The 60,948-nt window shown below is 36.7% G+C and overlaps 2 protein-coding genes across 2 annotated transcripts in view; both read right to left on the bottom strand.

Annotated features, from left to right (window-relative positions):
- Positions 1 to 1,501: 1,501 nt before the first annotated feature.
- On the bottom strand, positions 1,502 to 42,569 carry LOC125252312 (lysophosphatidic acid receptor 5-like). The gene is made up of 6 exons (XM_048165496.1): positions 42,359 to 42,569; positions 10,607 to 10,658; positions 10,085 to 10,211; positions 6,668 to 6,816; positions 5,607 to 6,252; positions 1,502 to 1,657 (listed from the first exon to the last, which is right to left on the bottom strand). Exons 1-6 carry the CDS (start codon positions 42,567 to 42,569, stop codon positions 1,502 to 1,504), a joined length of 1,341 nt encoding a protein of 446 aa, XP_048021453.1.
- Positions 42,570 to 51,387: 8,818 nt separating this feature from the next.
- The window catches only part of LOC125252311 (hydroxycarboxylic acid receptor 2-like), an 11,447-nt gene continuing 1,886 nt past the window's right edge, over positions 51,388 to 60,948 (bottom strand). Inside the window, exon 2 of the mRNA XM_048165495.1 lies at positions 51,388 to 52,236. Coding sequence (XP_048021452.1) covers positions 51,388 to 52,236 — 849 coding nt within the window. The remainder of the gene's footprint in view (positions 52,237 to 60,948) is intronic.

Below are 60,948 nucleotides of genomic sequence, written 5' to 3'. Positions count from 1 at the left end.
GGTTTATGGAAATATCAGCTCTGAATAATCAGGTACAGGGGTTGGAAATTGGGTCCACATTCCAGGCAATTCTTGCCAACAGCTTGAATTTCAAAGAGTATCTGATGTTGTTGGCAATGGGGTTTGGTTCCAAGGCTGTAGCATTTGGTGGGATGGGCATCAGTGTTGTAGTAGACAGGGTGAATGGCGTTTTGCTTATGGGAAAGTGCAAGGAGGAAGAAAGGCCGGGACCGAGGCCATTAGCGGAGGCAGCCTCACATTCGGGTCGGCCCCTGGAGCCAGGGGAGGGATGAGGAGGTTAGAAAAGAGGGAAACTGAGAAAGGGAAATTGAGGCATCTGGGCCTGCACCGTTAGCAGAGGCAGCCTCTTGCTCGGTTGGCCGCTGGAGTCTCGGAAGGAACAGGGTGGTTAGAAAAAGAGGGAAGCTGGGGAAAATAGGACGTCTAGGTCTGCGGCGATAGCAGAGGCAGCCTCACGCTAAGGTCTGTAGTTGAAACTGTAGACCAAAGACAAAAGAGAGGTAGGGAGAGAGATGGCGGGATGAAATGGGTGAGATGGCTGAGCTTGCTCCGCTAGTAGAGGCATCCTCACGTTAGGAGGGAAGGCATTCAGCAAGAGGGGCAGGCATTGTTGGATGGAGTGCAGCGCCTTTGACACAATGGTTTGATACTGTAAATGACTGTACTGTTTGTACTGTCATTGCTGTTTGATGATCATTCAACATCAAACAAAGTACAATATGATTTAGATGATCCTTGTTATTTTCACTGTTGCTGGTTTGAGTCACAAGTGCCTTCATTTAGTAAAGCTCAAAAGAGACTCATTTGTAAAAGACAGAGCTTTGCATAATAAAAATGTGCACATTGACTTTATTCAATTGTTTTCAACAATCACTAAAATTTTACTATGAACATGCTGCTTGTATAATATTGTTTATTTATATTTATTATATTTTCCATCCAGACCTGGAAATTACTCACAATTCCATACTTTTCCAAACTGCAATGTAATAGTTTATTCACTGGTTATCTGTCTATGGTTTATTAAGTTACTTACAGATTTCTGCTCGTTATAAAACAGATACAGACGAAAGGGAACGGTAAGATTTATTTAAATGCATCAAATTAACGATTTGAAAAGAATGTGTCCTACCAGTCTCTGCGTCTCCAATAGTGAAGCTGTGTTTATATTTCGAAACAGAAATACATATTATGACTTTAAGTTTCTAAGCGATTTGTTGATTAATTGCAGGACAGCGATGACAAGAAGTTCAGAGTTTCAATGAATCTATGCGACCGTGAGTGCAATCTAAACGTCATAGGCTACGAGCATATAACAGCTGATTGAGTGTTTAAACCACAAGCGGCACGTTAATTTAGAACGGCAAATTTGTACAGAAACAGTTTAAAGCGTGAATTCTTCCTATCAACATTGATACAGATGGCATAACTGTGGAAATTAATTCAGGGACAGAAAACCAGAAGGATTTTAACTGTGCTTTTACGGGGTTGAGCCCATGGGGAGGAAAGTCCGAGTTGGCTGGGACTGATGATCAGCCTCGGCGTCTTGGCATGCGGGGACCCGTTTGTTTGGGCTGACGCCCCCGGCGGCGGTGTAATTGCTCCTAGTAAGGCCAGAGGATTGTGGCAAAGATTCCTAGAGGACGAAAGATTCTTCATCGGACACAAAGAGATTAATTTCGGACATGGTGGGAACTTAAAGCGGGTCAGATGCTGTCAAACTGTCAAGGAATATGGGTGAGTCGACCATGTCTTTTATATATATATATATATATATATATATATATATATATATATATATATATATATATATATATATATATATACTTTCACTCGTGCTGATTGGGTAGATATGTTGATTACTGATTGCTGACAGCTGGCCGAGATGACGTGATGATTAGTCAGATTATTTGAACGTTGCTCCTCCCGAATTTTGTTAATAAAACATCATATGACATATACATCATCAGACTGAATATTCAATCTTTGTATGTCTACACAGCATAGGTGCAACTCATTAATCTCTTGTTGTGCAATTTTGTTTTTAGACTGTGTATTTAAGAGAGTGACAGATTAAATGTTTTATTGGATAAACAAACACACTGATATCAAACTTAGCCATATTTAATTAACACAAGGCAATTAAAGATTGTTATACACATGAACTGACAAACAAACTAAGAAATGATTTGAAATATAACTTAATGTAAAGACTAGAGCAAACACCAAGAGGAAAGAGACACGTCAGCTGACAGTACAACAAATGCCTCATCCACTATTAAATATGATTAAAAAACTAAATGTGTAGACATTTTTTGTCAGTTTATGAGGAAGAGTGACAGGCGAGTTTTCCAGAGCGGTGCAGATAAAGAACAGGCTGAACAAAACCAGCTAGAGTAAAACAAACCAAACCAGGAGCCCAAAATGTTAATTCATACTTGTTTTTCAGAATTATAGATACTCCTGAGATAATTATTGGCACATATGCGATACCCATGTTCACAGTACTTATTAGAATGACATAAAATGCTCTTCTCTTCGTGTGGTTTTCCTCCTCTCTCAATTTTCTCTCTCCTGGCCCTGACTGCTTCAGAGCTCTGAGAACAGCCACAAGACAAAACAACTGGATGAAGAAGAAGAGTAGAAACTGCAGCAAGAACAACCATGTATGTGCATTAATATTATATGTCATTAATGTGATCACGCAGACCAAACAGGAGCCAAGAATCATTATCCAGGCCGCAGTGCAGCAGATCACTCTATATCTGAGAGGTTTGAACTTCAGAAAGGTTACAGGATGAACCACTGCCAGGTAACGCTCAACACACATCAGACACTGAAACAGAGGACGGCCAGTGATGCCTAGTCCTTGCAAAAGCAGTGCTAATGGTGCAAAAACTGAAATCCAATGAAACAGTATAAAAAACAAATTATCCAGACAGATACCAATCTCACAAACAGACAGATTGAGGATGAAGAACTCTGATGCAACTCCACTTCCTGTTCCTGTGATGATGAGCCATATAATATAGGAGTGTGTAGGAAGACCAAACAGCAAATTGATGCTGGACAAACACATTTCCAGATTCCCCATTAGCAAAGGGGTTGTGGAGTTGGTGGAAGCTCCTGGTGTGGTGGCGTTCATTTTCTTCCTCGTTTGTCTGAGCACAGCTCACAAAACATGAATAGTATTGCTATAGGAAGAGAACATTATAAAAGTAGGTGGTCACTCAGACTGCAGTTCAACATAAGCAAAATTAAAAATAAGCAAATAAATTGACTGAAGGCACATTTGCAGTCCACCCCAGCAATTCAACAGGTAAAACAGTTTACAGGTAAAAGAACCATTTTTTGCTTTGAAGAACATTTTTTAAAATCTAAAGAATATTTTTCCAATATAAAGAACATTTTGTGCAAATAAGGTTCTTTATGAAACTGCAGATGCCAATAAAGAACCTTTACTTTTAAGAGTGTGCTTATTCACCTTGATGAAACGAATAGAGATCAGTTCTGTTTTGCTCAAGTTATGCATCTAATATGCCCATAAGCCCTTTAATATGACTAATGACCACATCAACATTGTCATATATCATTCAGTGGTAAAAAGAAAAATAATTAAATTTAAAATAGGAGTTTATCACCTGAAGAGTGAATGTCCAGTCTCTCTGGTTGTGTATAAATCTCTGTGCTGTGTTTTACAGACTGACTGCACTGCTGTCAGAAGAATAGGTGTGCATGACTTCATGTGCTACACGTCACATAAAACATCAGACATGCAAATATTAAAAGGAAAAAGAAGGTTTAAAGAAGTTCAAAAAGATATATACTCTTATCTGATACTTTAATTTTATCCCCAAAAAGTTAATTTTGATAAACATCTTGTTCATTGAACTGTTGTATTTAAGCAATATCACACAGCAAAATCAGCAAAGCTGTGTGTGTGTGTGTGTGTGTGTGTGTGTGTGTGTGTGTGTGTGTGTGTGTGTGTGTGTGTGTGTGTGTGTGAGTATATACTCTGTGTATATATATATATATATCGAAGCATGGACTCCACTAGACCCCTGAAGTTGCGAGGTGGGGCCTCCATAGATCAGACTTGTTTGTTCAGCACTTCCCACAGGTGCTTGATTGGATTGAGATCTCAAGAATTTGGAGGCCAAGTGAACAGTGGACAGGGGTCAGCATGGGCACCCTGACTGGTCTGCTGCTATGTATGTCATGGCAGATTCGATGTCTCTTTGTTTCTTCAGTTCTGGTCTCGAAGAAAAACTCAGAGTTGAAGTTCCAGGTCTCAGAAGTATTTAACTTGTCAAGCAACAAAGTGAGATGCCAGCTCCGCATCTGAGGCTCTCTTAGCCGTTTTTATACATTTTAATTATCTCTTAAAAACCCACCAAAAAAATATATGGTTATATATAATATGGTAATATTCGCATTGTCCCATATTCTCGCTTACAGGGGCTCTTCTCCTACACCTCCTTCCCATGTACTCCCCGACCTTTTCACCATAGACATTTCACCAATTAAAATTTCAGGTGTTGCTTATGTAAGGGACAATTTTCTTAGTAAGGGTGGCCGACTGCCAACTACTGTACATCATTTACCTTAATCTCTCATGGCCTTCTGCCAATTGATGCCTTTTCCCATTGGCCAAATGAAACATCATATCAAAACAGTCAATACTCCCCGGAGGCAAGAAGCCTTCTCGTGACACCCTTTAATGATGGTCTTGTTCATTTCACAGCCACCTGTTGTCTGGTGGAAAATTACCAACAAAATATGCTCAGTGGCCAAGTAAACTTGTTTGACCCTTACAGTTACATAGGCCAAGAGGCCTCACAACACTTCTAGCTTTTATAGTAAGCAAACAAATTCTACAATTGTTTTCTATAGAGTGGATAAAATACTCCATCACTATGTAGCCCCATACACAACAAACTTCAATCCACTGTGTATTCTGACACCTTTTATCAGAGCCAGCATTAACTTCTTGAGCAGTTTGAGCTACAGTAGCTTGTCTGCTGGATCAGACCACACAGGCCAGCCTTCGCTCCCCACATGCATCAATGAGCCTTGGCCGCCCATGACCATGACACAAAAAGCTAAGAGTCGAACCGCCCAACTAAAGGAAACACTGACCACCAAAATGGTGACTAAATATTTTCAATAAAACCAACATCTAAACCTCTGTTAATTCTCAAAAAGAACTTCTGCTGAGATCTTGAGAGATGTATTGTCTTCTTTTATTTTCAGTTTATTTCAGGCTGTGTGTCTTTAAATTGTGCAAGCATGATGTTGAACCAACAACACATTGTAACACTGACTCAGTGCCATTACCATTGATTGCTGGTGCAAAAGTGATATTCAATTCATGATTAATGATTCAATGAGGTTAACGTTGACACATTAACAGTGATTTAACATTATTTCGATCATTGCTTGCTATCTGGGGTTGTACTTGGTGAAATCACGTTCACCTGTAACATATTTACCCAGTAACAATAAGTAGATTCAGTAACTGGACTGGAGTAAGTAAAATATTAAAATTACAGATTTTAAGATGAACAGAGGCAGGAGAGTTTTACAGTTCTGTGCAGATAAATAACAGGCTGAACAAAACCAGCCAGAATAAAACAAGTCAAACTAGTGAACCAAACTGTTGGAGAATTGTCTGCTGTCAGAATGACAGAGATTCCTGTGATTGTAAGTGGGAAATATAGGATAATCATGTTCACAGTAGTTACTAGAATGAGATGAAATGCTCTTCTCTTCATGTGGTTTTCCTCCTCTCTCGCTCTCCTTCTCTCTCCTGGTCCTGACTGCTTCAGAGCTCTGAGAACAGCCACAAGACAAAACAACTGGATGGAGATGACCAGTGTAAGCTGCATGGTCAAGAACCATACATGTGCACAAATTTTGTCTGAGGCTAAATTATACATGCAGACCAAACATGAGCCAAGAATAATTATCCAAATAGCAGTGCAGCAGATCACTCTATATCTGAGAGGTTTGTACTTCAGAAAGGTTACAGGATGAACCACTGCCAGGTAACGCTCAACACAGATCAGACACTGAAACAGAGGACGCCCTGTGAATGTAAATCCCATTAAAAAACCATCAGTTATCTCAAGGCTTGAGATCCACCTTGACAGTCTAAAAACCAAACCATTCAGACAGATACCAAGTTCACAAACACAGAGATTGAGGATGAAGAACTCTGATGCAACTCCACTTTGTCACGATCACGTCTGTTCCTGTCACATCCCGGACTACATTTCCCATGATCCTCCATTGCTCATCACCTGCACTCACTTCACAATCACTCCACACTAATCACCACACCCAGCTGCCACACATTACCTGGACTATAAAAGACTCATACACACACCACCTCACCGAGAAGTCTTGTTTCCTCAGTGTACAATTCCAAGCGTTATTTCCCTGTTTACCTGTTTGTTACTGTTCCTGCCTGATTCCTGTTTTATGACCCATTGCTGCCTGCCTCGATCCTTGCCTGTACCCTGACTACGACTCTGCCTGTTCCTTATTGCTCCTGTTTGTTCCTGTTTGACCCTGCCTGTACGACCACGCTCACTTCAAATAAAACGCTGCATTTGGATCTTACTCTGAGTCCTACCTTCGTTACACACTTAGTGTTCCTATGATGATGAGCCATATAATATAGGAGTTTGCAGGAAGACTAAAAAACAAATTGATGCTGTACACACAGATTTCCAGACTGTCCATTAGACCAATGGACTGAGTTGTGGAGTTGTTCGTCTCCTCTGTGTTTGTCTTCACAGTTCAGCAGCTCACAAAATGTGGTAAAATAATTTTAAACTGTTACTTCTGTTAAAAGTGCAATACTGTAATTACTAATCCTTGTTAACGTTAAAAATACAGCTGTTTGTTGGTTGTTTACTTCACAGTGCATTTACTAATGTTAACAAGTACAACTTTTGATTTTAATGTATTAGTAAATGTTGAAATTAACATTAACAAATATTAATAAATGCTGTAGAAGTGCAGTTCATTATTAGTTAATGTTAATTAAATGCAGTTAAATAATGTTAATGAAACCTTATTGTAAAGTATTATCAACAAACATATCTTCTGATTTAAGACCGAGCAAGATCAGGGTCAAATCATCATTCCCTAAATACTTAAAATGTGGAGATCACATATACCACCATAGTCAATTTCTTTTGAGGTCTGGTATAAAACATGACAAAAATACTTAAGCTCTTATGTATGCACGATTAATCAAAAGAACGCGATCTTATTCCTAAATGACAACGATTCAGTTATGTCTATTAAACCTTTGAAATTACGATCATACCAGAATATTTAAAGGTGCCCTAGAACTTTTTTTTTAAAGATGTAATATAAGTCTAAGGTGTCCCCTGAATGTGTCTGTGAAGTTTCAGCTCAAAATACCCCATAGATTTTTTTAAATTAATTTTTTTAACTGCCTATTTTGGGGCATAATTAGAAACGAGCCGATTTCAGGTTTCGAGACGAGACTAATGTTATAACGTTATTTTAGTCGTGTTATTATTATTATTTTGCAGTATTTCTGTTTCCTGTGTCTCACTTCAGGGGCTGCTAAATCATTGATTTCGGACAGACTTCTGAGGCAGTGTAATGATCTACAGCAATATAGCGCGAGCTTTGGTGAGAACTAAAATATTTAATTACTACAGTAGTAATTTCTTGATAGAAATGATATCAAAATTGAAATATGTTGATCAAAATCTTACATTTATACACAAACTGAGCAGCAAACGCAACTTTCGGACGCCATCTTTATTTTTCTAGCTCAACTGTCACAGAATGGAAAGCACATGATTGTGGGATATCAAAGGCAGCTAAGGATACATCTATGCTTCCTTCAAAAATCGATCAGATGAAGGTATCTCATGAGACAGGAAGTGAAGCTAACATTGGATTCGGACGTGCCTTGATGCCTTACTACCTTGAAATGTGTCCTCAGAAGGCAGCATTTTCCAGTTTTCGGACGCAGCCGTAGATTTCACGAGCTCATAACTTAATAAAAACTGCACAGATCATAGAAAATGCACATCATTATTTAAAGCAGATTCTTATGATTAAAATGAATCCAACATCAACATAATATATTGCGTTGATCACAAGATATTACTCACGGAATGATTTGACATACTTGGCTAAAAACATGTCTCTCATCTTTCTTGGATGCATTGTGTATCCAATGTTCCTGGACCCATCCATGTTCGTTTTCCAACGTGGAACAACACAAAATAGGTATCATCTTAAACCTTAGAAACTCAGCTTTTTAAAGGTGCTAAAGAGGATGTTTTGTTTTATACATTTTTGCAATATTACTTGAAACTGTCTTTACTAACTGATAAAAGACTATTTATTAGGTGCACTGAAAGTAGTAATATTAATATACATCATCTGTGCACGAGGTAGGGCCTTAAAAACATCAGCCAATCGTTTACGCGATCATCGTCATGTCAATCACTGCCGTTACGTTCCTTGTGAGAGACGAGCACGGCTGTGCGCTCCAGTAACTTTCCACACTCCACAGGCGCCGCATGCAATGTTTTTGTCAGGAGACAGGAGTAACAACTGCAATTATGAGTTACCTGCGGTGAGTCCGACATAATGAATCCACAAACTCGACACAGCAAATGTCGGTGGTAAACACTCGTGTTCCAATACTCGTGCATGAGTTTTGGAAGGCGTTCTCTTGAAATGAGCTGTGAAGGAGGGGGTTGTTCTTACGCATGCGCTCATTTCAAAAACTCACTAACAGTCTTTGGATTCTCAGTCGACGAAAAATCCTCTCTATCACCTTTAATGCATCTAACCATTTCGAAAAACTCCTAACGAGTGCTGAGAAGCGCCTCTAAACCTGAGTGTACCGCCCATGGGTGCCATCTAGCCGCGAAAAAATGAATAACACTTTATCACCACAAAATCTGAAAAAGATGCAGCTGTAGGAGAGCATCACCAAAAAATAATTTCTCTGATCTTATTGCCTTCCTGAGTTATTCCATGTCAAATAAAAAAAAGAAAAATTATAAAATGATGTATATATATATATATATATATATATATATATATATATATATATATATATACTGTCTTTTATCAGCAGTTTTTCAGCAGGAAAATGTCCAAATGTAATGTGATTTATATTTTCTAAAACGTTTAAATGTGTTCTATCAAATGATACCTACCTTTTGACTTTCCTTGCTACAGTTTTGGAGTTATGAGTCTTTACTTTTTTGTTTGTCGCTCAGAAAAAGAAAAAAAAACCTCTAAAAAAGCCTTCGGGTCTAAAAGGGTTAAGAGACATCTCAAGGCATTATAAGGTATTATCTATATAATGTAGGAAACAATATAATAAGATAACCTTGTTTAAAATGGGTTTGGCTAAAAGAAAATTTTAGTTTTGTCTATACTACTAGGTATTATACTATATTGACTGGGTTAAATAGAATTGCATTACTAAAAAGAGACTAAAATAAAATTTTCATTGACTAAAATTAGACTCAGTCATCAGTTTTGTTTGTCATCAGTTTTCATCGACTAAAACTAGACTAAAATAGTCATGGATAAATCTGACTAAAATAAGACTAAAATGCTCAGACTTTTAGTCGACTGAAACTTGACTAGACTAAAAAGAGTATGAACGTGACTAAAACTAATAAGAACTAAAATGACAGCTTGACACAAAGACTAGACTAATACTAAAATTAAAACAGGCCGCCAAAAACAACACTATACATGACGCCAGAAAGCACTTCAAATCTGGGAAAAATTTCACAATTTGTGGTTTTCGAGCTCCTTTAGTTTAATCTAGAAAGTCGTTAATTTGTTTTACTGTATACAATCTAGCACCCAAAGTCTCTGTTCTTTCAGAATCCTCCATATCAGAAATACTGCCTATACTCTCAAGATCATTTTCTGAATCATTTTCAGAACAAGCATATTCTGAACTCCTAACTGACATCTGAGTATTACTATCATCAGCTGCCTCACTTTCACCATCTGCTTTATTGTTTTCTCTTACTGTTTGTTCTTTTTCTGATCGTTTGTCATCTTCATTAATCGTCAGATTGGATTTCTCTCCACTACTTGCCTGATTGACGATCTCCTCGTCCTTGTCACTATTTACTACGTCATTGTTTTTCCTTTTGCTGCCATTTCAACACCAGGGACAAAGTCATTATTTTGTCCATTGTGTTGTTTGGAGATTAGACGGCTTATCATTTTGTTTATTTGGGCATGTTTGTCTAACATGCCCTTGTTCTCCGCATGAGAAACACCACATGTGATCCGAACTAATGAAGATTGTATAATCTTCGCCCTCATTAGTTAACTTTACAGCCAAGTTAAGCGGATCTTGTTATTCATTTAATATCATGTATGTGCATAGCCGAAAAGACATAACATGTTTGAGATCCGGACTTTTTAGACCTATCGGAATCATTTTTATAGGTGCTGTTCATCTTCAGTATCTTTCGAGAACTCCTTGAATTGCTTTGTTCTTAATAAACGGAGGAACATTCGATAGCACTATTTTCTTTCAAACGTGTTATTAACTGTAATTCCACGTTCAATCAAACCATCTACCATCTGAACATCTGCAAGAAAAACAACAACAGCTTTGTTCATTCTGGAAGCTGACTTAATGTTTATCCCACCACCGACGCATCTTACACGGATATGGAATCATCAGGTGTACATTTCAAACCATGTCTAAGAGTCAAGCGTGAGAGATATCCGCTTGACCCCATTTGCCAATTTTGCCGACCTCAGTCAGCGCGCAACAAAAAGTTTGTTATATAAATGTAATCTCTCTCTACGAAAATTCAAATAAAGAAAACGAGAAAAAGATTAACGTGACAAACTCTCAAAAGCGTGTTCCCAAACTCTAAGCTCCTCCCACTACCCACAATCCCTAGAGAGAGAGAGAGAGAAAGAGTGAGAGAGCCAGAGAGTGCCCAAGAAAAGCCAAGAATCAAAGAGGCAGAGCAACAGTTACAATCTTCTTTTATCCCTTGCTTGCATGTGACTGAAACCCAAATGTGAGACATTCAGACTGTCCAATAAGAAGATTAAAACTTCCCCCACTGTACTAAAGGTGTGACAATTTGTAGACCCCCGATGTACACACATCTTGGCCTACAGGCCTTGATCACTATCAACACATTTGTGCCTTCCAAATGGCACTTGTAGCAAGAGAGAGGGGGTTGAAACAGTAAAGCAAATGTCTTTGTTCATTTTAAAATATCTTTGGATATTTTCAACCTTACAACCCAAAGGACAGACAGAATAGGCCTATATGGAACATGTTTGTTTAAATGTTTGGGATTTTTTTTATATGTATATACATAAATATATTTAAAATGTTCATCTATGTGGTATGATGCACACAAATAAAATTAGTTAAAGAAACTTTTAAGGGAGAAGAACAAGCATTTAGTGATATTGGTACTGATTTTTATTTGTAGTCTTACTATTTCACAGAACTTCAGTGATTTAACTTTAAAACTGTACTCCAAGAAGCCATATTCGTAAACTTTAAAGGGTTAGTTCAACCAAAAATGAAATTTCTGTCATTAATTACTCACCCTCATGTCGTTCCTCCATTGACAGGAAGATAATTAACACTTTCACATGCCCAGAAAGGTACTAAAAACATATTTAAAACAGTTGTTCAATCTTAATGTTATAAAGTGACGAGAATTTTGTGTGCCAAAAAAAAACAAAATAGCAACTTAGTGTCCATGTAGTGATGGGTGATTTCCACTTAGTGTCCATCTAGTGATGGGTGATTTCAAAACACTGCTTCATGAAGCTTTATGAATCTTTTATATTGAATCAGTGGTTCGGAGCATCTATCAAACTGCCAAAGTCATGTAATTTCAGTAAACGAGGCCTTGTTACATCATAAGTGTTTTGAACCGTTTAAAAATTTCAATGGTTCACGTGACTTTGGCAGTTTGATACGTGCTCCAAACCACTGATTCGAAACAAAAGATTTGTAAAGCTCCGAAGCTTCATGAAGCAGCCTTTTGAAATCAGCCATCACTAGATATTGCTGGAAAAAAGTCATTATTTTGTTTGTTTGGTTTTGTTTTTTTGCACACAAAAAGTAAATAAATATTATTAAAAAAGTAAAACATGTGTAGTCATTTTTTGTCAGTTAATGAAGAAGGGAGGCAGGCGGTGCTGATAAAGAACAGGCTGAACAAAACTAGCTACAACATAATAAACCAAACCAGGAGCGCAAAATGTCAATTCCTAATCATTTTTCAGAATTGTAAATCATCATAGACATGGTGCCCCGATACTCTTGCTCATGTGGTATGGCTGTTTTTCATACAGTGAAAAAGAGAAATGATCCATAAAATCAATAGAGGTGAAATGAGCAGGTGCCAATCACTGAACACCTGGTATGCAAACTTTTTAGAAAGAATGGAAGAGAAAATTACATTGAATCATTAAGATTTATTGTTTTGTTTTATTGACTTTTCAGCATTACAAAAGAAAAGTGAATTATTTTGCTGTTATAATGAAGATGTCCATATCTACAAACTAAAATGAAATGCATGCAATATCCAACCAACAAACCATCTTATATAACCATCCCAAGAATAATTTCATGAAATCCACCCTCATTAAAAATTCTAAACATAATACAAAAATGTATTCTAAAATCCGTAATCATTTAAAAGTCTGCATATATAAGGAATTGGTGATTTATTTGAAAAACAAGCAAATAGCTACTATTTATAATAAATATATAACACAATAAGAATAAACTTAAACTAAATAGGTTTTATGGACACATTGACTGGCTGTTGTTCACTGACTTTCTGATCTACAGTTGCAAGAAAAAGTATGTGAACCACGTGCAGAATCTGTGAAAATTTTAACAAAATGCACGTTATTTTTTTATTTAGTACTGTCCTGAGTAAGATATTTTACATAAAATATGTTTACATATAGTACAAAAGACAAAAAAAGACCAAAAAAAAAAAAAGCTGAATTTATTCAAATGGCCCGGTCAAAAGTTTGTGAACGATTGACTCGTAATACTGCGTGTCATTACCTGGATGATGCATGACTGTTTTTGTTGTTGTTGTTTGTTTGTTTGTTTTGGGGAGGGGGTGTTCTTGAGTCCCTTGTTTGTCCTGAACAGTTAAACTGAGCTCTGTTCTTCAGAAAAATCATCCTTTTGCATATTTGAACCCTTTGCAGCAGTGACTGTATGATTTTGAGATTCATCTTTTCACACTGAGGACAATTGAGGGACTCAAACACAACTATTAAAAAAGGTTCAAACATTCACTGATGCTCAAGAAGGAAACACGATGCATTAAGAGTCGGGGGGTGAAAACTTTTGGAATTTGAAGATCAAGGTAAATTGTACTTAATTTGTACTTAAAAAAAATATATATATTATTACTACACTAGGTGTAGTCACATTTTCTACAGGTTTTATGAAGAACAGAGGCAGGAGAGTTTTCTAGCCTGGTGCAGATAAAGAACAGGCTGAACAAAACTAGCTAGAACATTACAAATCACAGCAGGATACCAAAGTGACACAATGTATTGCTGTCTCAGAATATTAAAGATTGTAGACATAGTAACTGGCACGTATGTGATAACCAAGGTAACAGTAGTTACTAGAATGAGATAAAACGCTCTTCTCTTCATATGGTTTTCCTCCTCTCTCTCTCTCTCTCTTCTTCTCTCTCCTGGTCCTGACTGCTTCAGAGCTCTGAGAACAGCCACAAGACAAAACAACTGGATGAAGAAGAAGAGGAGGAACTGCATCATGAAGAACCATGTGTGTACAGTTATGGTAGATAACAAAAATATGATCAGGCAGACCAAACAGGATCCAAGACCGATTATCCAGGCCACAGTGCAGCAGATCACTTTATATCTGAGAGGTTTGAACTTCAGAAAGGTTACAGGATGAACCACTGCCAGGTAACGCTCAACACACATCAGACACTGAAACAGAGGACGGCCAGTCATGGTAAGACCTTGTAAAAAAAGTGCTAATGGGAAGAAACTTGAAATAAAATGTGACAATACAAAGAAAAGAGAGTCCACACAGATACAAATCTCACAACAAGAGAGATTGAGGATGAAGAATCCTGAAGCAATTCCATATCCAGTTCCTGTGATGATGAGCCATATAACATAGGAGTGTACAGGAAGACCAAACAAGACATTGATGCAGAATATATATATTTGGCCACTATCCACTATCCAGATAGAAGGGGTTGTGGAGTTGTTGGAAGCTCCTGTTGTGGTGGAGTTCATTTCCTTCTCGTCTGTCTGAGCCGCACAGGAGCTTACAACTGATATTGCTAATAGAGGAGAGAATTACAAATGTACCGGGTTATTCAGACTGCAGTTCAACATGAACAAGATAAGAAAGTAGACTGAATATGCAATATGTGATTCTTGGTAAGTTCTATTCAAAAAGACTGAAACAAGTCATTTAAAATTGTAAGGTTGCGCTATAATAATCCTTATCCTAGAACTAATTAAATAATAATATTTCTATGTCTATCCATATTTTTGGGTAATTCACGGTCCTGTACAATGTTTTTGTGAAAATAAATAAAAATGCTGCTGCAAGTACAGTAATTTGGCCATTTTATCTTTCATTTGTAATTTCCTGATCTTTGATGGTCGTCATGTGAAGAGAATGTCACTTTGTTATGTAGAGCTTTATTATATACTGAAATATTTTCGAGTGCATATTGTCAATGCATAACCCAGTTTATTTCGAAATCAATTATTTACAGTTTGACGGAAATGACTCCCAATTCATTGGAAAAAAAGTAAAATGCGGATATAAGCAGCAGAATAACACAGAATCTGTAGTAGGGTTAAAAGCAAAGTATAAGTTTAAATGTATCTTTTTTGGATCATATTTATAAATATAGCCTAACTGGCTTGTAATTATTACAGATAAAACATAAGCAAAGTTTTAGAATTATTAATATCCATTATTTTATGTTGTTGACAACTAATGATCATAAACCCTTTAATATGACGTATAACCACAGTCACATATGGTTCAGCATGTAAAAGAAAGTGAATCCAGTTTAAAAGACGAGTTTATCACCTGAAGAGTGAATGTCCGGTCTCTCTGGATGTAGGCTGTATAAAACTCTGTGCTGTGTTTTGTAGACTGACTTCACAGCTGTCAAAAGAATAGCTTATATTATGTGTATGACTTAATCTGTTACATGTCACATACAAGATATGCAAATGTTTATTGTTAAATTAATGAGGTCCATTTGATCGAAAAGACAGATGGAATAGGCCTATATGGAACATGTTAGTTTAAATGTTTGGGATTTTTTTATATGCATATAAATAAATATAATTAAAAAGTGGTGTGGTATGATACACAAATAAAATGAGTCAAAGAAACTGTAAAGGGAGAAGAACACTATATTTCGAGGTACAAGCATTTAGTGATATTGGCACTGATTTTCATTTGTAGTCTTACTATGTTTAATTTCACAGAACCTCAGTGATTTAACTTTAAAACTGTGCACCAAGAAGCCATATTTTCTTCAACAATTATGAACTGATCGTAAAATTTAAAGGGTTAGTTCACCCAAAAATGAAAATTCTGTCATTAATTACTCACCCTCATGTCATTCCTCCATTGACAGGAAGATAATTAAAGGTCCCGTTTTTCGTGGTTTTTTGAAGCTTTGATTGTGTTTATAGTGTGCAATATAACATGTGTTCATGTTTCGCGTGTAAAAAAACACAGTATTTTTCACATAATTTACTTATCTGTATACCGCTGTTTCCACTGTCATAAAACGGGCTGATGACTTCCTTGTTCTATGAAGTCCCTCCTTCAGAAATACGTAACGACTTCTGATTGTGCCAGCGGTTCCTGTGTTGTGATTCGACAGCAGTTTAGCGCATCTTGCCCGGAAAGGTCACGCCTCTTACCATAACGTGGAGATGCACGCGCTCAGTGTTATTGTAAACATGTCTTTAATTTTACCCTATCAATTTGAGCCGGAATCAGACCCGGTGATTGGATTGCGGGATGAAAATAACAGCGCTTCGACGACATGGCGACAAACACACTCTACAAACGCAACTCTTGTGTATTCCTGTGGGCGGAGGTTAGTCAAAAAACTGTTTTAGTGACGTCATTAAAGAAGGAAGTAGAGGGATGTAGTCCAAACTGGCCGTTCGATGTAGGCGACTTCTGTTAAATAAAATATCTCGCTTGGCATTGAACTTTGAGCTTTAAAATTTTACAGATTTTATTTATACTCTAACAACAACATTACACACTAACTAAAGTTTGAAACATGGGATCACGAAGAACGGGACCTTTAACACTTTCACATGACGTCCGTGTTTGATGTCACTGCGTCCGATAGCGAGCGCTTCTCTGGCTGCTGGGTATGTGAGCTGCTGTGTTTTTGGGACGCGCTTTTCGGCGGGCTGCAGCTGCCGTGAGAGTGCGTTAAGAAAGGGACAGTGCGGACTGCTCAACGAACGGTTCCTTTCTGTCCATGAATGTTGCAGCTCCCATAGACTTTCCATTCTCTCCTGATCTCCGCGTTTGAGATCGGGAGGGCATGGAAAACCCCCTGACCGTTCAGATTTGGATCTGAGCCAGACAGACGGGAGGAGGAAGAAGTGAGAGTGAGATGGGTGATCGATTGTAAACACCGTTGTGTTTATAATCGATCCCGATTTCATCCTTCTTCATGCATTAAAATAAGGAGGGAAAATCTTCATTCTGCGAGCTGCAGGAAGGTAAAGTGGGTCTATATTTTTATGTTTATCAAAAGTGTAGACCTTGTTTTTCCTGTATAGCTTTCATGAGTATGTAGTCAGTAAAGTTAGAAGGGGTTCTTTTGAGCAAAATAACTGTAGCATTAGGTTGGCTAATTTTCAAAACATGCAGGCCGCTTTATAGCAGCTATTTTGTAGCCCCCTATGTTAGAGTAGCTTCTCAGCTAATACTTTAGTTTGGTTTGAGCTTATCGGCCGCCTGACACTGTTTGCTTGCAGTGCTTCATTTTCTCCTCATATTTGAAGGTTTCAAAATTAAGCCCAAGCTTTGCTTGGCCCAGTAGGGCTTAGCTAGCGGCTAGGCTAGAGCTAGGTTTAGGTGTTTGTTTGTTACATCACCCTTATTATTACTATCCCTGTGAGGTTGTATAGTACCTAGTTCTGGCCTCCTCCTGAGGGAGTTGTGGGCCGTATGCCCATTTCCCCTTCGATGTGAAAATGTAGGTGCTATGGCTGAGGTTATAGGTTGTTATTAGCCTTCCTGGTGCTGTTTTTCCCAGGTGGTAGGCCCTTATCTTCGAGAAGATGAGTTATGCAGTGCTGCTAGGCCCCACTTTTTAGAACTTTTGTCATGCTTATAATGTCTTCACATGAGCCCCTTGAATTATATTCAAGTTTCAGATTACTATGCTAAATATTCTAGCTTTCGTTCTCTAAGGGTTCGTTACAGATCTCAGATCTGTTCTGTGAAACATTTATCCTGTTTGGATGGCATGTATTACAAAGCATTCGCGTTTGCTTTGAGGTTCTAAGCTTTAGCCCTACGTGTGAGCTTACTCTAGTGCTGCCACAGGTTAACGCCTGTTTCTGTGATAGCAGGCTGTGATTAGCCTCTATCTATGAACGTGGTGTTTTGTTGTACTCCCTGGTTAGGGTTTGTGTTTTACTGAGTGCATCACCTGTTGGATTGCACACTCAGGTTGAGTGTAGAGAGTCTTATTCTGGTTAGAATAGTATGATCTCTGTTAGCTCCCAGTCGATCATGACCACAGCAGCTGTTTTGCATTTGCTGTTAGATTGTTGGCTCTTTATTGTAGCCTCTCTCTTAATACAGCTTGTTTTTTGGGCGCTGTTTGCTCACGTATTTTAGCACTGCCTCAGGCTTATGCTCACGTTGTTTGAGGTGGTAGGCCTTGTAGGTCTTCTTTAGACCGTGATAGCATATTTATGTGTACTGGGTACATTGCCTGTTGGAATGTGTAGGCTTAAGCTCAGATTGTGTAGCTAGTTACCCACAGTTATCGTGTAGGGTCTAGAGCTTGTCCCCTTTGAGCTTGGGCCCTGTTGTGACCACGGGCTGGCGCCACATGGTGCTTAAAGTAGTAGGCCTTGCCAGGCCTCCTTTGTAGCCTCTGTGTTGGCCCAGCTGGGTTGGTTATATCTAGACTCGTTCCACCGCCACTGGCCACGCCCACCTCCGTATGAATAGGCCCTAGGTCAGACCTCTCGTTGAGTTCTGTGGCATAGTGTGTACTTCTCCTACCTAAGGGTTTCTCAAGTACTTGGCCTGCTGGCTAGCCTTAGTCATGAAGCTACCACTGGTTGTTGCCATGTGTTCATGGAGGTTGTAGGCCCTCATTAGGGCCTCCTTTCAGTCTGCATGTTGGCACAGCTTTGTGTAGGTTTCTGTGTGTCTCATCACCATGGATGAGTCGTGATTGCCACTAGCTGACGCCGTGTGTTTTACGAGTTGTAGGCTTTCGCAGGCCTCCTAAGTATCACGCTGGAGTTTGGCTCTGTACTCCTCTCGCTTAGAGAGTAAAAGGTGCTTTTACTGAGTACATTTCTGAGTGGCTTGCCTCTCGAGGTGAGCTCCTGTATTAACACTCTGAGGTCTGAAGGTATCGCCGGCGATACAACCGTGGTTTTTTCTTATCAGTGTGAAAGAGACTCAAAATACTCCGTCAATGTTGCACATACAATTAAGAGTTATACACCATTTTAATCTGTGGAATATCTTCTTTCATTTGTGTACACTCAGAGTAAAAACAAAATGTTGTGCTCTTTGTAAAATAAAGAAAACTAACATGATGCGTGATCTCTCCTCTCCCTCTGAACGAACTCCAATCTGATAGTTCTTAGAAAATGAACTGTAACTTAGTGAATACTAATGACAAAAAAATTAAACTTATGTCTAAAAAAACGTTAAGATGTCAGGTTTTAAAACATGTAAGTCAAATCGAAAACAAACCTTCTGTGTTTATGTAATCTGTATGAAAAGAGAGCCATGTCAGAAGTCTGTGATTCAGCTCATTATCCGCTAATGCAGCCACGCCCACGGAGCCAGCGCTATTCAGACGCAAATTCAGTCAATACATGCATTCATCATCTCAATCATGTATTTATTGTCTTGAAAAGTGTTTTGAATAGCCATATTTAGCGATCTCTTGCCTCTGTTAGTTCCTTGATTGTCACATGATATTCCTCTTCTTTTACTGAGGCATTTGTGGACAAAAGGGGCAGAGCGCCCTCCGGCTGCAAATTGATATAAACATATGAGAATCCATCAATATTTCTCCAAATGTGTATGCTTTTAAGCATATTAAGAAATTATGGTCAATATAAGATTTTAAGAGTCAAAATGTGAAGCTTGAGTCTTAGATCTTTTTAATGATGTATAGTTTGTCAACTGCACATCAACATTTAGGCTCTATAATATAACAAATATAGTAGCCTATATGAAATGCCCTAGAGGTAGGAATGTTCAGACGCTTTGCATCACAGAAATACATTATATTTTAAAGTATATTAAAATAGAAAACCATTATTTGGTTAGAGACTTGAGACTTCTTTTAAAAACATTATAATGGCATTATAATGTGTTCAATCTTTTGACTGGTAGTGTAATTTAACATAGGCCTATACAAAATTTTCTTCATATCATGTGCAATAATACGTGCATGCATGAGATCACAAAAATCATGTTTTTTTTTTTGTCCTGAGTGGACTTTAATCCTGTTATTAGCATGATCACAGAGGGTTTTTTCACAGCCTACCTGACTGAAAGGCCTCATTAATATGCAAGTCATTTCAGGTCATTATTATTCAATTCTTTTGTCTTCTCAGGTGAGAATCACCCATTATACATGAGGATTCCCGCCTCCTTGCATACTGTGTTTCTTGACCAAAAGTGTCTTAGAAAATTTAAATCTCTCTATTGTTTTATATGAAGGAGTAGGAAGGATAATTTTTACTTCATTCTGAAGCAAAAACTCTAGTCTACAACCTGCAATACCTAGAAGTCTTATGAACACAGTTTTAATATACTTTTTTTGGCCTTATTTCAGTGACTTAAGTTTTTTGTTTTTTCAATAACCACGCATAAACGTTATTCCTTCAAAAACACAAACATGTACATACATGTTCCTCACATATTATTGTAGCCTAGTTTGTGCTGAATACAGTGTAATGACACTTTTTCCATTAATATGTTTATGAACAACTGAAAAAAGCACAAATGTCAGGGCATGTCAAAACTTCTCCAGGGCCCCAAAAATCCTCAGACCCCTGAGGGTTAAAACCAACTGTTTGTCTGGTTTTTATGCATTTGCTTCCTTGAGCTTGGTTTTCCTTTAGCTCTAGTCGAGCTAACTACCCTGTCTGTTACTTCGGTTCTATTTTGCTCCTAGAACTTTAGTGGCCGCTAGCTGACACCGCGTGTGACAGGTAGGCTTTAAGGGCCTCCTTTGGGAGCATGCTGGCTTTTTCCCTTTAAGTTTCACGTAATTGTGCTTAGCTCTCTAAGCCGGTCATTGGTTGTAGACTTCTGTGAAGTCTCCCGTTCAGACTGGCCCCAGGCTGGTTTGCGCTCCCCTGTATCAGGGTTTTTCTAGCGCACAGCCTTCTCAGCGCTTTAATCAGAAGCTGAGTAGACCCTAGGATGAGTGGTTTTACTCCCCTCAATACGAGGGTTTATAGTGCTCAGCTGAGTTCCGCTCTCCGGGATGCCCATCTCTGCGTGTGGGTTTGAGTTGCTTACTGCCTTTTCGCAGTCACTCTTTCCTGCTCTCCTCTTTTGGAGTTTGCGCTTGGAGATTCTGTGTATCAGACAAGGTTGGCCAGGCTGTGTTTGGCTTCTGCTAGATTAGTAAGGCCTCCTTGGTGCCGTCAGGGTGTGATTTTGTCCCCTCTAGTGACTGGCCAGGATTCCTTCTGGGCTCCTGGCCACATTCCCTTTAAGGGACCACTTTCTATGGTTTGTTGGTCCCAGATGCCTTGAGCAGCCTTGGTAGGCCCTTCACGGAAGGCCTCTTTTAGGCTCAGCTTGGGCTGTTGGCCATAGGGAATGCTGTCACTGACAGCCTTGGAGAAGTTGCTCCCGGTTTTTCCCTGGAACTGCCCGATGTTTGTCCAGACATTTTGGGCATGCACTTTCCTCTAGCATGGCGGCGTTGGTATATCGTTCCCATAGCGCAATCTAGCGCAGAGTTGAAGTTCCCTTTCGAAAGGGAATGTCTCAGGTTACGCATGTCAGAACCCATCACGTGATCACATTAAATATGACCTTGTATTATCGGACGGAACAGGTTCAATGAGATCTGTCCTACAATACCTCCCTTGTGTTGACCGAACGACTCGTGACTCGGGAACGCTAAGACTCAACTCTGCCATGCTTCGGGATGCCTGCTGAACAGTCTCTCAAAGACGAGAAGGTGTTGACTGCTTCCTCAGGCGCTCCCTTTATACGTCACGGTTCGCACCATTCGACGTCATAGGCTGTCGCCGGCCAATAGGATTGGAGTTTTGTGATTCTTGGCATTTCGAACACCTGTCAGAACAGGGCACCACACCAGCCACGAGTGACGGTTCCTATAGCGCAATCTAGCACAGAGTCTCGTTCCCTGTTCTCAGGGAACCATGGTTACATGTGGAATCTGAGATGTTTTTTTGACTGGACTTGACAAAGAGACCGAATAATTGATGAAGTGTTAAATATTGCAAATTTGATCAGTTGATTCTCATTCCCTGTAACAATTAAATTCTAATAAATAGAAGTCCTTACATAGCACAGGTGTTTTATTTGTTGTTGCTGTTTTCCTCTTTCCTTCAATGATTCTAACTGTTAACAGCAGGTGTTCATCACTAGTGCTTATTGATGGCACATGAAAAAAAAAATATTCCACATCATGTTTTGGTTCATTTGGGAACATTTTTATCTATAAAAAAAAAATTTTCCCCCCACCCTCCCCCAACCCCAAAATATTTTTCCGTTGCCTCAGGGCAACGTTGTGCGACAATGGTACAGAGTCATTAGGAAAATGATCATCAAAATCAATTTTTTTTTTACAAAAATTAAAGAAATCATTAAGTAAAAAGGGAAAAACACTTGAAAGACATTGATATATTGAATTTGATACATTCATAGCTCTGTATCATGTAGTGTGCTATGCCATATAATGTACTTCGTGTGATAAGATTTCACTCTGTACGAAACTTCAAAAAGCAGTTCCTCTCTGCTGTGACATAGTGGTGTATGTTACAATTTTTGCACATCACTTTGGGTGTTCCTGCACACCCAGGAACCTTGCATCTTCCCTTCTTATAATACATTGTGGCCAATGAGAGGTACTGTCTAAAACCTCCTCAAAAAGTACCCCTTATCGCACAACGTTTCCCTGAGGCAACGAAAAGAAAAACTGAATTTCTGAACATGCAAAATAAAAAAAACTTCATAAAACCTGACAAAAGGCTTCTCTACACCTTCATACATGCACACATAAGATTACTAAAGCAAATAATATTGCCGCCTTCTCACACCATGTGCTCCTGTGACCATGTCAGAACAGGACGTCCCACCTCTTAATGGTGCTTGATATTGACTCCAACACCTTATGCAGTGTTCCCAACCACATTCTGGAGTACCCCCAACAGCACATTTTGATGTCTCCTTGTCAAGCCACCTGAATCAAGTCATCAATTCATAGCAGGACTCCAAGACCAGAAATGGGTGTGTCAGACAAGGAGACATGGAAAATGTGCAGTGTTGGGGGTACTCCAGGAATGTGGTTGGGAACCACTGCCTTACTGGACGGTTATTTGGTACTTTCTCGACCTTTCTAATTGGTTGTAATCATTTAAAGAAAAATTTACTAAACATAGGGCTTAAGAAAACTTTCTGTTGCCTAAGGGCAACGCTGTCCTGTAGAGGTTTAATTATCTCAATAACCTCCCTCTTGAATGGTCTTGGTCTCGGTCTTGGAGGGTCTGGTCTTGACTACACCTCTGGTTAACTTTCCTGACACATTCACTGTGTTAAAATCATTGACTCAGTGAATGTGTCAGAATTAACACAACAAGTGTTGTCCCTAAACTCACACACTGATGTGTAAGAATTTAACAAATTTTGAGTCAGTTTTAAAACATCCTTTCTAAGAGTGTACAAAGATACAGTCATTGCTTGTTTATATTTTTATATATATATAATTATTTTAAGGTATGTTTTAATGTTTTTTTTTTTAAATTTAATTTATAGTTAATTTATTTATATTTTTCACATTACCCTGAACATCTATTCACTATTTCATAGAGTTTTGTCACAATTTTTATTTACTTCTAAAATATGTGATAAAATGGCCATAATGTTATATTATGACCACAATAAAAACATGCATATTAACCTGAAAGCTTAATGTTAAATGTTCCTAATTTCACTAGTAACTATAGTAACTACTGTAATTTTAAGTTTTGTGATTGGTGGATGCTATTATATACAATTTTTTCATTGGTTCATTGTAAGTTTGAATTTTGTCTCTGTTTGTACTTAAAGGAACCTACACACACCTGTAACCTTTTAGCCCTGACGAAGGCCTGTGTGCCAAAATGCATTGGCCAGAGGTGGGAAGTCCAGGGGTCAGAGAGTAAAAGTCCTGCCATATTTTTATTCCACCCACTGAAGCATTAATGAGATAAATAAGTGTTTAATTGAGTGATGATTGACCATTATTGAAGACACCTGATGATAACAAGCAGAATCACCAAAGGAGAAAATCACAATTTTTAAGTTACCATCATCGAGATCAGGGTTTCTTTTAGCTGAGCTCTTGACCCTTGACTTTTTAATACTAGATTTTGTTTGGGCAGTTTTAACTGCCTTAAAACCAACCAGACAAGAAAAGTTAAAAGAGGATGAGGATGAGGATGAGGATGAGGATGAGGTGGTGTTGGTTATGTTTTCACGTAATCATTATTTGATATGAATCACTGAATTCATTTTGAGCCCAATCTTAGTTAGATTTACATTATTGATTGCAGCAGCACTGTGATTCTACAACAAAAAATCAACTTTTACAATACAAAAATATATATATTTTTTAAACTTCTGGGGCCGTGTTCACAAAACATCTCAAGGCTAAAAGTAGCTCCTAACTTGCCGATTTAGGAGAAACTCTTTAAAATAATGAGTGTGTCAGTCCTAATTTTAGGAGTCCTACATTTTTGCTCTAAGAGTATTTCACAAAGCATTTTATCAATAAAACTAATTCCTAAATCTGTGAAACGTTAGGAGTAGTCAAGAGGACTCCTAAGTCACTAAAACCAAATCACAAACAGTCCTAATCCACCCAAAGAAACTGTACACCATTGAGGCAATAGTGATAGAGCCTTAGGTGCTGAACCTTTTCTTCATAAATGCAATACATTTTGATTTATAGATTTGAATCTACGACGAGATGGCAAAAAAAAAAAAAAAATTAATTAATATTTTCTGATTACCTGTGGCAGTGATTTTCATGAGTTCACACTTACAAATGATTGAATAGAGTAAAAAAAAAAAAAAAAAAATATATATATATATATATATATATATATATATATATAAGTGTATTTGGTGTGCTGTCCAACGGGATCGAGGTCTCCGAGCTTGGAATTTAGCCCAAATTTCTCCCTGTATCCCCAGCCGAGAATGAGGAGTGGGTTGGCGGAGGGATATAAAAAATAATAAGAAAATAAGCTCTGTGTTTAACAAAGGGTTATGACACTTACACGTTTTGTCTATCAAGATAATCTTTACAAGTTAACACAACATTTATAGATTTTGAAGCGTAAATAAAGTCGTCAGATATAAAAGGCTAACAGTAGGCTATAAACGGACTACAGCACACCATGGTCGCGGATCAACGTCGTCACCACCAAGCTTCCTCAAACTGTATTTAAAAAACAACTTTATTTAAAAATATGCTCGCTGATTATGATTTGTGCTGTTATGAATACTTTTCCACTTTTTCATGAGAAATGCTGTCCAAATGTCACGTTTTTAGTGATGACGTCTAAAGTCCCCGCCAAAGGAAGTAGTCCCTTTTAGCAACTTGTTAGCAACCGCCGATTTTAAGACACAGTAAAAGTTTTAAAAAATCACAAGTGGGTAATAACTGGTGTGTTTTATGTCATAGATCAAAACGTGAAAGTATTTAGATGCTTTGTTAACCACAGACCTTATTTCAGGCAATTTAGCAAAAACCCATTCAAAAAACCTATAGACTTTACGGCGTTGGAACCGGAAGTCCTAAAAAGCTAACTCACTTCCGGGTTTTGCCTACAAAAATGCGTCATCCCTGGGGCACTCTATATATGCCTCCTCTACAATATTTCTATGATTAAATCACTGACTCCTCGCCCATCAGCCAATCACTGTGTGTTTACTCCATAGCAACGAGGTCAACCCCACCCTTACTCTTAGCTTAAGACTTCTCTCTATTCCTTAGTAAAAGTTTGTCTCAGCAGCTTTGTGAAAGGTTTTAAGAGAAAACTCTTAGCTAAGAACTTTTACTGCTATTTAGGAGAACTCTTAGTGGTAAGATAAAATGTTTTGTGAATACGGCCCCAGATTTAAAAAAAAAAAAAAAAACTTTATTTAAACACACAGACATCAAGAATCAGTCTGTGAATCTCAACAGTGGTGAGAACAATAAAGCATGTTGCAATGCATTCTGGGTGCCACCAATCAAAATTCATCCATGCCTCCCATCATGCATTGCTGCATGAATAAATTATGAGCTGAATTGTCTTAGTAATTTTCTTTATTCTCACTATTAAAATTTTGCTGTTTTTCTGTGACTTTTAGTAGCTTATTTTCTAATGTTCAGAGTTGATCTGTTTATCAGAAAATGTTGCTTGTCACCATTGTTGAGATTCATACGCTGATTCTTGAGGTCTGTGTGTGCATAGTTTTTTTTTTTTTTGTATTCTGTATTGTAAAAGCTGATCTTGTGCGGTAGAGTCACAGTGCTGCTGTCAATAATGTAAATCTAACTCAAGAGATTGGGCTCTAAATGAGTTCAGTGATTCAGATCAAATAATTATGTGAAAACATAACCAACACCTGATCATCTTTTAACTTTGCTTGTCTGGTTGGTTTTAATGCAGTTAAAATTGCCCAAACAAAATCTAATATTAAAAAGTTAAGGGTCAAGAGCTCAACTAAAGCAAACCCTGATCTCTGTGATGGTGGCTTAAAAATTGTGATTTTCTTCTTTGGTGATTCTGCTTGTTATCATCAGGTGTCTTCAATAATGGTCAATCATCACTCAATTAATCACTTATTTATCTCATTAATGCTTCAGTGGGTGGAATAAAAATATGGCAGGACTTTTACTCTTTGACCCCTGGATTACCCACCTCTGTCTGCAAGAATATGCCAAAAATTGTATTAGTTCACTGAAAAATAAAGTTGTTTTAGAAAGGTACCTGATTGATAGGATAAGTACTAGGGAAAAAGGTAGGCTAATCCCTGGATTTGAGATGTTGAATCTTACAAATATATTCAGATTTTTAAATATGGCGTTATTTTACTGTCAAATGTCGAGAGCATATTATTGTGACGCGAGAGTATATCAGTGTAATGCGCGAGCGCAAATCTGTCCGCTTGCGCGCGGATTTCCTCTGCTCTCGCGCAAACCTGGACGCGCGCTCTCAAATATACAGTGCTCTCTTATGAACTGCCTCTCCTCTCGCTCAGATATTGCGTGTGCACACTCAAACTGTTTCCTGCGTGCTCAAACTGCACCTGTGCGTTCACGAATCTCTCCATGCTCTTGCAGAAATCAATTTGCTTTTGGATTAAATGCTGTCAAAAGTTATCAACCAATCAGAAGAGATGACTGATCCATGAAAATGCTACGTGGAATCTTATTGGCTGAGAGTGAACTGCGCCTGGAATTCTTTCGACAAAGATGGATATTTAATTTCTTTACAATTTATCAAATGTAACCTAGTCTAACTGCATCAGAGTACAGGTCAAACCCCGATTTATCTAAAAACAACAAAAAACGTTTCTTAAAGTTATTGTGGTCATACGTTTTGTGTTGAAATTTATATAAAAAATAGGTAACATTTTACAATAAGGTTTTTATTTGTTAACAATAATTAATGTATTATCTAACATGAACTAACAATGTGCAATACATTACTACTAATCTTTGTTAACGTTAAAAATACAGCTGTTTGTTGGTTGTTTACTTCACAGTGCATTCACTAATGTTAACAAGTACAACTTTTGATTTTAATAATGTATTAGTGTAACCCGTGCGGCTCGCTTATGCCCATCGTGTATTAAAACTTGGTCTGCGTTGTGTTACGTTGTGTGGATGCAGAAACAGAAACGGGACAGCAGGCAGCAGATTCACTGGGTCGTTTTACTGTTTAACAGAGACAAATAAGCAGCCTCAGATCGAGTGGCCCTTTTAACACTCTATAAAACAAATATGGTGCACCTCCATTACCATGTGCTTGTTTCACATAAACGACAGAAATATACCTCAAAGAATGCAAAATAACGAAAATAACCCCAAGGATAGATAAAATAGTACTTTACACATAAGTTTGGGTAGAAATACAGATATAAAAGATATAATTAACATAAGGATTAAATAAAATTAACAGGACGACAAAAGAAACCTACCTCTTCCATCAAATCACATTTCAAAAGGGAAGAGGAGGAGACAGGACAGGAAATTAGGTCATACTGTGACCTCGCATCACTTAAAGGAGAAGCGCACCTTTAGATCAGGTATCATAAAACGTATAGGAACAATTTTGTGCGAATTATAACAATATTTACTATACTTTGTATACCTGTTACATTAGTAAATGTTGAAATTAACATTAACAGATATTAATAAATGCTGTAGAAGTGCAGTTCATTATTAGTTAATGTTAACTAAATGCAGTTAAATAATGTTAATGAAACCTTATTGTAAAGTAGGCTATTACCAACAAATATCTTCTGATTTAAGACCGAACAAGATCATGGTCAAATCATCATTCCCTAAATAGGCTACTTAAAATGTGGAGATCACATACCACCATAGTAAATTTTTTTTTGAGGTCTGGTATAAAACATGACATACAAAAATACTTAAGATCTTATGTATGCACGATTAATCAAAAGAACGCGATCTTATTCCTAAATGACAACGATTCAGTTATGTCTATTAAACCTTTGAAATTACGATCCGGAATATTTAAACCTGCTTTTGCATTTCTGCTGAAAGCAGTGGTCATGTAAGCTCTATGTTTTAAAACAGCTTCACAAAGTGTTTTCAACAACAGACTATTGTTACTTCTGTGTTGCAAACATTAAATAATAATGCAAGTATTGCAATAACAATTTATAGTCCGAATATACACTGATTTCAGAAATAAATGACCTTTGAAACTAATGTTATTGCACTGTTCTGCCAGTAGGTGGTAACCAGTGACTGTTAAAATGTATTTGATGTATCAGAATCATTAATTCAAGAAATTCGTTTAAAAACACTGGACGAAACATGTCTTCATTAATTTCAAACGATATTGTAATGAATTCATTTAAATTAATACATATTTTTTTAATAAGCTTTATAACATTTTACACATTTCTAAATAGACTGATTTATAACATTAATTTAGTTGTTTAATTTTTTTGTTTTTAATTAATGTTTAATTTAATGTTTTGGTCCATAATATTGGCTAATATGATGGTTTTGGATAAATCGTTCAGTGGGGTTTGACCTGTAATGTGATGGAGTTAGACAAACAATCTTATTAATATAGAAAACATCCAAGCGCCCCATTCCAAGCCATTTCTAAGATATGACCTGCATTTTGATTAATATTATTAAATATTATTAAAGTGTAAAGAAATTAAATATCTATTTTTGTCGAAAGAATTCCAGGCGCAGTTCACTCTCATCCAATAAGATTCCACGTAGCATTTTCATGGATCAGTCGTCTCTTCTGATTGGTAGATAACTTTTGACAGTGTTTAATCCAAAAGCAAATTGATTTCTGCAAGAGCATGGAGAGATTCGAGAGCGCACAGGTGCAGTTTGAGCATGCAGGAAACAGTTTGAGCGTGCACACGCAATATCTGAGCAAGAGGAGAGGCAGCTCATAAGAGAGCACTGTATATTTGAGAGCGCACGTCCAGTTTTGCGCGAGAGCAGAGGAAATCCGCGCGTGAGCAGATAGATTGATATTACATTGATATGCTCTCGCGTCACAATAATGTGCTCTCGACGTTTGACAGTAAAATAACGCCATATTTAAAGCGTCTATACATCACAAGCAAGGAAACTAGATCTTAGCATTACATGTAGGCTACACAGTAAATTTCCCAGTGTTAAATTAACACTGCTCAGGGTTTATATGAGTCCACACTCAGAGTGTTATAAGTAACACTGAAGCAGTGTTGAAGTTGATTAGATAATTAAGTGATTAATTAAGTGATGATTGAGCATTAGTGATGAACACCTGATGATAACAAGCATAATCTGAAGAAAAGAGAAACACAAGAACTAAAACTGACTTCAGCCACAGCATTAGACGAAATCAACAAGATAAAAGACATTAAATCTCTCAAGATCTGTTTAAACAACTCCACAAACAGCATTACCAGCTTCACATATTACTAACCAGTTTGACTTTATTTCTGTTACACATCTACAGAAGTTAGCGCACTGTTAGCAATGACGTTTATGCACAGTTTCGACTCATCCGTTTTCTGCTTATATTACTTATCATCATGCATACTGCAAAGGTAGCTGTGGAATATCCCTTACATATCCAGGTAAAGCGTTACAGCGTGTATATAGTAATTTGACCAAGCAGCACAGATGGGAATAAAAATGAAGACCCGTTCATTACACAAAGCCATTTTATTACGTCAAGAAGACTTTCAGTACAGACCATAAAGCATTTATGGTATGCTTTAAAATCTTTTTGAGGTTTGGTAGTAGAGTACCTACAGCAGCAGTCTGCTCAGTCATGCTCAGTCTGGTAGATGGCTCACATTTTTACATACTTAACCATGTTTCAAGACTGAGGTATATGATGAAAATTAATTTTGCTGCTTTAGAAGCTTATGTAAATATGTGGTGCAGAGAGAACACCAAAGGAAGATCTACACTATATAGGGAAGGGGTGGGGAACGTTGATCCTGGAGGGCCATTGTTCTGCAGAGTTTAGCTCCAACCCTGAAAAAAACACTTACCTGCCTGTAATTAGTAATCCTGAAGACCTTGATTAGCTTCAGGTGTGTTTAATTAAGGTTGGAGCTAAACTCTGCAGGACAATGGCCCTCCAGGATCAGCGTTCCCCATCTCTGATATAGGGGATAAGGAATGATTCAGACAGTGTAAAAAAGCTTTCCAATGGGGTGAACATAGCCTGCTCCGGTCCAGAGACATGACAGCACAGAGCAGATCTCATGCATGAGTCAGACCACAAAACGTATCGGACCCATTTGAATTCTGTACAGAATGCTGTATTTTAAAGCGACATGGAGGAGAAAGGGTTAGACAAACTCGGCATTAGAAACAGCACTGACGAGTAGAAGAGATAACAATGCAGTGCACCAACAGAAATTACAAACTTTTCAAACTACACATTCTCAGCATGATTATGTTCACTGTTTTGCTTTAGTAACATTTTCATGTTAAAACGAAAGGAGGAATCTATTAGATCGTGGCTGTCATAAGCTGTGAAAGGCAGCTTTGTCGAGCTCAACGGCTCTGGACAAGCTGTGATATAAACGAAATGCTATTGGCTATTTTAAAAAAGGGAGGGGCTGCTCGATATGTCACGCCCTGTCTTCCTGTTTCAGTGGAAATTAAGTCAACACATTGAAAGGTACTTCAGTGGGCAGTTAAAATGTAACAAAACAAAATGAAACACAGAAAGTAATTCAAAACTGTCCCATCAAGTATTAAAAGTTATCAAAAAGTAAAAGTTAGTAAAATATCACAAGGTTTTATGGAGAACAGAAGCAAAAGAGTTTTCTATTCCGATGCAGATAAAGAACAGGCTGTACAAAACCAGCCAGCACAAAACAAATCACTGAAGGAGACCAAACTTCCTGAGTACTGAGATTTGCCAGATTGCTAAATAATGCTGAAATAGTAATCGGCACATATATAATAACCATGTTGACTGTTGTTATTAAAATGAGATAAAACGCTCTTCTCTTCATGTGGTTTTCTTCCCCTCTCTCTCTCCCTCTCTCTCCTGGTCCTGACTGCTTCAGAGCTCTGAGAACAGCCACAAGACAAAACAACTGGATGGAGAGGAAGAGGAGGAACTGCATCGAGATGAACCATATATGTGCATTGATTGAAAAAGAAAATAACATGGACCACAAACAGGAACCAAAAGTGATTATCCAGACCACAGTGCAGCAGATCACTCTATATCTGAGAGGTTTGTACTTCAGAAAGGTTACAGGATGAACCACTGCCAGGTAACGCTCAACACACATCAGACACTGAAACAGAGGACGGCCAGTGACAGAGAGTCCTATTAAAAACTCTAACAGTGTAAAGACACTTGAAAACCAATTTGAAAGTACAAAGAGCAAACAGTTCAAAGAGTTTGCAATCTCACAAATGGAGAGATTAAGGATGAAGAACTCTGATGCAACTCCGCTTCCTGTTCCTGTGATGATGAGCCATATAACATAGGAGTGTGTAGGAACACCAACCAGGAAATTGATGATGTACGCAGAGATTTCCAGACTTTTCATTAGCCCAATGGATTGAGTTGTGGAGTTTATAGATGCTTCGGGTGCGGTGAAGTTCACTGAGTTATTCATCTCTGGGTTTCTCTTTTAAGTTTAGCGGCTCATAAAAAATAATTTTGTGATCTACACAAAAGAGAGCTATTAATATAATTGATCCAGATCTGTAAAAAAAAAAAAAAAAAAAAAAAAAAATCATTAAATTATGAAAAATAGATGGTTTAACAAAGTGATATTTGCAGGCTACATTCATCTGCAAAATCTCATTTTCTATAATATTTCTCTAGAATTAATTTAAACTGTTAGTTCTCTTCAATGAAACAAATATCAGTCCCATTTTACTCAGTAGCTAAAACGTTAACTCCTTCCCAAATCTTTGTACATTATCAGATAAACACAGTGACACTCTTGCTTATTAAGGGTATAAACAAAAAAGAATCAAAGAGAGGAGTTTATCACCTGAAGAGTGAGTGTCCAGTCTCTCTGGATGTGAATAAATCTCTGTGCTGTGTTTTACAGACTGACTTCACAGCTGTTACAAAATATATATGTGTATGACTTGACATCTGATACACGTCACATAAAATATCAGATATGCAAATATTTGAAGCTGAAAAAAGATAAACAAAATACAAAAATATATATATACATATAATTTTCATATAAAATACAATGGTGAGTGAGTGATCAGTTTTCCCAAACAACCTTTATACATCTGACCTGCACATGTGCACTCACTGTGCACCAAATATTTAAAAATAATGAGATGGAAAATTGAGGCATGGTAGTTGATTAAGTGATTTATTGGAAAAACAAACTAGCAAAATAGCAAAAACAAAATAGCAAATAATCATTATTCATAGGACAATGAAGGTTTTCATGCACTGTAACTGTCTAAACTACCTTTAGTTCAAATATCACAGATATTCTGCTAAGCATTTTTTAGAAGTCAGTCAAAGTGTACAGATTGTTGTGAAGTTGAGTTTGAAATGTATCAGGTTGATATACAGTAAGTACATTTGTGGACACCCTAATCCCTAGATTTGAAAAGTAAAATAATAGCATTAGCTGGTTTTAGATTTGGAGAAAAGAGGCAGGAGAGTTTTTCAGTCCGGCAGATGAAGAATAGGCTGAACAAAACCAGCCAACACATAACAAATCACAGAAGGAAAGCAAACTTCCTGAATAATCAGTTTTGTCAGAATGGTAAATAACGCTGTGAAAGTAAGTTGCACATATATGATAACCATGGTCACAGTAGTTATTAGAATGAGATAAAATGCTCTTCTCTTCATGTGGTTTTCCTCCCCTCTCTCTCTCCTGGTCCTGACTGCTTCAGAGCTCTGAGAACAGCTACAAGACAAAACAACTGGATGGAGAGAAAGAGTAAAAACTGCAGCGAAAGAAACCACAGATATAAAATGCAATGTGAAACTATAAATATGCAACCCAAGCAAGATCCAAGAATAATTATCCAGGCCACAGTGCAGCAGATCACTCTATATCTGAGAAGCAGAGGTGGGTAATCCAGGGGTCAGAGAGTAAAAGTCCTGCCATATTTTTATTCTGCCAACTGAAGCATTAATGAGATAAATAAGTGTTTAATTGAGTGATGATTGACCATTCAGCCTGTGAATCTCAACAACGGTGACAATCAACATATTCTGATCAACAGATCAACTCTGAACATTAAAAAACAAGCTACTAAAAAGTCGCATAAACATAACAAAATAAAATATGAGAATAAAGGAAATTACTAAGACAATTCAGCTCATAATTTATTCATGCAGCAATGCATGATGGGAGCCATGGATGAATTTTGATTGGTGGCTCCCAGAATGCACTGCAACATGCTTTATTGTTCTCACCACTGTTGAGATTCACAGGCTGATTCTTGATGTCTGTGTCTCTAAATGAAAGAGCTTTCTTTTTTTAAATCAGAACAACTTTTGAGAAATCCTTCAGATCATATTGATAAAGCTGATCTTCTGCTGTAGAATCACAGTGCTGCTGTAATCAGCAATGTAAGTCTAACTCAGATATTGGGCTCTAAATGTGTTCAGTGATTCAGGTCAAATAATGATTATGTGGAAACATAACCAAGACCACCTGATTATCTTTTACATTTGGTTGTCTGGCTGTTATACCTCAGTTAAAACAGCTCAAACAAAACTTTATTTTAAAAAGTCAAGGGTCAAGAGCTCCACTAAAGCAAACGGCGATCTCCATGATGGTAACTTAAAAATTGTGATTTTCTCCTTTGGTGATTCTGCTTGTTATCATCAGGTATCTTCAATAATGGTCAATCATCACTGTTAATCACTTAATTAACTCATTAACTTTAACACCGCTTCAGTGTTCATTTAACACTCTTATTTTAACACTTTAACACTGTTGAGTATGGTCTCATATGTACTCCCAGGAGAGTTAATTTAACACTGCAGTTTTTGCTGTGTGGGAGGAAATATGCAAAATGACTGGGTGACACACTGATATTAAACTTAACCATATTTAACTAACACACTCAGAAAGGTTAATTGTACAAGGCAATTAACGGTTTTTATACACATAAACTGGCAATCAAACTAAAAAATTAAATGAAATATAACAATGTAAAGACCAGAGCATACACCTAGGAAAGAGACACTTCAGCTGATAGTACAAAAAAATATTACTAAAAAACTAAAACAATGTGTAGTCATTTCTTGTCAGTTTATGAGGAAGAGAGGCAGGAGAGTTTTCCAGTGCGGTGCAGATAAAGAACAGGTTGAACAAAACTAGCTAGAGCAAAACAAACTAAACCAGGAGCCCAAGATGTCAATTCATAGTTGCTTTTCAGAATTATAAACACTCCTGAGATAATGATTGGCACATATGCGATAACCATGTTCACAGTAGTTATTAGAATGACATAAAACGCTCTTCTCTTCATGTGGTTTTCCTCCTCTCGCTCTCTCCTTCTCTCTCCTGGTCCTGACTGCTTCAGAGCTCTGAGAACAGCCACTAGACAAAACAACTGGATGGAGAGGAAGAGGAGGAACTGCAACAAGAAGAACCATGCATGTGCAATAATATTATATATCATTAATGTGATCACGCAGACCAAACAGGAGCCAAGAATAAATATCCAGGCCACGGTGCAGCAGATCACTCTATATCTGAGAGGTTTGTATTTCAGAAAGGTTACAGGATGAACCACTGCCAGATAACGCTCAACACACATCAGACACTGAAACAGAGGACGACCAGCGATGGAGAGTCCTTGCAAAAGCAGTGCTAATGGTGCAAAAACTGAAATCCTATTTAACAGTGTAAAAAACAAAGCATCCAGACAGACACCAATTTCGCAAACAGACAGATTGAGGATGAAGAACTCTGATGCAACTCCACTTCCTGTTCCTGTGATGATGAGCCATATAATATAGGAGTGTGTGGGAAGACCAAACAGCAAATTGATGCTGAACACACACATTTCCAGATTCCCCACTAGCAAAGGGGTTGTGGAGTTGGTGGAAGCTCCTGGTGTGGTGGAGTTCATTTCGTCCTCGTTTGTCTGAGCACAGCTCACAAAACATGAATAGTATTGCTATAGAATGAGAGAATGATAAATGTATGTGGTCACTCAGACTGCAGTTCAACATAAGCAAGAAAAAAAACAACAAAAAAAAACAGGCTGAAGGCACATTTTCAGTCCACCCCAGCAATTCAAAACAATTTACAGTTAAAAGAACCATTTTTTTCTTTGAAGAACATTTTAAACATCTAAAGAATACTTTTCCAATATTAAGAATCATTAAGGTTCCATGTTAAAGTTTCTTCATGAAACCACAGATGCCAATAAAGAACCTTTGTTTTTAAGTATACCCTAATGATGTCAAGTAAATTGCTAGTTCACTTTGATGAAACAAATAGAGATCAATTCTGATTTACTCAAGTTATGTATATAACATAACCCCTTTAATGTGGCTGATGACCACAGCAACATTGTCATATATCATTCAGCAGTAAAAAGAAAAATAATTACATTTAAAATAGGAGTTTATCACCTGAAGAGTGAGTGTCCAGTCTCTCTAGATGTGTATAAATCTCTGCTGTGTTTTACAGACTGACTTCACAGCTGTTACAAGAATATATGTGCATGACTACATCTGATACACGTCATATAAAACATCAGATATGCAAATATTAAAAGTAAAAAGAAGGTTTAAAGAAGATCAAAATGACATATATTCTTATTCTGATACTTCAATAACCCCCCCCCCCAAAATGTTAATTTGATAAATGTCTTCTTAATTTAACTGTTGTATTAAAGCAATATCGCAGTCACATTTGTGATGCTGTTCTGAATATCAGCACGCTGTCATTCATCATAGACATGGTGCCACGATACTCTTGCTCATGTGGTATGACTGTTTTTTATACAGCGAAAAAGAGAAATGGTTCATTAAATCAACAGAGGTGAAATAAGCAGGTGCACTGAACATCTGGTATGCAAACATTTTAGAAAGAATGGAAGAGAAAATTACAATGAATCATTTAGATTTATTGTTTTGTTTTTGTTTTATTGACTTTTCTGCATTACCGCAGGTTCACTAAAGAACAGTGAATTACAATGAAGATGTCCATACAAATATACAAACTAAAATGAAACGCATGCAATATCCAACCATCAAACCATCCCAGGAATAATTTCATAAAATCCACCATCATTAAAAATTCTAAACATAATACAAAAAATTTATTCTAAAATCCACAATCAATTAAAAGTCGGCACATATAAGGAATTTGTGATTTATTTGAAAAACTAGCAAATAGCTACTATTTATAATAAATATATCAGATATATCAGTGTGTGTGACATTTGCACATTTGACAGTGTGTGATTCAGCAGTGAAAAGACCAAAATAAACAGCCATTTAAGAGGACAGAGACAATTCAGTAGAAAGAAATTTTTTTTAAATAAATAAATAAATAAAAATCCCATTCATTACTAAAAGTTATCAAAAAATAAATAAATAAAAAATAAAACTAGGTGTAGTTACATTTTCTACAGGTTTTATGGAGAACAGAGGCAGGAGAGTTTTCCAGTCTGGTGCAGATAAAGAACAGGCTGAACAAAACTAGCTAGGATATAACAAATCAGAGCAGGATAGTAATGTGACACAATGTATTGCTGTCTCAGAATGGTAAAGAATGCAGAGATACTAAGTGGCACATATGAGATAACCATGGTCACAGTAGTTACTAGAATGAGATAAAACGCTCTTCTCTTCATGTGGTTTACCTCCTCTCTCTCTCTCCCTCTCTCCCCTGGTCCTGACTGCTTCAGAGCTCTGAGAACAGCCACAAGACAAAACAACTGGATGGAGAAGAAGAGGAGGAACTGCATGAAGAAGAACCATGTGTATACAGTTATGGTAGATAACAAAAATATGATCAGGCAGACCAAACAGGATCCAAGAGTGATTATCCAGGCCACAGTGCAGCAGATCACTCTATATCTGAGAGGTTTGAACTTCAGAAAGGTTACAGGATGAACCACTGCCAGGTAACGCTCAACACAGATCAGACACTGAAACAGAGGGCGACCAGTGACGGCTAGTCCTTGTAAAACAACTGCTAATGGGAGGAGACTTGATATAAAATTTGACAATATAAAGAAAAGAAAATCCACACTGACACAAATCTCACAACAAGAGAGATTGAGGTTCAAGAATCCTGAAGCAACTCCATGTCCAGTTCCTGTGATGATGAGCCATATAACATATGACTGTACAGGAAGACCAAACAAGACACTGATGCAGAATATATACATTTGGCCACTGTTCACTATCCAGATAGAAGGGGTTGTGGAGATGGTGGAAGCTCCTGTTGTGGTGGAGTTCATTTCCTTCTTGTCTGTCTGAGCCACACAGGAGCTTACAACTGATATTGCTAATAGAGGAGAGAATTACAAATGTACCGGGTTATTGAGGCTGCAGTTCAACATGAACAGGATAAGAAAGTAGACTGAATATGCAATATATGTAATTCTTGGTTCAGAAGTTTCACTCAAAAAGACTGAAACAAATCATAAATCATATTTGTGCTACAAATAATCTTTATCCTATAACTAATTAAAAATTCAATGTATGCGTGGAAATAAAAATACTGCTGCAAGTACAGTAATTTGGCCATTTTATCATCTTGTATTTGTCGTTTCCTTCTGATCTTTGATGGTCGTCGGGTAAGGAGAATTTCACATTTTATGTAGACCTTTATTATATATAGAAGCATTTTCAAGTGCATATTGGCAATGCATAAGCCAGCTCATTCGAAATCGATTGTTTACAATTTGAGAGAAGTTACTCCCAGTTCATTGGGAAAAAAGTAAAATGCGGATATTAGCAGCAGAATATGCAGAACAATGAACAATGCTGAACAGAATATGCAGAATTAGGCTATATATATAGCCTAATGGGCTTGTAATTATTAAAACGAAAACATAAGCAAGTTTTATAATTATTAATAATATTCATAATTTTATGTTGAGTTGACAACTAATCCATCTAACATGATCATAAACCCTATAATACAACCATAACCACAGTGACATATGGTTCAGAATATAAAGAAAGTGAATCCAATTTAAAGGACGCGTTTATCACCTGAAGAGTGAATGTCCAGTCTCTCTGGATGTAGGCTGTATAAATCTCTGTGCTGTGTTTTGTAGACTGACTTCACAGCTGTCAAAAGAATAGCTTATATTATGTCTATGACGTCACATACAACATATGCAAATGTTTATTATTAAATTAATGAGGTCCATTCAAAGGACGGATGGAATAGGCCTTTATGGAACATGTTTGTTTAAATGGTTTGGATTTTTATATGTATATAAATTCATATAAATAAAAAGTTAATCTATGTGGTATGATGCACACAAATAAAAGAGTTAAATAAGCTTTTTAGGAAGAAGAACACTATATTTAGAGCTACTAGCATTTAGTGATATTGGCACTGATTTTCATTTGTAGTCTTACTATGTTTTAATTTCACAAAACTTCAGTGATTTAAAAGAAACTGTGCACCAAGAAGCCATATTTTATTCAACAATTATGAGCTTACTGTAAATTTTAATATGATTCACCAGATAGGATGCCAGTCTGTGTATTATTAGTGGGCATTTTCATTCTTTCCGTGCCAGTAGGTGGCGACTAGCCTGACTACGTCAGACTTCCTACTTCCGCTCAATTTCATTTCGCTTCTGTACTCAGTCTGATACAGCGTCATAGCTTTGTGTTTGCCACCGGTCTGGAAACAGCCGGGCCAATCAACGAACAGAGGGCGGGCTGAGAGCCGTGACGTAGATGCTAAGCGCCGAGTTTTACATTGTAGGTTAGAGAAATCGAAAACCGAAACGACCGCGGAAATGGGAAACGAGACACGGGATGCAAACTTCGGGATGCATTAACTTCGCATAATCTGCAAAAGTCGTTTACAGCCATGTTCACTCCGGTATTTCGCTCACATCATCATGTGTTTACAACAGGTTTACAGTGGAAGTTCAATCATAGATTTGAGTTAGATGCATGATGTCTGTGCTTCGATGCGGCTGTACAGGCCCATAACATACGTCATAACTAAACGTATCTGATTGGCTTACGGGTAACCAATGATTTTAAACTTCAGACAAGCGTCCCCTAGCGAGAAAGAAAACACTTCTCTATTATGCCATTCCAGACTCTGTCTACGAAGCAAAGTGAAGTAGCAGAGTCTGGTATTACCAGGCTAGGTGGCGACAAGTGACTGTCCTGATGAGTGAATCATTCATTCAACCGATTTGTTCAAAACACTGATTAATTTTGGATCAAAACATGTCTACTATGTGTTACCTGGAAATAAAGTGGATGTTTTGAGTTTGGATCTATTTTCGATGGTGGAGAACAAAAGAGAAAAATAACTGGAACATTGTGTTTAAAGTGTAAGTGTTACAGTCACAAGCTGGTGTGTCCTGGATGTCCACCAGAGGGCACTCCCCTCTTGTTCATTATCATTCTACATGGACTACATTTCCCAGAACTCACTGCCCGGACTCATCATCCCTGATTGTCTTCAGCTATGTCTCATTTACCTTGTTAACTCTCCCTATATAAGCCTGGTTTATTCAGTCATTCGATGCAAAGTCTTGTATGTGTGTGTACTGCATTTCTGAGCCCTTGTATCCTGGTTTCCTGTGGCTTGGTTTTGATCTTCTGCCTGTTGTCCTGGATTTCTCTGTTTGCCTGTACCTTGGACTCTGTCATTGTTTGGCCTGTTTATCCTGTGCTTTTGACCTTTTGCCTGTTTGGATTATGTCTTTGGTTTACCTTTGGATAACTTCTGTGTTTGGATCCTCAACCTTGTGTCTCGGAGCAGTTCATGACCGTATTAGTACTGACCGGTGATGCATAGTCCTTGTAGGAACTCTGATAATAATATGAGATATGAAAACCAATTTGACATTACAAAGACTAAACTATCCAGACAGATACCAATCTCACAAAGAGAGAGATTGAGGTTGAAGAATCCTGATGTAATTCCACTTCCTGTTCCTGTGATGATGAGCCATATAACATAGATGTGTATAGGAAGACCAAACAGAAAATTTATGCAGAGCATGGAAATTTCTAGATCTCCTAATATCCATATGGAAGGGGTTGTGGAGTTGGTGGGAGCTCCTGGCATGGTGGAGTTCATTTCCTTCTAATTTGTCTGAGCACAAAAGCTCACAAAGCATAAATAATATTGCTATAGGAAGAGAACATTTTAAATGCATCAGGACATTTAGACAATAGTTTAACATAAGCAAGATATGAAGGAAGATTGAATAAGTTTTCACTCTATTTCAATCTACTAATCATAACACTCCATATTACAGTGAACAACAGACTAATACAAGTCATTTCAATACTGATCATTTTAATACACTGCGGTTTGTAAGTCTACACAATACCCAAAATGGTTTCAAGTAACTGTTGACTGTCTGAAGACACAGATAAAACTGTATTTTACTAATAACTACAGTAATTTGCTTAAATCTAAAATGCCCTTAACCACTTTAATATGACTGATAACCATAGTGTCCAGTTTAAAAGAGTTTATTACCTGAAGAGTGAATGTCCAGTCTCTCTAGATGTGTATAAATATCTGTGCTGTGTTTGTAGACTGACTTCACAGTTTTCAAAAGAATATATGCATGTTCTGCACGTCACATAAAACATTAAATATGCAAATATTTAAAGTAAAATATGAGGGCCAAAAAGAGTCTGATCAGAGTAAACATTTTTAAAAAAATGTCTATATAGAAATGTTACTTTGATTTTTTTTTAATGCCAATTAAAATGTGTCCTGACCTTTTAAACTGAAAGTTTGGAAAAGCAAATATAGACAGTGAAATATATGTTTCTCTATACTACCTTCTTTTTATTGAACTTTTGTAAAATATCACACTTGCAGTTGTTCAATGCTGTGATTCACCATAGACCACACTGTTGCTTGGCTGATATTGCTTTTTTTTTTTCTCTCTCTGTAAGAAAAATAAAACCTGACTCTTGAAATGAAAATTTTAAGACAGAGCATTTACACAGTAAAAATGTTGGGTTATTTTATTAACCCAACCGTTGGGTTACACATATTGGGTCACTAGGTTGGGTTATTTTTAACCCAACATTTTTTAGTATGAGAAAGATGACAAATACAAATGACCGGTTCCCTGATGATATTATTTATTGGAAATCACATTAATAGCAACCACTTATATCACCACCATATCTGAAAATCACACTCAGAAAGAACTAAATCTGTACATCTAAATCTGTAATTAAATGAAAGTGATGTAATTCAGAAGACAGGGTAGTTTTCCAGCCCGGTACAGATAAAGAACAGGTTGAACAAAACCAGGCAACACATAACAAATCAAAGGAACAAACCAGTCTTCACGAATGTATTGCTGTATCAGAATGGTGTTGAGTGCAATGAAAGCATATAGGACGTGTATGATAGCCACATTCACAGTAGTTATTAAAATGAGATTAAATGCTCTTCTTTTCATGTGGTTTTCACCCTCTTTCTCGCTCCCTCTCTCTCCTGGTCCTGACTGCTTCAGAGCTCTGAGAACAGCCACAAGACAAAACAACTGGATGAAGAGGAAGAGGAGGAAAAGTACTGTCAAGAATAATATATATTCAAAGTTTTCCAAAGCGAAAGTAAACATGCTTACAAAACAAGAGCCAAGATTCATTATCCAGGCCACAGTACAGCAGATCACTCTATATCTGAGAGGTTTGAACTTCAGAAAGGTTACAGGATGAACCACTGCCAGGTAACGCTCAACACAGATCAGACACTGAAACAGAGGATGGGCAGTGAATGTAAGGCCTAGTAAAAATGCTTTTAACATTGAGAGACTAAAAAAATAATTTGACAGTGCAAAGACCAAACCATTCAGAGAGATACCAATCTCACAAACAGAGAGACTGAGGTTGAAGAACTCTGATGCAACTCCACTTCCTTTTCCTGTGATGATGAGCCATATGACATAGGAGTTTGTAGGAAGACCAAACAGAAAAGTGATGCTGTACCCACATATATCCAGATTGTCCAGTAGCCCAATGGACTGATTTGTGGAATTTGTAGATGCTTCAGGTGTGGTGAAGTTCACTGTAGAGTTATTCATGTCTTGTGTGTTTGTCTTTTTAAATTAACAGCTCACAAAACATATATAATGTAGCTGTGATTTATGGGATGAGACAAGAGTAAATTAAGTTTGAATCCAGTCTGAAAGTCTACAAAATTAACAATTTAATCCCAAACAACCAATGCACATTATTATTATTAAATCTATAAAATATTGTTCTACAAATGCATTATTTAATTGCATATATTCATATGAAAACAACTATTTTTCTTGAATGGATTTTGCATTATTTTTAATGAAATATAATACTAAGTTTCTATTTAGTCAAAAAACTTGCCCCAGGTGGGAAAAAACAGCACAGTGGCAATGCTGCTTCTTATTAAAACAAGAAATTGAATAATATTGAATAATATCAAATAATAGAATAAAAATGTAGTTTATCACCTGAAGAGTGAATGTCCAGTCTCTCTGGTTGTGTATAAATCTCTGTGCTGTATTTTGTAGACTGACTTCACAGCTGTTACAAAAATAGTTCCTGAATAAAAGCATGACTTCATCTGCTACACTCACATAAAACATCTGATATGCAAAAGGTAACATTATAATAAAAAGACAGATAGTCTCAGTAAATATTTCAACAGCAAATGCAGTTTACTTCTATGCAGAAAACATATCACTCTTGTTACTCTATTTAAATTCATCTGAATAACATGAAATGTGAATTGATTCATATTTTTGGAATGATGTGCTTAGGTAAAATCAGTTAATATTAAATAACATTTAAATCACTAATTATAAAACAATAAAACACAGCTATGACCGCTTCACCCAACCATTCTGTGTATCACTACACAACACCTTTAGCAACCACTCTTAGCAATGTAAATATGTTCTCTATTGATATTGTTCATTGATGCTTACTGTATGTAGAAGAGTATTGTGAGAAAGAGATCAAGTGAGCAAGTATATTACCTGCATTCAGATTTAGCATTTTCCTTCAGGTCAGTCCTATACGTTCAAAATAAATTTAAATGTCCGATGTATTATCTTGTCCTTTTAACAGTTAAGGGGTTTTCCCGTGACTGACAGCGCTAGTCAAAGCATTTGTCAGTTGCGTCTTTTCAATGTAAAAGTCTTCGCTACTGACTGACACACTCATAAAGACAGTCTTTGCTGCTATCTAATAGCATAATAATGTAACTTCTGTTGCTGTTCACGGTCAGGGACTATTTTTTCGGGCGGAAGGAAGGCTTTTGGTGAAAGTTTAATTCATGAAAGTTGCATTGATACATATTTTTGGCTTTAATATTTGTATTGTGTGGTAACCATTTTATAAAAGCAATAAGGTACTCAAGGCTAGTGCTGTATCATGAATAAGTTATGGCTGAATGGCGTTGTTAGGCATGACGCAAAGCGGAGTGACTTATTCACGATACAGCACAGCCTCTCTTACCTTATTGCTTACTTCAAGGTATGCATTTTGCTATTATAAATAATGACTCCAATTTGTAAAAAGAAAAAGAAAAAAAAAAGAGCACAGGTGTTTTTTTGTTTTTTTTAGACTGGGCATTTAAAACTCAGAGATGGAATAAATAATTTAGAGATTTGTGTTGACAAGAAGCCAAGTTTATTCATCTCTGTGGTAACCATCAATCAGTAAATCAATTTGTGTTTAAACAGTGAACACTAACATGTTCTGAAGCACTTTACACTGCAAAGACTCAGATGCTGCATTGATGTAGCATATATACTACAAAAAGGTACATTTACACAGACTCTACAATGTGAAACTCAGTGCATTTTGGGAGGGATCACAATGCAATGTGTGTGTTACTCTTATGACACAATGTTGCTATATTAAATCTAGTAAAGGGTGATGCAGCAATTGGCATGGCATCAGAAGCTTTAAGGTGACTCTTATGATGGATCACAACCAGAATTTGGAAGCAGCATTGATCTGCTTTAATTTGGCAGAGTAATGATGATTGAGGTGTCAAAGACCCTAATTCAGAGAAAATACTCAAAAACTGTTAGTTGGAGTTTTCACAGAGCAATAAACATTATCGATAAGTTCACTATCTTAATCTACTAAAATATTGCAGTTGCAAATAGGCCACAGTGCAGCAGATCACTCTATATCTGAGAGGTTTGAACTTCAGAAAGGTTACAGGATGAACCACTGCCAGGTAACGCTCAACAGAGATCAGACATTGAAACAGAGGATGACCAGAGGTGGTAAGTCCTACCAAAAAAACTTTTAATGTTGAGAGACTGAAAATCCAATATGATAGTACATATACAAAACAATTCAGACAGATACCAATCTCACAAACAGACAGATTGAGGTTGAAGAAGGCTGATACGACTCCATTTCCTGTTCCTGTTATGATGAGCCATATAACAGTGTGTAGGAAGACCAAACAGAAAACTGATGCTGTACACACAGATTTCCAGACTGTCCAGAAGTCCAATGGATTGAGTTGTGGAGTTTGTAGATGCTTCAGGTGTGGTGAAGTTCACTGTAGAGTTATTCATCCTCTCTGAGCTTGTCCTTTTAGTTCAGCAGCTCACAAATTTACCTGTATGAAAGTTAAGCAAAGTTTTATTATAGTAAAAGTGTAGTAACCATGGCAAATTCATTACCACTTGTATAACCACAGTTTTACTACAAATATCATGGTTAAACATGGTTAGTGTAGCAAAACCCTGGCTAATTTGTGGTTACCATAGTTTAACTATAATAACCATGTTTGTTTTTTTGTTGTTGTTTTTTTTTTAAGGAATACTCTCTTAAAGCTTCTGCTGTGGGGAAAAATATTCTATTACAATGTACAAAATTACAGTTTTTTTTTTTTTTTTTTTTTTTTTTGGATAATGTTTTCAAAACACTTCATGTACAATAGCCAGTGAGCATGATACTGTTTCTAATGCAATGACATTAGCCAATCATAATAGTGACCATTTACTGACAACCCTTAAATAGCACACCTTTAAAAATGCATCATTTCAGACAGAGGGTCAGAATAATCAGAATAAAATGATCTTTTTTTTTTTTTTTTTTTTTTTTTTTTTGTATAAAAATAAAATCAAACATTATAAGTGAACCTCAAGAAAGATATGAAATAATAATAATAATATTTAAAAAAAAAAAAAAAAAAAAAAAATCAATGTCTTGACCCCTTTAACATTAAACAAATATCTGACCGGAGATGGCATGATTGACAAATCAGGATCTTGTAGTCCAGAGATAAATACATAGTCAGCACATCTAAATGTCTAATATTTTACAAAATTTCTGGTTTAAAACTGAGCACAACATTATTAAATGACATTAAAATACTATCAATTTAGTAGTATTTACTTTCATAGACTTGCATGCAAAATATTTTTTTTCTTCCTTTTGTGTTTGCCTTGTATTATTATCAGTTAAATTAATTGCTACTTCTGTTAAACTTGCCTTCAAAACTTTTGGACATTATAGAATAGACACATTACTGCTCGTAATAAAGAACATCAGCCACGCAGTTATAAAAATAGCACCTTGTTGCTTACTGAGAGTAAAAACAAAAAAATGAATTGAATTAAAAAGAGGAATTATATCACCTGAAGAGTGAACATCCAGTCTCTCTGGATGTGTGTAAATCACTGTGCTGTGTTTGTAGACTGACTTCACAGCTGTTACAAGAATATATGTGCATGATTTCATCTGTTACACATCACATAAAACACCAGATATGCAAATATTTGAAGCTGAAAAAAGGTAAACAAAATATATATTTATATATAATTTTCATATAAAACACAATGGTGAGTCAGTTTTCCCAAACAATCTTTATATATCTGCATGTACTCACTGGGCACCAAATATTTAAAAATAATGAGATGGAAAATTGAGGCTTGGTAATTGATTAAGTGATTTATTGGAAAAAAAACTAATAGCAACCACTCACATTATAAGGACAATGAAGGTTTTCATGCACTGTAACTGTCTAAACTGCCTTAAGTTCAAATATCACAGATATTCTGCTAAGCATTTTTTAGAAGTCAGTCAAAGTGTACAGGATGTTGTGAAGTTGAGTTTGAAAGGTATCAGGTTGATATACAGTAAGTACATTTGTGGACACCCTAATCCCTAGATTTGAAAAGTAAAATAATAGCATTAGCTGGTTTTAGATTTGGAGAAAAGAGGCAGGAGAGCTTTTCAGTCCGGTGCAGATAAAGAATAGGCTGAACAAAACCAGCCAACACATAACAAATCACAGAAGGAAACCAAACTTCCTGAATAATCAGATTTGTAGAATGGTAAACAGCACTGTGAGAGTAAGTGGCACATATATGATAACCATGGTCACAGTAGTTATTAGAATTAGATAAAATGCTCTTCTCTTCATGTTGTTTTCATGTTGCAGCACAAACAGGATCCAAGAATAATTATCCAGGCCACAGTGCAGCAGATCACTCTATATCTGAGAGGTTTGAACTTCAGAAAGGTTACAGGATGAACCAATGCCAGGTAAAGCTCAACATAGATCAGACACTGAAACAGAGGACGGCCAGTGATAGTTAGTCCTGTTAAACAATTTTTTTTAATGTTGAGAGGCCTGAATACCAAAATAACTGTAGATTGATCAAACTATTCAGACAGTTACCAATCTCAGAAACAGAGAGATTGAGGAAGAAGAACTCTAATGCAAATCCACTTGCTGTTCTTGTCATGATGAACCATGTAACAAACGTGTGTGTAGAAAGACCAAACACAAAACTGATGCTGTGCAGACACATTTCCAAAATCTGCAGTGGCCCAAAGGACTGAGTTGTGGAGTTTGTAGATGTTTCAGGTGTGGTGAAGTTCACTGTAGAGTTATTCATCTCATCTCTGTTTTTCTTCTCCACAGCACACAAAATATAGTCATTTAACACATATCTATAGAAAGAGAGAAATATATATACATTTACATTGCATTCAGTATAACTGATTTCAGCAAGCGAATCTTCCTTAGGTAATTCCATTTCAAAATGGCAGTGGTTCACCACTGATAAAGTGGGCCCATAAACCAGTGTCAATGACAAATGTGTGTATAATGAAGATGGAGATTAATCGTCTCCAATTAGCAAACACAAAACAAGCACTACAAAGTAATAAATGAATGCTGGCTTTAAAATCCATACGCTTTATATTTAGTGGCATTTTACTAATGCATTACACTTTTATGAAAACATTTGCAATCGGTTGTAATGTTTGGGTTGTGTTCAATGTCTTTTATCATTTTATATGTGTTTGTGCTACACATAAAAATTGCACTTTGGAATTATTATGTTGGCTTTTTCACAACAATATCTCATCAACAATCTGAATTACTTCTGTTCAGTTAAACAAAAAGAGCTCAGTCTCATTTTACTCAAGCATTAAACTTTCGTCAGATCTCTCTGTTGATGTTTTCAGATAAACATTGTTACATTTTGCTTATTATTAAGGATAAAAACAAGAAAATTTTCTTAGTCACCTGTAGATTGAATGTCCCCTCTCGGATGTATATAAATATCTGTGCTGTGTTTGTAGACTGACTTCACAGCTGTTACAAGGATATCAATGCATGACTGTTACATGCATTATAAAATAAATATTTAAAGTAAAAAAAAAAAAAAAAAACTGATAGTCTGAGTAAACTTATTAACAGAAATTCACTTTTATGTTGAAAATGTTAATCTGAAAGCTTGTGATTGAGCAGTCAGAATGAAGTATTCCAGTGTGCCGCATAATAATGTTATATGTTGCTTCTATACAAGAAAGGAGCAAATTCAATTTGATCACCCAAATATTATTTTAGCAGACTGAATATCCAATCTTTGTATGTCTAAACTGAACAGCACAGGTGCAACTCATTAATCTCTTGATGTGCAATTTTTTAGACTGAGTATTTCAGAGAGCAATAAATAATGGGGGGTATGCAAAAGCTGACCCTGGGTGACAGATTAAATGTTTTATTGGATAAACAAACACACTGATATCAAACTTAGCCATATTTAATTAACACAAGGCAATTAAAGATTTTTATACACATGAACTGACTGACAAACAAACTAAGAATTGATTTGAAATATAACTTAATGTAAAGACTAGAGCAAACACCAAGATGAAAGAGACACGTCAGCTGACAGTACAACAAATGCCTCATCCACTATTAAATATGATTAAAAAACTAAATGTGTAGACATTTCTAGTCAGTTTATGAGGAAGAGTGGCAGGCGAGTTTTCCAGTGCGGTGCAGATAAAGAACAGGCTGAACAAAACCAGCTAGAGTAAAACAAAACAAACCAGGAGCCCAAAATGTTAATTCATACTTGTTCGCCAAACAGCAAATTGATGCTGAACACACAGATTTCCAGATTCCCCATTTGCAATGTGGAAGGGGTTGTGGAGTTGGTGGAAGCTCCTGATGTGGTGGAGTTCATTTCTTCCTCATTTTTTTGAGCACAGCTCACAAAACATGAATAGTATTGCTATAGGAAGAGAACATTATAAAAGTATGTGGTCACTCAGACTGCAGTTCAACATAAGCAAAATAAATAAATAAATAAAATTGACAGAAGGCACATTTGCAGTCCACCCCGGCAATTCAACAAGTAAAACAGTTTACAGGTAAAAGAACCATTTTTTGCTTTGAAGAACATTTTTTAAAATCTAAAGAATATTTTTCCAATATAAAGAACATTTTGTGCAAATAAGGTTCTTTATGAAACCGCAGATGCCAATAAAGAACCTTTACTTTTAAGAGTGTGCTTATTCACCTTGATGAAACGAATAGAGATCAGTTCTGTTTTGCTCAAGTTATGCATCTAATATGCCCATAAGCCCTTTAATATGACTAATGACCACATCAACATTGTCATATATCATTCAGCAGTAAACAGAAAAATAATTAAATTTAAAATAGGAGTTTATCACCTGAAGAGTGAATGTCCAGTCTCTCTGGTTGTGTATAAATCTCTGTGCTGTGTTTTACAGACTGACTGCACTGCTGTCAGAAGAATAGGTGTGCATGACTTCATGTGCTACACGTCACATAAAACATCAGACATGCAAATATTAAAAGGAAAAAGAAGGTTTAAAGAAGTTCAAAAAGATATATACTCTTATCTGATACTTTAATTTTATCCCCAAAAAGTTAATTTTGATAAACATCTTGTTCATTGAACTGTTGTATTTAAGCAATATCACACAGCAAAATCAGCAAAGCTGTGTGTGTGTGTGTGTGTGTGTGTGTGTGTGTGTGTGAGTATATACTCTGTGTATATATATATATATATATATATATATATATATATATATATATATATATATATATATCAAAGCATGGACTCCACTAGACCCCTGAAGTTGCGAGGTGGGGCCTCCATAGATCAGACTTGTTTGTTCAGCACTTCCCACAGGTGCTTGATTGGATTGAGATCTCAAGAATTTGGAGGCCAAGTGAACAGTGGACAGGGGTCAGCATGGGCACCCTGACTGGTCTGCTGCTATGTATGTCATGGCAGATTCGATGTCTCTTTGTTTCTTCAGTTCTGGTCTCGAAGAAAAACTCAGAGTCGAAGTTCCAGGTCTCAGAAGTATTTAACTTGTCAAGCAACAAAGTGAGATGCCAGCTCCGCATCTGAGGCTCTCTTAGCCGTTTTTATACATTTTAATTATCTCTTAAAAACCCACCAAAAAAATATCATTGGCTGGTAATATTCGCATTGTCCCATATTCTCGCTTACAGGGGCTCTTCTCCTACACCTCCTTCCCATGTACTCCCCGACCTTTTCACCATAGACATTTCACCAATTAAAATTTCAGGTGTTGCTTATGTAAGGGACAATTTTCTTAGTAAGGGTGGCCGACTGCCAACTACTGTACATCATTTACCTTAATCTCTCATGGCCTTCTGCCAATTGATGCCTTTTCCCATTGGCCAAATGAAACATCATATCAAAACAGTCAATACTCCCCGGAGGCAAGAAGCCTTCACCTGACACCCTTTAATGATGGTCTTGTTCATTTCACAGCCACCTGTTGTCTGGTGGAAAATTACCAACAAAATATGCTCAGTGGCCAAGTAAACTTGTTTGACCCTTACAGTTACATAGGCCAAGAGGCCTCACAACACTTCTAGCTTTTATAGTAAGCAAACAAATTCTACAATTGTTTTCTATAGAGTGGATAAAATGCTCCATCACTATGTAGCCCCATAAGCAACAAACTGCGATCCACTGTGTATTCTGACACCTTTTATCAGAGCCAGCATTAACTGCTTGAGCAGTTTGAGCTACAGTAGCTTGTCTGCTGGATCAGACCACACAGGCCAGCCTTCGCTCCCCACATGCATCAATGAGCCTTGGCCGCCCATGACCATGACACAAAAAGCCAAGAGTCGAACCGCCCAACTAAAGGAAACACTGACCACCAAAATGGTGATTAAATATTTTCAATAAAACCAACATCTAAACCTCTGTTAATTCTCAAAAAGAACTTCTGCTGAGATCTTGAGAGATGTATTGTCTTCTTTTATTTTCAGTTTATTTCAGGCTGTGTGTCTTTAAATTGTGCAAGCATGATGTTGAACCAACAACACATTGTAACACTGACTCAGTGCCATTACCATTGATTGCTGGTGCAAAAGTGATATTCAATTCATGATTAATGATTCAATGAGGTTAACGTTGACACATTAACAGTGATTTAACATTATTTCGATCATTGCTTGCTATCTGGGGTTGTACTTGGTGAAATCACGTTCACCTGTAACATATTTACCCAGTAACAATAAGTAGATTCAGTAACTGGACTGGAGTAAGTAAAATATTAAAATTGCAGATTTTAAGATGAACAGAGGCAGGAGAGTTTTACAGTTCTGTGCAGATAAATAACAGGCTGAACAAAACCAGCCAGAATAAAACAAGTCAAACTAGTGAACCAAACTGTTGGAGAATTGTCTGCTGTCAGAATGACAGAGATTCCTGTGATTGTAAGTGGGAAATATAGGATAATCATGTTCACAGTAGTTACTAGAATGAGATGAAATGCTCTTCTCTTCATGTGGTTTTCCTCCTCTCTCGCTCTCCTTCTCTCTCCTGGTCCTGACTGCTTCAGAGCTCTGAGAACAACCACAAGACAAAACAACTGGATGGAGATGACCAGTGTAAGCTGCATGGTCAAGAACCATACATGTGCACAAATTTTGTCTGAGGCTAAATTATACATGCAGACCAAACATGAGCCAAGAATAATAATCCAAATAGCAGTGCAGCAGATCACTCTATATCTGAGAGGTTTGTACTTCAGAAAGGTTACAGGATGAACCACTGCCAGGTAACGCTCAACAGATATCAGACACTGAAACAGAGGACGCCCTGTGAATGTAAGTCCCATTAAAAAACCATCAGTTATCTCAAGGCTTGAGATCCACCTTGACAGTCTAAAAACCAAACCATTCAGACAGATACCAAGTTCACAAACACAGAGATTGAGGATGAAGAACTCTGATGCAACTCCACTTAGTGTTCCTGTGATGATGAGCCATATAATATAGGAGTTTGCAGGAAGACTAAAAAACAAATTGATGCTGTACACACAGATTTCCAGACTGTCCATTAGACCAATGGACTGAGTTGTGGAGTTTGTAAATTTTTCAGGTGTGGTGATGTTATTCGTCTCCTCTGTGTTTGTCTTCACAGTTCAGCAGCTCACAAAATGTGGTAAAATAATTTTAAACTGTTACTTCTGTTAAAAGTGCAATACTGTAATTACTAATCCTTGTTAACATTAAAAATACAGCTGTTTGTTGGTTGTTTACTTCACAGTGCATTTACTAATGTTAACAAGTACAACTTTTGATTTTAATAATGTATTAGTAAATGTTGAAATTAAAATTAACAAATATTAATAAATGCTGTAGAAGTGCAGTTCATTATTAGTTAATGTTAACTAAATGCAGTTAAATAATGTTAATGAAACCTTATTGTAAAGTATTATCAACAAACATATCTTCTGATTTAAGACCGAGCAAGATCAGGGTCAAATCATCATTCCCTAAATACTTAAAATGTGGAGATCACATATACCACCATAGTCAATTTCTTTTGAGGTCTTTTAAATTAATTTTTTTAACTGCCTATTTTGGGGCATAATTAGAAACGAGCCGATTTCAGGTTTCGAGACGAGACTAATGTTATAACGTTATTTTAGTCGTGTTATTATTATTATTTTGCAGTATTTCTGTTTCCTGTGTCTCACTTCAGGGGCTGCTAAATCATTGATTTCGGACAGACTTCTGAGGCAGTGTAATGATCTACAGCAATATAGCGCGAGCTTTGGTGAGAACTAAAATATTTAATTACTACAGTAGTAATTTCTTGATAGAAATGATATCAAAATTGAAATATGTTGATCAAAATCTTACATTTATACACAAACTGAGCAGCAAACGCAACTTTCGGACGCCATCTTTATTTTTCTAGCTCAACTGTCACAGAATGGAAAGCACATGATTGTGGGATATCAAAGGCAGCTAAGGATACATCTATGCTTCCTTCAAAAATCGATCAGATGAAGGTATCTCATGAGACAGGAAGTGAAGCTAACATTGGATTCGGACGTGCCTTGATGCCTTACTACCTTGAAATGTGTCCTCAGAAGGCAGCATTTTCCAGTTTTCGGACGCAGCCGTAGATTTCACGAGCTCATAACTTAATAAAAACTGCACAGATCATAGAAAATGCACATCATTATTTAAAGCAGATTCTTATGATTAAAATGAATCCAACATCAACATAATATATTGCGTTGATCACAAGATATTACTCACGGAATGATTTGACATACTTGGCTAAAAACATGTCTCTCATCTTTCTTGGATGCATTGTGTATCCAATGTTCCTGGACCCATCCATGTTCGTTTTCCAACGTGGAACAACACAAAATAGGTATCATCTTAAACCTTAGAAACTCAGCTTTTTAAAGGTGCTAAAGAGGATGTTTTGTTTTATACATTTTTGCAATATTACTTGAAACTGTCTTTACTAATTGATAAAAGACTATTTATTAGGTGCACTGAAAGTAGTAATATTAATATACATCATCTGTGCACGAGGTAGGGCCTTAAAAACATCAGCCAATCGTTTACGCGATCATCGTCATGTCAATCACTGCCGTTACGTTCCTTGTGAGAGACGAGCACGGCTGTGCGCTCCAGTAACTTTCCACACTCCACAGGCGCCGCATGCAATGTTTTTGTCAGGAGACAGGAGTAACAACTGCAATTATGAGTTACCTGCGGTGAGTCCGACATAATGAATCCACAAACTCGACACAGCAAATGTCGGTGGTAAACACTCGTGTTCCAATACTCGTGCATGAGTTTTGGAAGGCGTTCTCTTGAAATGAGCTGTGAAGGAGGGGGTTGTTCTTACGCATGCGCTCATTTCAAAAACTCACTAACAGTCTTTGGATTCTCAGTCGACGAAAAAATCCTCTCTATCACCTTTAATGCATCTAACCATTTCGAAAAACTCCTAACGAGTGCTGAGAAGCGCCTCTAAACCGGAGTGTACCGCCCATGGGTGCCATCTAGCCGCGAAAAAATGAATAACACTTTATCACCACAAAATCTGAAAAAGATGCAGCTGTAGGAGAGCATCACCAAAAAATAATTTCTCTGATCTTATTGCCTTCCTGAGTTATTCCATGTCAAATAAAAAAAAGAAAAATTATAAAATGATGTATATATATATATATATATATATATATATATATATATATATATATATATATATACTGTCTTTTATCAGCAGTTTTTCAGCAGGAAAATGTCCAAATGTAATGTGATTTATATTTTCTAAAACGTTTAAATGTGTTCTATCAAATGATACCTACCTTTTGACTTTCCTTGCTACAGTTTTGGAGTTATGAGTCTTTACTTTTTTGTTTGTCGCTCAGAAAAAGAAAAAAAAACCTCTAAAAAAGCCTTCGGGTCTAAAAGGGTTAAGAGACATCTCAAGGCATTATAAGGTATTATCTATATAATGTAGGAAACAATATAATAAGATAACCTTGTTTAAAATGGGTTTGGCTAAAAGAAAATTTTAGTTTTGTCTATACTACTAGGTATTATACTATATTGACTGGGTTAAATAGAATTGCATTACTAAAAAGAGACTAAAATAAAATTTTCATTGACTAAAATTAGACTCAGTCATCAGTTTTGTTTGTCATCAGTTTTCGTCGACTAAAACTAGACTAAAATAGTCATGGATAAATCTGACTAAAATAAGACTAAAATGCTCAGACTTTTAGTCGACTGAAACTTGACTAGACTAAAAAGAGTATGAACGTGACTAAAACTAATAAGAACTAAAATGACAGCTTGACACAAAGACTAGACTAATACTAAAATTAAAACAGGCCGCCAAAAACAACACTATACATGACGCCAGAAAGCGCTTCAAATCTGGGAAAAATTTCACAATTTGTGGTTTTCGAGCTCCTTTAGTTTAATCTAGAAAGTCGTTAATTTGTTTTACTGTATACAATCTAGCACCCAAAGTCTCTGTTCTTTCAGAATCCTCCATATCAGAAATACTGCCTATACTCTCAAGATCATTTTCTGAATCATTTTCAGAACAAGCATATTCTGAACTCATAACTGACATCTGAGTATTACTATCATCAGCTGCCTCACTTTCACCATCTGCTTTATTGTTTTCTCTTACTGTTTGTTCTTTTTCTGATCGTTTGTCATCTTCATTAATCGTCAGATTGGATTTCTCTCCACTACTTGCCTGATTGACGATCTCCTCGCCCTTGTCACTATTTACTACGTCATTGTTTTTCCTTTTGCTGCCATTTCAACACCAGGGACAAAGTCATTATTTTGTCCATTGTGTTGTTTGGAGATTAGACGGCTTATCATTTTGTTTATTTGGGCATGTTTGTCTAACATGCCCTTGTTCTCCGCATGAGAAACACCACATGTGATCCGAACTAATGAAGATTGTATAATCTTCGCCCTCATTAGTTAACTTTACAGCCAAGTTAAGCGGATCTTGTTATTCATTTAATATCATGTATGTGCATAGCCGAAAAGACATAACATGTTTGAGATCCGGACTTTTTAGACCTATCGGAATCATTTTTATAGGTGCTGTTCATCTTCAGTATCTTTCGAGAACTCCTTGAATTGCTTCGTTCTTAATAAACGGAGGAACATTCGATAGCACTATTTTCTTTCAAACGTGTTATTAACTGTAATTCCACGTTCAATCAAACCATCTACCATCTGAACATCTGCAAGAAAAACAACAACAGCTTTGTTCATTCTGGAAGCTGACTTAATGTTTATCCCACCACCGACGCATCTTACACGGATATGGAATCATCAGGTGTACATTTCAAACCATGTCTAAGAGTCAAGCGTGAGAGATATCCGCTTGACCCCATTTGCCAATTTTGCCGACCTCAGTCAGCGCGCAACAAAAAGTTTGTTATATAAATTTAATCTCTCTCTACGAAAATTCAAATAAAGAAAACGAGAAAAAGATTAACGTGACAAACTCTCAAAAGCGTGTTCCCAAACTCTAAGCTCCTCCCACTACCCACAATCCCTAGAGAGAAAGAGAGAGAAAGAGTGAGAGAGCCAGAGAGTGCCCAAGAAAAGCCAAGAATCAAAGAGGCAGAGCAACAGTTACAATCTTCTTTTATCCCTTCCTTGCATGTGACTGAAACCCAAATGTGAGACATTCAGACTGTCCAATAAGAAGATTAAAACTTCCCCCACTGTACTAAAGGTGTGACAATTTGTAGACCCCCGATGTACACACATCTTGGCCTACAGGCCTTGATCACTATCAACACATTTGTTCCTTCCAAATGGCACTTGTAGCAAGAGAGAGGGGGTTGAAACAGTAAAGCAAATGTCTTTGTTCATTTTAAAATATCTTTGGATATTTTCAACCTTACAACCCAAAGGACAGACAGAATAGGCCTATATGGAACATGTTTGTTTAAATGTTTGGGATTTTTTTTATATGTATATACATAAATATATTTAAAATGTTCATCTATGTGGTATGATGCACACAAATAAAATTAGTTAAAGAAACTTTTAAGGGAGAAGAACAAGCATTTAGTGATATTGGTACTGATTTTTATTTGTAGTCTTACTATTTCACAGAACTTCAGTGATTTAACTTTAAAACTGTACTCCAAGAAGCCATATTCGTAAACTTTAAAGGGTTAGTTCAACCAAAAATGAAATTTCTGTCATTAATTACTCACCCTCATGTCGTTCCTCCATTGACAGGAAGATAATTAACACTTTCACATGCCTAGAAAGGTACTAAAAACATATTTAAAGCAGTTGTTCAATCTTAATGTTATAAAGTGACGAGAATTTTGTGTGCCAAAAAAAAAACAAAATAGCAACTTAGTGTCCATGTAGTGATGGGTGATTTCCACTTAGTGTCCATCTAGTGATGGGTGATTTCAAAACACTGCTTCATGAAGCTTTATGAATCTTTTATATTGAATCAGTGGTTCGGAGCATCTATCAAACTGCCAAAGTCATGTAATTTCAGTAAACGAGGCCTTGTTACATCATAAGTGTTTCGAACCGTTTAAAAATTTCAATGGTTCACGTGACTTTGGCAGTTTGATACGTGCTCCAAACCACTGATTCGAAACAAAAGATTTGTAAAGCTCCGAAGCTTCATGAAGCAGCCTTTTGAAATCAGCCATCACTAGATATTGCTGGAAAAAAGTCATTATTTTGTTTGTTTGGTTTTGTTTTTTGCACACAAAAAGTAAATAAATATTATTAAAAAAGTAAAACATGTGTAGTCATTTTTTGTCAGTTAATGAAGAAGGGAGGCAGGCAGTGCTGATAAAGAACAGGCTGAACAAAACTAGCTACAACATAATAAACCAAACCAGGAGCACAAAATGTCAATTCCTAATCATTTTTCAGAATTGTGATTCATCATAGACATGGTGCCGCGATACTCTTGCTCATGTGGTATGGCTGTTTTTCATACAGTGAAAAAGAGAAATGATCCATAAAATCAATAGAGGTGAAATGAGCAGGTGCCAATCACTGAACACCTGGTATGCAAACTTTTTAGAAAGAATGGAAGAGAAAATTACATTGAATCATTAAGATTTATTGTTTTGTTTTATTGACTTTTCAGCATTACAAAAGAAAAGTGAATTATTTTGCTGTTATAATGAAGATGTCCATATCTACAAACTAAAATGAAATGCATGCAATATCCAACCAACAAACCATCTTATATAACCATCCCAAGAATAATTTCATGAAATCCACCCTCATTAAAAATTCTAAACATAATACAAAAATGTATTCTAAAATCCGTAATCATTTAAAAGTCTGCATATATAAGGAATTGGTGATTTATTTGAAAAACAAGCAAATAGCTACTATTTATAATAAATATATAACACAATAAGAATAAACTTAAACTAAATAGGTTTTATGGACACATTGACTGGCTGTTGTTCACTGACTTTCTGATCTACAGTTGCAAGAAAAAGTATGTGAACCACGTGCAGAATCTGTGAAAATTTTAACAAAATGCACGTTATTTTTTTATTTAGTACTGTCCTGAGTAAGATATTTTACATAAAATATGTTTACATATAGTACAAAAGACAAAAAAAGACCAAAAAAAAAAAAGCTGAATTTATTCAAATGGCCCGGTCAAAAGTTTGTGAACGATTGACTCGTAATACTGCGTGTCATTACCTGGATGATGCATGACTGTTTTTGTTGTTGTTGTTTGTTTGTTTGTTTTGGGGAGGGGGTGTTCTTGAGTCCCTTGTTTGTCCTGAACAGTTAAACTGAGCTCTGTTCTTCAGAAAAATCATCCTTTTGCATATTTGAACCCTTTGCAGCAGTGACTGTATGATTTTGAGATTCATCTTTTCACACTGAGGACAATTGAGGGACTCAAACACAACTATTAAAAAAGGTTCAAACATTCACTGATGCTCAAGAAGGAAACACGATGCATTAAGAGTCGGGGGGTGAAAACTTTTGGAATTTGAAGATCAAGGTAAATTGTACTTAATTTGTACTTAAAAAAATTATATATATATTATTACTACACTAGGTGTAGTCACATTTTCTACAGGTTTTATGGAGAACAGAGGCAGGAGAGTTTTCTAGCCTGGTGCAGATAAAGAACAGGCTGAACAAAACTAGCTAGAACATTACAAATCACAGCAGGATACCAAAGTGACACAATGTATTGCTGTCTCAGAATGTTAAAGATTGTAGACATAGTAACTGGCACGTATGTGATAACCAAGGTAACAGTAGTTACTAGAATGAGATAAAATGCTCTTCTCTTCATATGGTTTTCCTCCTCTCTCTCTCTCTCTCTCTCTCTCTCTCTCTCTTCTTCTCTCTCCTGGTCCTGACTGCTTCAGAGCTCTGAGAACAGCCACAAGACAAAACAACTGGATGAAGAAGAAGAGTAGGAACTGCATCATGAAGAACCATGTGTGTACAGTTATGGTAGATAACAAAAATATGATCAGGCAGACCAAACAGGATCCATGACCGATTATCCAGGCCACAGTGCAGCAGATCACTTTATATCTGAGAGGTTTGAACTTCAGAAAGGTTACAGGATGAACCACTGCCAGGTAACGCTCAACACACATCAGACACTGAAACAGAGGACGGCCAGTCATGGTAAGACCTTGTAAAAAAAGTGCTAATGGGAAGAAACTTGAAATAAAATGTGACAATACAAAGAAAAGAGAGTCCACACAGATACAAATCTCACAACAAGAGAGATTGAGGATGAAGAATCCTGAAGCAATTCCATGTCCAGTTCCTGTGATGATGAGCCATATAACATAGGAGTGTACAGGAAGACCAAACAAGACATTGATGCAGAATATATATATTTGGCCACTATCCACTATCCAGATAGAAGGGGTTGTGGAGTTGGTGGACGCTCCTGTTGTGGTGGAGTTCATTTCCTTCTCGTCTGTCTGAGCCGCACAGGAGCTTACAACTGATATTGCTAATAGAGGAGAGAATTATAAATGTACCGGGTTATTCAGACTGCAGTTCAACATGAACAAGATAAGAAAGTAGACTGAATATGCAATATGTGATTCTTGGTAAGTTCTATTCAAAAAGACTGAAACAAGTCATTTAAAATTGTAAGGTTGCGCTACAATAATCCTTATCCTAGAACTAATTAAATAATAATATTTCTATGTCTATCCATATTTTTGGGTAATTCACGGTCCTGTACAATGTTTTTGTGAAAATAAATAAAAATGCTGCTGCAAGTACAGTAATTTGGCCATTTTATCTTTCATTTGTAATTTCCTGATCTTTGATGGTCGTCATGTGAAGAGAATGTCACTTTGCTATGTAGAGCTTTATTATATACTGAAATATTTTCGAGTGCATATTGTCAATGCATAACCCAGTTTATTCGAAATCAATTATTTACAGTTTGACGGAAATGACTCCCAATTCATTGGAAAAAAAGTAAAATGCGGATATAAGCAGCAGAATAACACAGAATCTGACTGATAGTGACAGTAGTAGGGTTAAAAGCAAAGTATAAGTTTAAATTTATCTTTTTTGGATCATATTTATAAATATAGCCTAACTGGCTTGTAATTATTAGAGATAAAACATAAGCAAAGTTTTAGAATTATTAATATCCATTATTTCATGTTGTTGACAACTAATGATCATAAACCCTTTAATATGACGTATAACCACAGTGACATATGGTTCAGCATGTAAAAGAAAGTGAATCCAGTTTAAAAGACGAGTTTATCACCTGAAGAGTGAATGTCCGGTCTCTCTGGATGTAGGCTGTATAAAACTCTGTGCTGTGTTTTGTAGACTGACTTCACAGCTGTCAAAAGAATAGCTTATATTATGTGTATGACTTCATCTGTTACATGTCACATACAAGATATGCAAATGTTTATTGTTAAATTAATGAGGTCCATTTGATCGAAAGGACAGATGGAATAGGCCTATATGGAACATGTTAGTTTAAATGTTTGGGATTTTTTTATATGCATATAAATAAATATAATTAAAAAGTGGTGTGGTATGATGCACACAAATAAAATGAGTCAAAGAAACTGTAAAGGGAGAAGAACGTCTAGGTTACTAGTGTAACCCCCGTTCCCAGAAGGAGGGAACGGAGACGTTACGTCGATACTGACGTAATGGGGTCTCGCCTGGGAGCCCAATCACCTCCAAGGATACAAAACAAGCCAATGGGAATTGGCCTGTGAGATTTACATGCCGGGCCCCTCCCCCGGCATCCGGGTATAAATAGGGCCGGCATATTCACCTTCATTCATATTTTTGCTGAGGAG

The sequence above is a fragment of the Megalobrama amblycephala genome, linkage group LG18, assembly GCF_018812025.1.
Source record: "Megalobrama amblycephala isolate DHTTF-2021 linkage group LG18, ASM1881202v1, whole genome shotgun sequence".
Taxonomy (NCBI): Eukaryota; Metazoa; Chordata; class Actinopteri; order Cypriniformes; family Xenocyprididae; genus Megalobrama; species Megalobrama amblycephala.
The sequence above is the reverse complement of the archived record's forward strand: the minus strand, read 5'-3'. Positions and strand labels throughout refer to the sequence as shown.

Excerpts from the sequence above, each read along its gene's own strand:
- LOC125252312 (XM_048165496.1), bottom strand. The coding sequence starts at position 42,569 with ATGAATAACTCTACAGTGAACTTCACCACACCTGAAGCATCTACAAAT. Across the intron at positions 10,659-42,358 it reads CAACCTCAGTCTCTCTGTTT|ATGTTCAGATGGTAGATGGT; the intron begins GTGAGATTGGTA and ends TTTTTCTTGCAG. Across the intron at positions 6,253-6,667 it reads ATCATAGGAACACTAAGTGT|TGGAGTTGCATCAGAGTTCT; the intron begins GTAACGAAGGTA and ends ATCGTGACAAAG.